Consider the following 72,089-nt stretch of genomic DNA (forward strand, 5'->3'; position numbering starts at 1 on the left):
CAGGACCACGGTAAACACACAGCTTCTTAGGCAAACGTATTATCTTCGGGAGATTTCTTATTCCTTGTCGAAGGCAGAAGTGCTTTTCTGGTTTGGGTGCTTGACAATGATCGAACTTGGGCTCCTATCCATTTGGACTGGGGATTTATTTGAAAGAGGTGCTCCTGATGGACTGTCTGCTTTTGAGACTTGGGTTTCATTTAAGTGAAATTGATTGTGTTACACTGATATTTGCTCTCAATCCACGCATAGCTCTGACAGTCCTTGGACATGTGGCCTGAAACCCAGAAATACACCTGGAATTGGGCAACCCTGTCATCGCAGAAGCGCAAGCAGGGCCCGGGCCGGCCGGGGCACCCCATGAGGCGAGCTATCAATCCATGCTTCGCCTTAGTCTACATTTAAATTAACTCAGGGTTGCGGCATTCTTATTAAGGCAAAATGAGCACAGGGTTGCTCCGTTGCTGAGCATAAGGGAGAAGGAGGTTCAGGTCTGTGTGGCGACTCTTGCTACAGATTAATTGTGGCGGGATTTTCCATGCTTGAATAGTTGTGTCTGTAGCAAAGAGAAAAGTTCCCGCAATTGCGATTGAGACTCTACAGGGGCCTGTGAGAGCAGCAGCCAAGGGAGATGGTGACGTTGGCTCCTCCAATCCCTGCGGCTGCTTTCCGGCTTGAGGCGGGTGGAAGAGGCGGGTCTTGAGGCCACCAGCCTTAAGGTATATGGCACTGTGAAGTTCAGATTTTGCATCACAAGGTGAGGAAAACCTTCCTTCTGGTTGTTCTTAGTTTATTTTCTCACCTGTCAAATGGAAATAATACTAGTACCTCCCTCACCGGGTGGTGTAAATGCTCTGGTCTGTACTAAGTGCTGATGATGCTAACTGTACCCTTCTTCTGTCTAAAGGTTGCCAGCACTAAGAAACCAGCATAAGAGGCAGAGGAAAATAATATGATGTATTAGAGAAAACCCTTTGTTTTCTTATTCAGATAATGGAATAAAACTCTTTGGCTTATCTCACAAGGTTGTTTTGAGCATCAAATGAGATAATGTATGTGCAAACACGGATAAATGATTAAGTGTAATGCACACCTGTAAGATTAGTATAAAACCTCTTTCAGTGCCCTCTCACCGACAAATGGGGTCACTGTCCTTTAGCCACATGGACTTTTCCTTGTATGTGACCTAAAATTTCCCTGCTCATCACATGTGACCTACGAATACCCCCTCTGTTACAGATAGGAGCCAGCTGGGGCTCTTCCAAGAGGGAGTGGGTGCAGGGTAGGGGGAGGTGGCGTTCCTCAGTGAGGCAAGTGACTGGCAGCCCCCCGGCCAGTGTGCCTTTGTCCCAGGCAACCTTTGGGCTGGCCGAGTTCTGGGTCCGTCTATACCTGGGGGAGCTCAGAATTGAAGGCATTAGTCACGTGTAAAATGACTGTGAGAGCACTGGGGTGTCTCCCCTTCTGCAGGGCTTTGGGCCAGCCTCGGGGACGGGCCCGTTCACGGGCGCTCAGGCACTGAACCACCCTTTACAACATGTTTGGATTTTTTTCTCAGGAGATGGCCCCTAAACCAAGACCCTAGGTCGCCTGGTAACTTCCGTGGGGTCTGTGTGTAAGCTGTGGGACCCCCGAGTGTGCCCCGGTCCCTCATATCGCCTTCTGTGTCCACAGCACTGGCATCTGCCTTTCTGCCTGGGTCTAGGTCCCCCTTTTAGGCCACACTCTCACTGATCCCTGAGCGCCAGGCACTGATTGGATGACACCTACAGATCTGTCCTTTTCTGACCCTAGGTGGACCAGGATTAGTCTCTGTTGCTCTCCCACAGCACCCTGCCCCTAGGTGTACATTCTAAAGGGTCACCGAATAGACTCAACAGAAATGCAGGACACCTCGTGTGTCAACAAACTTTCTTTGGATTGTAAGCAATGGAAGCAGACTGACTAGTTTGGGGGCAGAGAGGGAGAGTTATTAGAAAATTGTAATAGTTGGAGGCTGTGAGTACCTCCTTCCATAGTGATGGAGTCGGAGCAGGAGGTGGCTGGCTGCTCAGCCAGGGACGGCTTCTCCCAGCCCCGCCCTTGCAGCGAGGTGTCACCACACCGCAGGTCCAAGTTCTTGCCAATGAGCATGAGTGGGGGTTTCACGTCCCACGTCCAGCCCCGGCCCCTGAGAACATGAAGGTTCGCTGCTGCACATCTCTCCCTCCTCCCTCTGGCTGGAATAGCTTCACCTGGAGTGACTTTGGAAGGCATGTGGTGCTGAACATGGCAGAGCTGCTGGCAGTCAGGGACAAGAGGTGACTGTGTGGAACCAACCGGCTGTCCCAGTGGACTGTTATTTATCAAGAGGTAAATATCTACTTTGTTGGAGCCATTGCATTTTGAGGCTCTATGCTTTAGCAGTTTAAACTTTACCCTAATGAATTCAGGATAGCGACTCGAGAGAGAATTGCTTACAACTCAGCCCAGGGAAGGCAGGGTAGGGTAGCTTTGGACACCTCCAGCAACAGTATTTGTAGGTCTACTCTTTAGGCACTGTGCCATGAAGCAGCTGCTCTTCGCTTTCACTGCTGGATCCCTCTCTTCACTCAGGTTCAAATTTCCTGGGATGATACAACAGGGTCAGGGGTCCACCCTGAGCTGTGGCCAAAGAAGTAGAGTTGACATAGAAATGGGAACAGTGAGGTCTCCCACCTCTTTGTATCTCAGTCTTTTCTGGAAAAGGGGACTATTTATTGAGCACTGCTGTTTTTTATACCGTGTGTGCGCGCCAGAATCAGACGAGGCAAAGAATACAGAAGGAGAGCCAGGAGCTTAGATTTGGGTGGGGAAGACAGGAAACTAAGAGACATAATTTGGAGATGTAAAAGCAATACCTGTTCTAACTACGAAATCTCAGGGAGAGGCGGTTAACATGATTGGAGGAAGAGGCTTAGGAAGTTGCATTATGTTGGAAGCAAGGTTTCAGTTGGGGAAGGAATCAGACTCTCTTGATATGAGATACCAGCACTCTGGAGTGGCCTCAAGCAGGTTATTGTAAATTGCTACTTCGAACATGTATCCTCATTTGTAAGACAAGAATAATACCACAACCTGTTTGGGAGGGCATAATTCTATCCATGCTGGGAATGAGGAGGGAAGATGATAGAAAAGAAGGGACAGGAGCTGATGTAATTATTGTCTCTGGATGGAATTTGTGAGTAGATATCCCTGGGTGCCCAATTGTCTGTAATGAGTCCATTGCCGAAGACTACTCCCCTGTGACCTGGATGCCATCTGTGGAGGGTAGTTTGCTGTGTCAGATTGGCTAGCCTATAGCACCTGGTTATTCAATCAAACACTAATCTAGGGGATGTTGTGAAGGGATTTTTGTGGATGCAGCTAACATCTGCAATCAGTTGACTTTAAGTAAAGGAGATTATTCCTGATCAGGTAGGTGGGCCTCATGCAATCAGTTGGAAGGCCTTAAAAGCAAAACAAGTTTCCTAGAGAAAGAGGAAATTCTGCCTCCAGACTGCAGCGCCAACTCCTGTCTGAGATTTTGCAGCTTGCTGGCCTGCCTTATGGGTTTCAAACTTGCCAGCCCTAACAATAATATGAGCCAATTCCTTGAATGCTTCGCTTTCTCTCCATATGTATAGGTAAAATACATATCCATCCATCCATCCATCCATCCATCCATCCATCCATCCATCCACCCACACATACCCATCACCTGCCGGTTCTGTTTCTCTAGAGAATGCTGACTAACATCCCATATCTTTACTTTTTCTCCCACCCAAACGCACATTGTCCCTATGAAAGTTCAAGCAGCTTTTCATTGGAAAATAGGACAGCGGTAAATGGTCCCCGGAGCAGCTCCTCTGCCTTCTTGCCACATCCCAGCGGGCGAGACCTCTTGGTCCGGCCCTCAGACGGTGGCCCGGCAGCCGCCCAGGCAGCCAGGCGGGTTTCTACACTCTCGCTCCTCCTGTCAGGGCCCCTGGCCCTTTGTTCCTGCACGGCCCCTATCTTGGTGCTGTGCCTTGTTATTCATTCCCATGTATTCTCGTTCCATTTTCTTTCCCTCCCTGAGGAGATCTTTCAAATGTACTGGATATGTTTTCATTCATTTTTATTTGTGTTGTAGATTATGTATTATATCATGTGCAATATTTTAATGTACATAAATAAAATTGGGTTTTCTTTTTTTAATGCAACAATGTGTTTGCAACATCTCTTCTTGTTGGTCTGTGAACTTCTTTTTTTTTTTTAGAAAACTCCTTCCTCCCTTCCTCCCTTCCTCCCTTTTTAGAGAGAAGGAAAGAGAGGAAGAGAAACATCAATGCGTGGTTGCATTTTGCGGACCCCCTGCTGGGGATCTGTCTTGCAACCCAGGCATGTGCCCCACACTGGGAATTGAACCAGCAACCCTTTGCTTTGCAGGCAGGCGCTCAATCAACTGAGCCACACCAGCTAGGGTGGTCTGTGAACTTCTGGTACGTTGCTTCTAACTGCTGTGGAGTATTATAGCAGGTATACCCACCATATTTATTCCATTCTCCCCCCAGAAATGGACACTTAGATTGGCTCCAAACCTGCCCCCACAACCCACGATGCAATTAACAGCCTCATGTGGGAACTTTGAGAATTTCTCTGTGATCTATACCTGGGAGCAGAGTTGCTGGGCCATGGAGTATCTGAGCGCTTAATCTAAGCGCTTCCAGAATGGTCCCCAGAATGGCTGCACCTGTCCACACACTTACTAGCATTGCACAAGGGCTCCCACATCCCCGCTGGCATTATCCAGCTTCCTGATCTTTGCCAAGTTGGTCGGTGTCAAGCGATGGGGCCTTCTTGTTTAATTTGCATTTTTCTAATCACTAATCAGCATGAGCGTCTCTTTACATGCTTTTTGCATTCCTTTCAGGATTTCCCTGTTGTGAACTGACTGTGGTCATGGATCATTTTCTTTCAGGGCTTCTGACTTTTTCTTGATGATTTTTTTGATTTATGGGTGTTCCTTAAAGATTTTTGATATTAGTCCCTTGTCAGTTTTAGAGACTGTAAATATCCCTTCCCAGTTTTCTCTCTGTCAGTTGACTTTTATCGTACAAATCCTTCAGTTTCAATGTTATCAAATCCATTAATTTTTCATCTTACACTTTTTAGATTTTGTTTAAGAAGTCCTTTTCTGGCCCCAGATCATACACATATTTTCTTCCATTTATCTATTTATACTTTACCTTTCACATTTAGATATTTAATTTATCTAGCATCTATCTTGAAATGCTGGTTTAGGTAAAGTTCTATTTTTCTTAACTGAGTGAGTCAATTTTTCCAACACCTTATTATTTATTTATTTAATTCTCACCCAAGGGTATGCTTCTTGTTGATTTTTAGAGAGAGAAGGAAACGTTGATATGAAAGAGGAACATTGATCAGTTGCCCCCATATGCACCCAGACTGGGGATCCGCCCCACAATCTAAGTGTGCGTCCTGAGCAGGAATCAGACCTGCAGCCTTTGGTATATGGGACGATGCTCGACCAACCGAGCCACGCGGCCAGGGCTCCCAGCAACTTACATTAACAGTCTATTCCAGGTTAATTTACGGAGATAAAAAATTTCCGTGTATCTTCAGGGCTCTGCCTGAGCTTATTGTTCTCCTCCTTGGACTGTGTTCTTGTATGTGCCACGTTTTCATTACTATGATTTGATAATATATTTAGTAGGACAAGTCTTTTTACTTTTTAAATTTTCAAAGCTGATTTAGCTTTTAATGAGTTGTATTTGTCTATATAATCTCTGTACCTTTCTCTCAATTTTGCTGTGAACCTAAAACTAATAAAAGTAATAAATAATAAAGATTATATGTTGGTATAAGTAATATATTTTTTATGAAAATAACTCTATTTTCTGGAATGAAGAGAAACAATGAAGAGTGGCATTGTTTTACATTAGAAAAATCTCATTAATTGCAGACCCCTGGACACTCATATTTGCTTGTACAATCTATTATTATGCGTTGTTTTGGTTGAAGTATGTGAAGAAAATCTGGCCTCACTCAAATATATAGTTGAAAAGGTAGTGATATTTTATTAGCCTCTCCAGATAATTGTGGATGTTCTTCTCTGATATTATATAAAAACTTGACAAGGGACAGTTTCTTAAAGGTTAGTTGAAATATCAAATCTGAAACCATATCAATGACCTTTTCCGACTCTTCTATGTTAAATTTACTGGTCTGTCAGGTGCTTTGAGCGCATCTTTTACACGTGTATAATTTTGTAACATCATTCCTTGGTCATTTGGATATGAGTTCACTCAGTTTTGCAGATCGTAACACATTTGATTATACTGGAAGATCACATTCAGTGATATCACTACTGATCTCCTTTGAAAAGCCTTTAAGAACTGGGACATTGTCAAGCTCATGGAGATGGATACAGTTCTTTTAAAATTCTAGTTTTTACATGAACGGTTGAATTTTACCATTGACCGCAAATGATACTAGTTATCCCTAAAGTACAAGGCTCACTTCATTCATTTTTGAGAAAACATCTCCCAGACATTCAAGTCTGAATAACCAGGTTTATCTGTCAGTATCTGTTTCAGATAAAAATTGTTCTGGGAAAATGATAGCTAGTTTAGCTCACAACTCAAACAAATGTACTGGGGCTTTTTCTCAAGATGAACTTCATACTTCAATATGGTGCTGACGCGCTTCAGGTACATTTCTCATACAGAATATTAAAAGGATGTTTATCAAGAGTTGAGAGTTAATAAGATGAATATCTTTAATATTGTTTATCCTTTACTGTTTTAAGGACATTCTTACAATAGCATTTTTTTCTTACTATGAGTACATGATAGTGAAGAATATACAATGAAAACAACACATTATGTCTAATAAGCATTATAATGGAAATGCCGTGGTTTGACCTGGCACATCCCTGAAGCCGGGGTAGGGGCCCTCCGGGGTTTGTGGGCCGCAGCGGGTCGGCACCGCTGCTCTACGGCATGTGCTTAGGAGTGGGGTTGCTGGGACCAGGCATTCACGTGTTCAGATTTCCTAGATAACGTCAAATTGTTTTCCAAAGTGATTGTAATAACTGCCTTTCTACCAAGGATTCTCATTTTTCTGCTTTCTCATTGCACTTGATATAACCAAATTTTTCTATTTTGGTCAATGTGGTAGATATGCATCAGTACCTCTCTGTGGTTTTCATTTGCAATGCCCTGTCCAGCATCTTTCCTTATATATTGGCTATTTATACATTGGCTATTCTTCCATCAATTATTTGTTTTGTTCAATTTTTTTCTCAATTTTTTTTTTGGGTCCATAAGCGTTCTTTGTATAATATGGATTCCTCCGTTTTTTCCTCTTTCAGAACCTTTCCCTTCACTTTCTTTTCCCTCTTCTTTTATTTTTGGATCTGTCGCCCTTATCTAAAAAAATTATGCGTTCTCAGGAGGGTGTTTTTTGGCCTCGTAAGGTCTGTGGCTGCTGGTTTGTTAGGCAGCTCACACTTGTTCTCCTCTCCCACGCACCGCATCCACTCCTGCGCCACAGGGGGCGCTGGGCGCAGTGACGGGCGGGCCCCCCCCAAGGCGGGAGGGAAGAGTGAATTCTGTACCCATGTGACTTTTGTTCCGGCTTTTGTTTTCTCCAAGGCCTGCAAGATTATATTAGTTCTCATGGATAAGGGAGAGACATATAGAGAGAAAGGGAGCTAAAGGAGAGCTTTTGACGGAAGGGAGGAAGAAGAAAGAGATTTCCAGAGACTGGGGAAGGGGAGATGGTTGGAGGGCCCTGCCAACAGAGCAGGCACCTCCAACTGTGGCAGCTCACTCGAGGTGACTGTCCTCTCGGAGGGCTGAGGGGTGCTAAGCCTCGGCAAAGACTCCCACGCCTCACGGACAGCGTGTAAGAGGCAGAACTCAGATCTCCAGGAGGCCACTGTGGCTGTGGACAACGTGGATGCCAGCAGCGACCACGACAGAGTGGGCACTGGTGGCCCTTGTAGGCCTCCAAGCACCTCCTGAGGCTGAGCTTCTGAAGCGATGCCAGCGATGTGGTGGAGGCAGCGTAGAGAGGCACCGCCTTGTCCTCCTGGGAGGACGAGGACTTAAAATCAGACATAAAGAGAATAAAAAGAAATGGGTGTTTCTTACACACAAGTCTGCGGGCTGGTATTTTAATTGCTAAATATGTAGCTCTGATTTTATTTATTCTGAATGAACAATGCCAGGGTCATAACGCTTCTCTTCTGGTCCTAGGTTAAACTTTCCAACTTCCTGCATCGATAAATAAGAATAGACCCCAGCCCAAGTTAATCAGTGAATTTGTACCTATGTGTGGGGTCCAGAAATCTGTATTTTAATAACTCTGCAAATGATTTGGGTGTGGGAGCCTGTGTTTTACTTGCTAGATCTTCCCTGAGTGGTGAGGGAAAGAGTTTCATTTGGTTCTGCTTCAATGTCTGCTGTGCAACATTGTTGCCAATATCTTCAATATCCCCTTGCAAAGTGCTCAGAATAAAGGAGAGCGCAATTATTGATAGGTTCTATTATGATGATTATTACGGGAGGCGATGCTTGGGTTTAGTCCGAAGGGTTGAGTAGAAATTGGCTGAAAATGGTGGATAAAGTGTTTGACGCAGAGGAAGATCAGCGTGCTCACGGGAGGGCAGGGCGCCTTCCGGGTGGGGCAGGTCAGTACACGTGGCTGAAACGTGGAGTGTTCGAGGGCGTCCCTAAGGGAGGTTGCAGGAGAGGTGGGCAAGGATCCGTCTTTGTACGCCACAGGTGTCACATGGGAAATGGCATGTGTAGCAAGTGGGTTGGGAGAGGGATTGGAACAGTGGAGAGCAGTGAGGGGCTGTTCCAGTGCTTTAACCGCCTCTATCTGACAGTGCAGTGCGTGCGAGACAATCTTTCAATGTCCCTTGCAGTTTTGGATCCATGCTTTAGTTGTTTGCCTTCCTTTAAGACATGGCTGGTGTGTCATCTCTGTAATTATAGTGATCAGTTATGATCGCGGTGACAGTGTTCCACACAGAGGAAAGCTGCTATGCATTGTAAAGTCAAAAGAATGGTTAAAGCCATCCCTGCGGGCTGCGGAGCCCAAGGCCACATCAAGGGGATTTGGAGCAGTCCGTTCACTCTCTGTGCCTCTCTTCCTGAGGCAGGTGACTGTGGGGAGAATTAAAACCTCCTTGACTGGGGGGTCACCACCCAGTCACAAGGTAGGAATAGTTTCCCTTCCTCACTCAGAAAATAACCTGACAGGGAAAAAAATAGATAAAGCAAGTCAGCTTCTTAAACCTACTGCCCTTCTTCCCCAGAAATGTGATGTTTTGCTTTAGATTTTACGTGCTTAAGCCCCTCTTTGCCACCTGCTTTCCAGCTTCCGATCCTTATCTCTTTTATTTACTGCTATCCCCAGCACCCAGAGCAGGGCCTGGCACATCTTAGACACGCCGAACTCTTTGCTGGGTGGACGAGTGGCCCGAGAGGAAGTTATCTACCGGCTGCTGCAGGCTTGTCTTTCAGTTCGCCTCACTCCTTTCTATCTGCCTCCTGTGGGTCAGCTCTGCTTCCTATTGGCTCCTTCCCAGAGCCCGTGAAGGAGCTCCAGTCACCCTCAGGTAAAAATAGAAACACTCTCCTTTGGCCCTCTAGCTAATATTCTGTCTGCCTTGGCTCATTTTCCACTCGCTCCTCAAACGTCCCCCATCGCCCTCTGTGTCTTACACTCTGTTGGAAGGACCCTCAACAAGGTCAGCGTGGCTACTGCTGAGTCTACTGTTTGCTTTTTAGTCGTAATTGTAGCTTTTGTATATGGGCCACTTTTCTCTCAAAACTGTTCTCTCTTGGGGAGGAAACATTGCACTTGACCGATTTTCCTAATTCAGATTCTTGTGTTTTATTCTGCTCCCACCCCTGCGTTCTCCTGTCTGCCTCTTCAGCGCTGGGGCTCCTTCGCATTCTGTCCTTGGCCCTTTCTGTTTTGCTTCCCATCCTCCCAGAGGGATTCACTGTGACCCGCATGCCCAGGGTGCGCAGCCCTTCCCTTCTGAACTGCAGTCCAATCCGCCTTCCCAGACAGCTCCACCTGGCGGCTTCACGGGAGGCCCAGGGAGGTGACCCTGGGATCTTACCCATGGGGGCGTGTTCTATGTCCTAAGACTACTCTGGGCACTAACAACTGTAGCAGGACCCAGTGTTTATTAGAGTGACTTTACTATAGAAACTTGGTAAAGAGGTGTTAGAGGACAAAAGAAGCAAAGGGGAAGCAAGATCACTGCAAGAAGCAGCTACCACGACGAGACAAGCGAACAGGGGAAGAGGGTGGGGCTTAGGGGACCCCAAAGCCCTGGGGAGGGCTTCGCGGAGCTGCGATTCAGGCCATGCATAGAGAGTGCGGCCAGTCTTGTGCTGGAACGTCAGGAATTTGGAGCAGAACCCACGGAGCTGGGACTCAGGGCTCGGAGGAAGGGTGCTGACCGGCTGGTGCTGTTTCTGAAGAGGACACATCAGGTTGGTTCCAGGAGGTGGGAAAGCATTCTCAGCTGCTGCTGCTGCAGCCAGGGCCCAGAACCCTCGCTGGCAGCCCGGGTGGGAAGCAAGCCACACAGGAAGGGCGCCGCCTTCTCCGCTCCCACCATCACCCTCTGACTGGTGACCCGCCAGGGAGCCCTCTGGAGATGGAGAATGTGACCCTCAAAATTTAGAATGATGAACTGGAGCCAAATCAGTCATTAGCATCCATCATTCACCTCCACGCTGGCCCCTCCCGCTGTGCTTCCTGTCCCAGGAAAGGATTATCTCCTCGTGCGCCGAGCCAGCAGACTGGGTCCACCTGGAGTCCGTCTTCTCCTGTGTCCCACAGCCCGTCAGTGTAGCCACCTAAATTAATATTTTCCATATTTTCAAGTAGTTCCTTCCTTTCTGTCCCCAGTGTCTCTGCATTCATGCTGATCCTTCTTATCATGAAACTAAGCAACCCCTGCAATGGCCTTCTACCTGGTCTCTTTGACTCCCTTCCTGTTTCCTCTAAGCCATTCATACCTTAGCCAAATCGATCTTTCTAAAATGTTAATCTGATAATGTTGTTCCACAGTTGCGTACTCATCTACGGCTCTTTGTGACATGGGAACGTGCAGGGATCCAGGAATGGCTTTCTAAAGTGTCACCACCTTCTTCAGTCTCTTCACTGTCTGCCTTGCAGAATCCACGCAGAACCACAGGTGATTCCATGGAGCTGTTCTTTCACTCCACCATCTGTGTCTCTTTGAAATGCCTACTTGCCATCCTATATGCTGGCTGCCTGGTAACCTCCTTCTCATGTTCTTAAACCCAGATGCTAATGCTTTCCCTGAGAAGCCTTCCTGGTCTCCCCGGGCAAGTTCATCATTCAGTCCTTTGTGGCCCAACCATGCCTTCGCTCCAGCATATTTATCACACTGAATTGCACATTTTCACTGGTGAATTTGTCTCACAATGTGAATTAGGGTTAGGCTTAGCAGCAAGTGACAGGAAACCCAAAACGAGAGCGGCATAAACAGTGGGGGTGTTTATTTCCAAGTCACACATTCAGTTGGCAGTCCTGGGCTCGCATGGCTGCCAGAGCCTTTTACCTGGTTGGCCTCTCTCTCTTAACATACAGTTCCCTTTCATGATCCAGGTTGGCTATTTTAACTCTGTCGATTGAGTCCACATTCCAACCAACAGGAAGAAACAAGAAGAGGAAGAAGAATGCATGTTCTCAGTCTTAGGCCACCTCTGTAGACCACAGACTTCTGGGAACCCGGGTTGTATTAGCTTTCTAGGGCTGCTGTAGCAAATGGCCACAAACTGGTGGCTTAAACAACAGAAATGTATTCTCTTACAGTCCTGGAGGCCAGAAGTCTGAAATCAAGGTGTTGGCAGAGCCTCGTTCCCTCTGAAGGGTCTAAAAAAAAAATCTGTTCCATGCCTTTCTCCTAGATTCTAGTGGTCGTTGATGGTCCTTGGCATTCCTTGGCTTATAGACACATCACTCCAATCTCTGTATCCTTCTCACATGGCATTCTCCTCTCTGCGTCTTTACATGATTTTCTTATAAGGACAGCAGTCATAGAATTCAGAGCCTACCCTACTTCAGCATGACCTCATCTCAACTTATCACTTCTGGAAAGACCTGACATCCAAGTAAGGCCACATTTTGAGGTTCCGGGGAGACATGGATTTTGGAGAGACACTATTCAATTTACCCCAGTATAAGGGTCTTACCTCTTTATGCTGCTAGCATGAGGCAAAATATCTGGCACGTAGTAAGAACTTGACAAAAAGTTTTCACAATTGGATACAACCGATTACTGACTTTCAGTGTTTGGCTACAGTTCTGCTCAGTTAACATTCCCTGAGTTCCTTTTCCACAGTGCTGGTTAATCATTTTGTGGCATTTTTCTCATGAAAAATTAGAACCAAATCAGTGTGGGATGACTTCCTGGTGATAGTCATGCTCATTTACAATTCAGTTTTTCTTTTTTCCCAAAATAAGACATGGACATAGTTTAAAAAAGAAACAATACTTAAATAATTAGAAGAATTTATGCCAAAAATAAAGCAATCTCCTCACGGCTCAGTCCTGCTCTCCAGTTCTGCCTCTTGACTCTTCTGGCTCTATCTTGTGGCATTTAACTCCATGTTTCTAAGTAACCTGTGTATACTGTCAGTCTTAGGCATTGTCACAGGTTTGTCACTGCCTCATCCATGTCCCTTGGGCCTTATTCCTATGTGGCTGTCCTGCTTCTAGCTGCCAATGTGGGCGTGCCCAAGGACCTTCTGCAAAGGCCGCTCTGCCTGCGCATGGGGCAGGCGGGAGGTGCTGAGGCCCGCCCTGGGGGTAGCGCCGGCCCTGCTGGCACTTGCTCTGTGCGTCTCCTCACTTCCTCCTGCTGATGGGCTAACCCTGAGGCACGCCCTGCACCGCTCTCCAGAGGTTTCCCATGCAATTAAGATTTAATGGGTTCTGGTCGGTCACGCACCCTCATTGGTGGCCCTGCCCTTCTCCCCACTCCTCTGTGGTGTTTTCGGGGCCTCCCATGTAAGCTCTTAAAAAAATACACGCACGCACTCTTTTTTATTGTGGTAAAATGTACATTACATAACATAACATTTATCATTTTAATTGGGTTTAAGTATACAATTCAGCAGCAATTAGTACATTCACATTGTTGTGTAACCATTACCACTACCCATTTCTAGGATTTTTTATCATCTCGTACAGAAACTCTGTATCCACTGAGCAATAAATCTCTCTTCCCTCCTCCCCCAGCCCCTTGGTAACGGCTCCAAATAGGCTTTTGCACTATCACTCAACTCAGGGCCGGCTTCTGGGGAATCGAGCTAAGATGGACATTAACTATTGATTTCCCATCACTGTAATTCATTTATAATTTTATTCAACTTAATTATCTACTATGTGGCAAACACTATTCTACAGGTTTTATTGCATGTGGTTAGGAAACGTTCTAAGGAGAGCAGAGCAAGATGATCAGAGTGCTGCAGATCGGGGGAACATTACTTTAGATAACCTGGACAAAAGGAGTGACACTTAAGCAGAAACTGGAATAAAATAAGGAAGTGGGCCATGTCCTATCTGGGAGAATTGCCAGGGCAGGAGCCCAGAGGTAGGAATAAAATTAGTTGAAGATTTAAATTTCTCACTCCTCCTACCGGCACGCACAGATGTTTCTTCAGTCTTCTTAACGTAGATATATCACACAGTTTGGATAAACTAGTAGTTGGTTGTGCCATTATGAGGCTTATGCAAATATTGTTCACTACGAAGCCATTAGGTGCACTATAGTATTTTTTTTCTCTTACACAGCCTTTCTCCCCACCCCTACAGTTATTTTTTTCTTTCATCAGAAGAACAGAACCACCAGTATTTAAAAATTACTCAATAGTTCTACGTTGATTCCTGGATATTTTCCTCCCAAAGCCTTCTGTTTTTCTGCTTTCTTCTTTTCTTCTTCAGGCACGACACATGGCTGTCATCTTGGGCTTCTTTTCATCTTTTCTCTGATGTATATATGGTTTTCTCAATCCAGTCTTTCTCTTTCTTGGTTTACTCTCCCCTTCCCTCTTTCTCTTAGTTGCATATGTGTATGTATGTATTATTTTTTGTGAAATCTATCTTCTAGTAGCTCATAGCAACCATATGCTAAAGTCCTAATCTCCAGTGTCGTGGTGTCTGGAGGTAAGAGATCTGGGAGGTAAGTAGGTTGAGATGAAGTCCTAAATTGGAGTCTGCCTGATCGGATAGAGCCTTTATAAGAAGAGATACCAGAGAGCTTCCTTTCCTCTCTGCTGCCATGCCAGGATAGACAGCCATCAGCAGGGGGCTCTCACTGGAAACTGAATTGTTCAGCCCCTTGACCTTATGATTCCTGGCCTCTAGCTCTGTGAGAAGTGTGTGTTGTTGCAGCCATTCAGTGGATGGTATTTGTTTTGGCAGCCTGAGCTGATGGAGCCAAGGAGCCCTTCCTCGAAAGGGCAGTGGTAAGGGGGGGCGGGGGGACTTGGGAGCCGGATTATTCTGCATAAAAGCTCGCAGACAGCTCTATTTTTAGTTTCTCTCCTTGCCCCACCTTCCCCAGACGTCTAGGCCTTCATTCTGGGACTCCGAGGGTCCTTCTGGCAGACTGATAAGCTGCTCAGCTTAGTCTGTCCTGCATAGTGATGTATCATTCTTCCATCCACTCTCTGGCTTCTAGAACTTTGCTCATATGTCCCTTCTGCTGTCACTTCTTCTCCTCTTGTCTTTATGGATTTACACCTTTGTGATTTTTTACTATAACATGACTGCCGTTTCAGGAGCGAGCAGACATACATGCGTATGCTCATCCCACATGTTTACCTGAAGATTCCCGTCTTTCGCTGGTCCGTTCGCAGCAGCAGTTGGTGGCTACTGCTGTCATCCACACTTCAGCTGTCCTCCTGCAGAGCGCCCGCGGGGATGCTAGCAGCCGCAGAAAAGAGGCAGCGTTTAAGAGCAGGAGCCCGGGGCTAGACTGCTGTATTTGCGTATTTGTTCCACTGCATATTAGCTGTGTGTCCTTGGACAAGTCACATCTTTTCTCTGTCTCAGTTTCCTCATATGTGAAATGGGGATTGCATTAGTAACTACTTCAGAGACAAATAAAATAATGCCTGTAAAACACTTTACTGTTTTAAGCACACAGTAAGTGCTCAAGAAACTGGAGCAATTGTTGTTATTAATACAATTGGCATAGTAACATATTTCTCAGGGATAAGAACATCTCTGCAAATAATTATCATCATTACAGCTGAGATTAGAACAGATAAGAAAGAGACCCAACTATTACAGAGGAAGGTCCCTAATAATTTCAACCAAGCAAGTCATTTATCAAATCATTTATTTAGAATTATTTTATTATTCTCTTTTTGCCATTATTAAGTTATCTAGTTATTTATAAAACACCTACTACATAGCTGCACTACATACCTAAGCTCTGCAGGGAATACAGAAGCATGAAGGTATAGACTGTCTCTCTTTTATTTTTTTGCAACAGATTTTTTTTCAATTGAATTTATTGGGGTGACATTGGTTAATCAAATTATGTAGATTTCAGGTGTGCAGTTCTGTAATTCACCCTCTGTATTGTATTGTGTGTTCACCACCCCAAGTCAAACCTCCTTTCATCGCCACTTATCTTCACTGGACGCTCTTCTTCCTCCCCCACCCCCTTTCCCTCTGGTAATCATCATGCTATTGTCTGTGTCTATGAGTTTTTTCCCCCCTTAATTGGGAGCTTACAGCTCAGCGGGGGAAAGTAATTAAGGAATGGCGTGAGTCATGAGTTATTGGCTGAAGGTGAGCAGGGAGAAGATGGGGGGTTAGGTTAGGGATAGCGTGTCTTCGTGGAAGGTGTGGACCTGGTCTGGGCTTGGAGGAAGAGGCAGTTCCAGATGCACCGAAGGAAGGAAGGGGCCCCCTGGGTGGCAGAAGCAGCAGGAGCCGCTCAGAGAGGGAGGAGCAACTGTGTGTGTGCAGATCAGCGTGAGAAGAAGGCAGGGGAGGCGGGCAGGGTGTGGCTGGATCCCTGAAGCGCGATCAGGTTGTGAAGGGCTTAGAAAGCGAGGCGGTCAAGCGGGCAGTTACTGCGGCAGACATTGGGTTCCTGAGCAGGCGGATGGGACTGCGATTTTGGTGCAGCAGGTCCCAGGTGCTTTCCTCCAGCCTCTGTCTCTCCCCACAGAGAATGAGAACTCAGGGTTTCCAAACTTGCCTGGGAAGCCGAGTGATGGGCTGGATAAAAAATTGATGTGGGTCATAAATATTGTAGGAGTGAATGCACCAGATATACTTCATGATAAAGTTCAAGGAGGAGCCTCCTGCTGCCCAGGGAGCGGGCTCCTGCAGGGGGAGGGAGCAAGGGGACCGGGGGGCGGGACACCCATTGGTGGCTCCCAGGTGCCACTCCCAGGGCTTGGGGCCCGTGGGCACTTAGAAAGTCTGCTGCTCCGTGATGCTCCCAGGGTGACAGGATTGCGAGTGCCTGCTTGGTGACGGTGGGGGATGCACCACCTCTGTCAGCCCAAGGCAGCTGCTCTGGGTCAACTCCAGCCCCTGCAAAGGAAAATGAGGATTAGGCCTCAGAAAAGCTGCGGCCTCGCCTGAGTTCACTGATCCTCGCTTACACGGGACAGTGTTCCTATTCTGTAAGCCCCCCAAGCCCTTCCTCATAAGGCCTCTCCACAGGGACTTTTGCTCTGTGCTTTGGGTGGTGTCCAAAAGTCCCTGGGACCCCATGTGGTCCTCTAGAAGTCAACGCTCCTGCGCTCTGAGTCATTATGCTGTTTCCTCTGTGATCCGCCCGCGCCCGAGAGAACCGGTATGATCTTTCACTACTGCCAGGTGGCAGTGAGCCCTTGAACAGTAGTCCCCCTTTATCCACGGATAGCCCTGAACCCTAGGTAGACTGTTTTTTCCTATACACACATGCCTATGATAAAGTTGAACTTATAAATTAGGCAATGCCACGGATAGAAGATGTCTTCTTCGTGCAGATCTTAGCAACGTCAGCATAAGACTTTTTCTCTTCCCTCATTAAGTTGAGAACTTTCCAACTTTTCACTTAAAGGAAGCACGTTATGGCTTCTCTTTGGAAGATCCAAATTGTCAGCATCACTACTCTTGTGCCTTGGGGCCATTAAGTAAAATTAATGTCACTTGAGCACGAGCACTGTGACACGGCAACAGGTGACCTGATACGAAGACGGCTACCGGGCGGCTAACAGGCAGGGAGGGGCGGCCGTGTGGAGAAGGGGAGGATTCGCGACCCAGGTGGAACAGCAGGGACCCTGCTGACTTCACCGTGCTGCTCGGAACAGCACACGATTTAAAACTTACAGATTGTTTATTTCTGGCATTGCCCATTTCGTATTTTCAGGCCCCAGTGGACAGAGGGTTACTGAACCCAAGGAAAGTGAAACTGCCGAAAAAAGGGGAATGTTCTGTATCTAAATACCTGCTGACTAACTTCTTTCTGAGAAGGAGCATAGACAGTGAAGAAAGAACCAGCCTTTACCCTAACTCACAAGGAGCGCCTTCTCTGCATCTCAAATGACTTGTCATTGGTCTGTCCCTGGCCATTTGTTTCAGGATGACTTGAGATGTAGCTGGGTCCTCTGGAGGTGAGTGTGTCATAGGAGGGAGTAGCGGAAGCAACTGCGGTTGGGGTAGGAGTGAGGAAGGTTTTTCCCGGTCGTGTGCTGATAAATGTTTAACAACCTGTTCTTGGGGGTGGTGGGGGGAGGAACTTTAACTGGTAATATCGGCTGATTTCTGTGGTGTTTATACTTTCACCATGACACATCGACGCTACCAATAGGATGTCAAGCAGCTAGCACATTTCCTGAAGGATTTAGGAATAACTCACACAAGTGGTGGGTGTTTTCTCCAGCACATCGCTGGTCCTGTTGTCTCTGGAGGCCCAGAGACCTAAGTTGCCATCTTGCCTTTGACCACGAAGCTGTGTATCTCTCCCCGCTGTGCCTCAGGTGGTTAGGAGTCTGGATTTCTCTTGTTCCAGATGGGTCACCAATATAGAAATTAGGACCTGGAAAGTCATGTGGAGCTTCAGAACTTTCCTTTGGGCTCTGCGACTGTTGGTAGTTCTGCCTGATGGCACCCTACGGTCTGATGCAGGAAAAAGGGAGGGGCAGGTGGGAAATTGCCTCAGTCCCCTCGGAAACTTTGCCAGCCCCCCTCCCAGGCTGGAAACTTTCTTGTGTCACCCATACAGGCCCTCAGATGTCTGTGGTAATGATGGCTGACGTATACTGAGCTTCATTAACAGGGCAGGTGCTGTTCCAGCTGCCTTATAGACAGTCAGATGGTGTGGACACGTCCTGCGCCGTTTCTCTTTCCTGGTTCTCTGTAGCAGAAACACACATGCCTCCCCGAAATGGCCTAGACACCCTATTTCCACGTTCAGTTCACCCCAGGTCGCCCCCAGCCCCAGCCCAATGCAGTCAGCAGGGAGTGTGGAAGCCCAAGTAGAGTGATCTCCGAGGATGGAGGCAACGTCAGGAAACGTCACCGTCTGCGATGGGAGCAAATCAAATCTGACAAAAGGAGTGCTGCCTCTGAGAAAGGAACTCCGCCTGAAGGAGCAGTTGGTCTCTGCACTGCTGGACAGAGAGAGGGTCCGGGGCTCTCACCGAGAACCGAGGGGCTCTCTAGGACGCTGTCAGGAAGACGCCAATGCGCAGAGCAACTAATGCAAGATAAGCTGCACTATCAGGAGCTGTCACTAGCTATGACAGTGGCAGAAGACTTTAAGGACTAAGAAAGAATTGGAGGCCTAAGCAGAGCAGACCGCGGCATGACAGGGTGTCTCCCCCCGTTGGGGGAAGACACATTTTAAGCAGCCAGTGCTGATTATGTAGGCAGAAGGCTCCATACTCTGGCAGCGGGACTTCATCAAGCTTTCCTTGCTTGATTGACACCTCCCTTGAGAGCTCCCTCTCCATGGGTTCTGCGACCATGAGGCATGATCCGATAGTGCCTGTTTTTCCAGTGCTGTCCCCTCCAGCGCATCAAACATGTTTATTACTCATTTCCCCTCCTCTTTGTCTTTACTCACCTATTGCTGTCCTTGGAATGACCATTCCTACCCTCTTGGATACAAACCTTCATATCTCCTACAAGACCCAGCTCAAATGCTGCCTTCCTTGGTTCTTTCTGGTTCCCTCCCCACTACCCCCACCACGACTGGAAGGATCTCTCCCTTGCCTGCACCCCTTAGAAGATTTTATGCACCTTTCTTATAGCATGTTCTTAATTATATTTATGTGCAAGGAAGCTTCTTGAGGGCATGACCCATGCATATATAACTTATTGATGCATCTACCACAGCTTCTGGCTTGGTGCCTTGCACATAAGAAGGACTCAGAAGACATATACCGAGTAGGATTTTAAATATATTTTGGGGTGAACCTACTCACTAAAACTTAAACCTTGGTAATGACTTAAATGGGTTATTCTGCAGGGCATGCCTCTCCCACTGTAAGAATTAACTGTCAATGCCTTGAGAATTTGATTAGCATGCACTCATTCTCAAATATGTGCTCATCCTTAGATAAACCAATAAAATTTAATTTATTAATCTGTAAAATTGAGACCCAGACAGACCTTGACCTTTGGTAAGCTCACCACATAAAAATACACAGAAATCACAGCCTAAAATAATGCTTCTGGTTAACCTTCCGAATGTCAATTTTCCACTGAACTTTTACATTAGATCTAAGAGCCTCAATTAGATAAGGAAAGTCCGTGATAATGTGTTCAGTGCCACACTTCAAAATGATTAAGCGCTGAGTCTAGCCGTGTGGGGGATCCCAGACATTTAAATGTGGAATTGTGTCGCATCTTAAATACCTTTTCTGGGTCTGCCTTATAAAAATTGCCTCTGTGGCTTTGGTTTCCACTCTGCTGAGTAGCAGGCAGAGTGAGGGCTGAGCAGCCAAAGTTGCGAAGCGGAGCGAGGGCACCTGCCCCCTAAGACGGGCAAATGCAGCACGTCCAGCTGCAAAAGGAGAATCGAGTCAGTGCTTCGCAGCCGGATGCCAGAGGCCAGGGGAGTGATGGAAGAACTCAAGGGGAGGGGGAGGAAAACTGCCTCTTGAGTGACAGCTACAGCAGCCCCAGAACGTCTCCATCCACAAGCCTGGCAGCCCTTCAGCTCTGAGTGTTGTGCCTGTTCCAGCCTCCAGACCCAGGGAGCCCCAGAGCCCCGAGTACGACGAATTCGTAACTTGTGCGTAGATCAGGTGGTCCCTTCAGTGCCTGCAGAGGAGACCCTCACGCTGCCTCCGCCTGTGCTTGAGTTGCGATTTGAGCCTTTAGGTCTGAAGGTACCTTCAGAATAAGAAAGGAAGCTGGAGGTGCCCCATCCATCTCCCCTTATCCCACCCTGAAGGTCACCTGCAGCTTTGGTTTGCATGCACATCAGTGGCTTCTGCATCAGTTTTCCATTACTGCATAGCAAATGATCACAAATGTAGTAGCTTATAACAATACACATTTATTATCTTATGGTTTCTGTGGGTCAGGCATCTGGGCACAGCTGAGCTGAGTCCTCAGCCTCAGGGTCTCACAGGCGGCAGTCAAGGTGTCAGCTGGTATTACCACCTCATCTGAGGCTTGGGGTCCTCTTTCAAACTTGCTGGTTGTTGGCTGGCAGTGAGCCTCAGCTCCTGAACACTGCCCTTGGGACCTGGCCACGTGGTCCTCTCCACAACATGGCAGTTTGCTTTATCAAGCTGCTGCTTGTCTTTGTCAAGGGCTCACCTAATTAGGCCAGCACCACCAAGATAATCTTCCTTTTGATGAACTCAGATTCAACTGAGCAGGGGACTTATGTACCTATATAATACCCCTTTCGCCACAAAATGTCACTTAATCATGGGAGTAATACCCATTATATTCATATTCTAGGCCTGTGCAAGGAGACGGGATTAGACAGGATGTGTGCCTCAGAAGGTGGAATTTTTGGGGACTGTCTTACTATTTTGACTACCAGCTTCTCACCTCAAGCTCCGAGTCTCCGCCTGAGGAATTTCTCTGTTTACAGGAGCATTGGGGTTTCTCTAAATGCAAGAAACTTAACCCCCTCAGGGGACAACCTCAACCAATGAGGGAAGGGAGCTGGTGGATTAATACCCTAAGCTCCTTGCTCTCTCAGTGAGACCATGCTGAGGTGGCTTTACCCAGTCCCATCAAGGGTGCCCAGAGAAATTGAAGCCCCTCTTTCCTAGGGCAGTAGCCCACCCATTACTATGCCTTTTATTATCTTTCCTCTCTCGTCTGTCTCAATTCTCCACCTCCCCCACCCCCTCACAATACACACATCTCCTATATAGGCTACTTGCACATTATTATATCAGGATTTGCTGCTGTGGAAACCATAGTAAGTCAGACTTGAATTTCATTCCTTGTGCCCATTTTGCCTTTCCCTGTAGCAGCCCTGCTAACACTCCTTCATTCTCCTTAGGTCTCAGCTCCCTCCCTACTCCCCAGCCCCCTGGAGGCAGGACCCAGCCTCCCTGAGCCTGGAAGGGGGAGGCTGCTTCTGCTTCACTCCCTTCTGTGTCAGGATTTCCCTCCTTGACCGCTACTCACAGGCCCTTTTCTGGAGTGCAGAGGAAGACGGGCTCTTCCTCTTGGCAGCCTTAGATTATCCATCCCTTTCTTTCTACCCTGGGACCTTGCTGATGCTGCCATTTTGACTCTCTTCCTCCCAAGCCACCAGCTCGGCTCCTCTCCGCCAACGTTAACAAAAGCTCAGGTGCTGTCTGAAGTAACTCTTTCTTCAGTTCAGCCCCCTTCTAATTCTTCCAACGTGTGCCACCTTTCCTCAAAACACAGTCTATGCTCCCAGCCTCCAATTCTGCAGTGGCCATGGAGTTCCCACGCCCACGCTGTCCCCCTTCTGTCTCTGTGCCCTACCAATGATGCCTCCTCAGGGACTGAGGGACTCCCCATGGCAGCCTCCATAACCTTTCTTGGCTTGGTTCTCATTCTCTCTGTTGTCCCTGGGGGATTCGAAGCTCCAGCTATTAACTGAAGCCCTCCTCTTTTGATTACCATGAAAGTGACTTTTTCTTTTTTCCAGTTTCCTTCCCATCCTGACAGCTCTTTTGACTTCCTTGTCTTCTCCATGCCCAAGTGTCGGTGTTCCCAAAGCCTGTGCTCTCTCGGGGCTCACCCTTGGCCGCCTTGCAATCCTAATAACCTACTTGGCTCCCTGCTCCTGTGTCCCCACACTCCTCATAGCTGAGGCTGCTTCACACTTTCCTCCTGGCTTCAGGGCCAATTCTGTCCCTAGTCAGGCTTGATTGAATTAGTGCTGAATCCATAGTTCCATAAATGTGGCATCAAGGCAGATGTGCTGTTAATGAGCTTTGATGTCTTTGTTTTAGGTGAAAATCTACTTTATTTGTTGGACCAGGCCTCCACCCTGTCCCTCTAGGACTACTGAGAGCATTTAGAGCCGATGTCATTGAGCGTACCTGTGAGGCCATGCTGAGAGCTTGTCCCAGACTATTTTATTTCATCCTTATGATGGTCATGGGAGGGTAGGAACTCTTTCTTCCCACATTTACAAATGAATAAACTGAGGCCTAGAAGCTCGGCTTCCAGCCCTAATTGCCTTTTCCTTTTGCTGTCTACACCACCTTACTCCCACCACCTCACCCCAACTCCAACCCCTCTCCTAAGCCATACACCCGCGTCTTCACTGCATGGCACATGAATGTGCTGCGGGCCTCCAAGGAGTCCAGAAACAGACGTCTGATCTGCTCATTCCTCTGGGCTCTCTTGACACGGCCACTGGAGTTCCACTTAGCACCCATCCTTGGCTCCTTTCTTGGCTCCTCACTGATCCCTGATGAAGGCCAGCATCCTTTCCAGGGGTCCTTGGATGACAAGACTCACCTCCTTCTCAGGCCCCCTTCCACCACCCCTCACGTGGTCCACGCAGGCAGCCCGACTCCTCACTCTTTTATAAACACACGTGTACATACTCTGTGCCTGTAAATTTTAGGACACATGCTGCCGACGTGAACACTGTGCCTCTGGATTTTGCACATGCTCTATTTCCTACAGAAAATACCCTGCCTCTTTCCCAGAGAGACTTCCATGAATCCTTCAAAACTTAGCTTAAATGTCCTCTCTTTGGACAGTCTTCCTTGTGCTCCCCCCGTTCCACAGTGTTCTCACAGCCACTTGGGTGTGTAAATGTTGCTCACGCCCCATCGGGAGCACTTTGAGAGGGGGGCTTTGCATGGCACTTCTGAATCTCCGGGGACCAGCACAGTGTGGCATTAATGTGAGATGTTTGTATAAAGTTGATTCAAAGTTTGTCCCATTCACTGTTTTGTTTGATCTTGACAATAAGACTGGAGGAGAGGGGCCTCAGTGATAGAAGGGAAATGAAGCCAGGAAATAGGAAGACTGACAGAGCTCCTCTGGGGAAAGCTAGGAAGATGGTATTATTCCCTGTATTAGTTTGCTAGGGCTGCTATAGCAAGTGCTACAGACCTAGTGGCTTAAACAACAGAAATTTATTTTCGCACAGTCCTGAGGCTAGAGTTCCTAGGTCAATGTTGACAGGGTTGCTTTTTCCTGAGGTCCCTCTCCTTGGCTTAGAGAGGGCTTTCTTTACCCTGTGGCCTCACACGGCCTTTACTTTGTGCTTTACTTTACTCTGTCCGAACTTTTTCTTCTTTTAAGGACATCAGCCATATCGGACTAGGGCTCACCTTTAATGACCACATTTCAACTTAATTATTTCTTTAAAAGCCTTATCTCTGGATACAGTTCCATTCTGAGGGTACTGCAGATTCAACACATGAATTTTGGGGAGTGGGGGGCATCATTCATTCTATAACAATTCCATTTGGCAGGTGGGAAAGTGATGGAGGTCACATGGGTGGCCTTCTGACCATCACGGTGGGCTGCCAGTAGGGGGAGTAGCCTCACTATCACCTTCACTACAAGGCCTAAGGGCAGCCAGGAGGGAATGTGGCCTTAGCCATCACCGTCCCCCTAGCCTCCTAACAAGGCTCAAGTCCACCCAGCAGGTCCACAGGTGTCTAAAGCTCCCAGCCATCTTGTTTTGGACAGAGCTGCTGACGGCACCTCTCTGAATACCGTCCTGCAGGAATGCGCCCCCCTCTCCAAATGTCTTTATAGACGTCTACCCTCCAAGGCTCTCTGCACCCAGTCTCCCTGCACACAGCCCTCACCCTCCTGACCAGGCTGCCACTGACGTCGGCTCTCCTCCCTCTTGGTTCCCGATGATGTCTCCTCTTGTTCTCTAATCGTGGTCCATGCGGCCCTGTCACTCCTCTAATGCTGCTAGCACTTTGAAGACGGCGGCTGGGTTTCACACTCTCATTCCCCACAGCCCCTGACTCTGTGCTGGCCCCATGATAATCACTCAGTAAGCACTGGTTGAAATGAGTTGAAATGCATAGAAATGCTTCACGCCTTATATTCACTTTACAGAGTTAAAAAGAAAGGTTAAACTTTGGGAGCAAACTGCCAGTCTCTCATTTTCTTCAGATCTCCTCTGATTTCCTTGCTCCCTACTCTTCCCGAGGTAGAGGTGGAGGCGCATCTTAGGAGGCAGCTAACCCCCTGCGCCACAGCCCCAGCTGCCCCCACCCCCTCCGTTGTCCCCGGTCCTCTCTGGTGCCCACCTCATGCACACCATCAGGAGTGTCTACATCTTTTCTCTCTTCCTTGTCCTTCCTTTGCAGCACGTGGTAACTGCTTCCAGGGCAGGGCTGCGGTGACAGGGTCCTGTGAGGCCCAGGTATCCTGTTTCTCTGAAAAGGGGGGGGGTCTCTGTCCCACTGGACATGTAGCATTGCCCACTTTTTCCAATTCCTCCCCAGGCCTCAGTCCAACTTTTATGCCAACAGTGACATTTCACAAAACAGGGCTCTGAAGCCCTCACCTAGAGTTGCGTGTCTTGAGAATGCATTCCCTTATTAAAAAGTTAGAGAACACTAGTACTTGCTTTTGTTTTCCCCTCCTTGGGAATTCATGATCTAAGGTTCATAGTGAAAGGCTCTGAGAGACACCTGTTTATCTTTCCTTAACCCAGCTTTCTCTACTTTGTGGTTACTGCCCTTCATAGCTCCCCCCACACATGACAACTCTGAGCATGCCGGGCACTCACGTGGGACTCACGGGCTTACCAGCAGGCTGGAGAGTAGAGAGTGGACGGAGGGATGGAGAGCCCTGGAAACGGCGCCGTGACAGTAGCAGCGGCAACAGCAGCAGTGGGGGATGGGGCCCAGCCTGGGAGCCTGTGGGCACCCGGATCAATTTGAGAAGTGGAAGGGACTGAGGCCCCCCGGACCACATGTCCTTGGAATATGGAATGGTCAGAGGCAGGAGGAGAAATGGAGTTTTCTAAGTAGCAACCACAGCAGGGCTGCTGGAGCCCTAGCCGCCTTCCCGCCAGTCTCCACCTTTCTTTCCGCCTGTCTCCTACACTCCCCTACACACACCCCCTTTGCACGCCTCCCAGCTTGGGCTGCGTGAAGACCCTGAAACCTGGAAGTTCAGCCCCCTGCGCAGGTCAACAGTATCAGGGCAACCAAGCCCGGAGATAGCAGTTAGGGGGCAATGCTGCGGGAGGCAGAAAGCAGGCTTGCAGCTCTGGTGTTCTGTTCAGAGGGGCTGTCAGAACCCATATCAATAGATATTCTTTTGATGAAATTTCTCCCTGAGGCCTCAGGAAAGAGCCCTGGGAGGCAGCGGAGTACAAGGGAAGCAACATGAGTTCTTTGAAGCTGCTGTGCTTCAGGGAGCGCATGGGCTGGGCTCTCTGGGGAGAGTTGGGGGTAAAGCCAGTGCTTTCCAGGGCAAGCGCCTGAGGCTGTCTTTATGTGTGCTCAGAAAGCCCTGCCCCTGCTGCTTCATTCCCCCCAGCCTCCATCCTGGTGGGCAGCCAGGTGGAGGCAGCATGTGCTGTTGGGGTGGCTGGAGTGTAGATCTCAACCAGAGCAACCCCGCTGGCTGTAACCTGGCGCCTTGGTTGGACAGCATGTCAGAGCACTCTGATCTAATGGAAGGCACAGGCTACCATTGGCTTAATGATGGGATTGCAGTGCTGCCAAGCGGGGATCCCACCGTGGAGGTGGATAGGTCCTGCGGAACCCCGCTGAGTTGCAATTATGGAGATAGATTTTCTGCTCTTTTCTATAGCTCATAATTAATACAGAAGCCTGAACAGCGTGCATGGTGAACAGGCCCACATACAGACAGTTCAGCAGCTTGAAGAGATAGAAGAGACAGGGTTCGTGGCACAAATAAAACCTCAAACTCTCTGTGCTCCTTTCTTCTAACTGCTCTGCGTGCTTGTGCGTTGGTCTGCCACAGCCCCCGAGAGCCGCTTGTTGCCAGAAGGCAGGAGAAGAGAGTTGGGTGAGAAGTTTGCCTTATTGTGAACATGATGGACGTGGTGGCTCTGGGGGAGCCGGACACCAAGAAAAGACCGTAGTGGATGCTGCTATAACGGGCACCTGGCAAACTTAGGTTCAGGTCCTGCCTCTGGCACTTACTGGTCTTTGGCAGGTTTATCAACTTACCAGTCTCAGCTATTTTCATCTGTCATAGATCACGCTACCTACACTCATTTATTTAACAAATAACATACATACATACTGAGGTGTGTACTAGAGGCTGAAAGTAAAGCAGTAAAGAAAATGTGAGGTCTCTTAAGATGTTTATAACCTAATGTGGGAAGATGAAAAACTCAACAATTACACGATGTTTCAGGTGGAAATAATATTAAGAAGAAAAATAAAGCAGGGTAAGGGGACAGAGGGTGACAGCATATGAGTGTGTGGGTGGTTCTTAAAGGATGATCAAGGATGGTGTTATTGATAAGGTGAGACTTGAAGAGAAGCGAGAAGAAAATGAGGTGGCATCCAGACATCCAGACGTGAGAAAGAGCACGTTCAAAGGTGCTGGGCGGATAGTGACTGGCAAGGAACGTGGAGGTGCCCTGTGTGACTGGCGGGATGGAAATGAGGAAAGAGGACGGAGAGATTGTGAGTGCGTGCCTGTCTGTGCGGGAGGCAGTCATATCCTGGGGGCCTCACAGGGTTACCCTGAGTGACGAGGAAGCCCTTGTAGGCCTTGGTCAGAGAAGCAACACGGCCGATGTATATTTTAGAAGAATCACTCTGCCCACTTGATGGAAAGTAGATTTTAACACTGTAAGTGGAGAAGCAGGAAGACCAACTAAGGGTCTCCCGCCCCTTCAGGTGGCAGATGATGTTAGCCTCAGTTAGGCAATGGTGCTGGTGCTGACAGGACCTTGACATATGCTGTAGGTGGAACCTGTAGGATTTGCCGATATGTGGGGTGGAATGAGTGTATAGTGAGACACAAAGAATGACCTCAAGGTTTTGTGCTGACAACTGGTAAAATGGCATCATCATATATGGAAATGAAGAATAGGGTGGGAGAGAATATTTGAGTTGGGAGGGGTGCTGGAGTCATGAATTTGACTTTAGGTAGGTGAAATTGGCAGGCATCTGTTAGACACTCAAGTGAAGGTGAAGAGTGGACGGTTGCATAGGAGAGGCTGAAGCCTAGGAGAAAGGTGGGGGCTGGGATATAAAGTTTAGAATCATTAGTGTATAGATAGTTTTTAAAAATCTAGGGACTACATGATATCATCCAGAGAGTAAATGAGAGTAGAGAAGAAATAGTGTTTGCTGGATATTCCAGTGTTTAAAAGTCAAAAAGAAAAAAAAAGAGAGAGAAGAAAAAGAAAGAAGGAATCAGTAAGAGGATCTGAGAAAGTATGCTTAAGACAGGACACGGCACATAATACAGAGTAGGTGCTCACTAAAGACATAGCCACCACCATCATCATAATCATCAATATTTTTATGGCTAGAGTAAAAATGAAGTTTCAAGCACAAATAGCAAGAGTTCAGGAAGGTGTACATCATCTACTTCCTTCTCTTTTCCTTCTCTTTCTTCTCTGGTTCCCCATCACCCACGGTCTCAGGCTTCTATCTATGTAATAAGAACAATAACAAAAAATAAAAAATAAAAACCTTTCAGGTACACTAAGATGGTAAGCTCACAACTTTGTTCCAAATATTCAAGAAAAGCTGGGGTCTCTGTGTAGTTAGTAGGGTGAAGAATCACCAAACAGGGTCGCAATAGGGAGAGGCAAGAAACTGGACCTGACTTTGTTCTCTTACTTAGGCGTGACCTGAGGCAAGCCAGTCCCTGCCTCCAGTTCTTGAAGTGTAGGGAGCGCTCCATTCATATGGGAATACTGATCAGCTTATCAGTTGTCCTACTCAGATGGCATGTCTGCCATTTGTGCCGCGACCCACGCGGAGTGGCGGTCCCTGAGTGGGAGCGACAGCAGATTGAGAAAAGGACGACACAACACAAAGACACAACACAAGACAGTTTAGAGAAAAGGGGGGGCCAAGTCGGGTATTGTCCTCTGATGGAGAGACAATGACAATGACCACGGTCTCCGTGTTTATTTTATAGGGGTTGGTTAGCTAAAGCTCAAGGGAGTTTTGCAGACTTAGGGGAACGCTGTGGGCACAGATTGTTCCCTTCCCAGGCTATCGACATGATAAAGCTTTCTTCTGCAAAGGCTGCAGTAGTCTTCAGCGGAAGCGTGCGGTTATCGATTCCCTTCTCAACACCCCCGAGTTCGGGCTGTCGCCAGTTGCCAGCTTGCTCTGCCTTGCAGATACAAGTGGTTGAGTATGGCCTTGCCAAGCGCTTAACCTGGTTTTTGACGTCAGCCTTCACCATCCTCCACAATTTGCTTTTCTTTTTTCCAAAGCACATGGACCCTAGACTTAATTGTTAAAGTGAGATACTGGTTCCTTTATTTTCCCTTAGAGATCCTAATCTTCAATTGTTCAGGCTTTTCAATGCTCACAAAGTCTGTGAAAGAAGTGCCATTTAGGGGAGATTGTCCCGCCCCCCCCCCCCACCCCATCCATTGGTATAGACACTCTGAGACCTGTGGATCTTGAAGTAAAGTCCCGTTTGCTGGTGATTGTCTAAATTCGGGGACATGATACCTCCTACAGAGCCAGTGTAGTTAGACTGAGGAGGTGCCGCTCCGAGCTCCCTGGCCATCGTGTAGGGCCTGACATTTTCTCAGTATTAAGGAACAACCATCTTTCACAATGAGGACTCTGCCTCACCAGGAGCAGAGCCACACTAAGCACTGAAAAGGTTCTGAACACAAGCATCTCCCAACGCAGTGGGTTGAGGACATGACTGGATATTCACAACAGAACCGAAGTTTATGCCCAATAAACACAAAAAGATGTTCAACTGCATTACCTATCAAAGAAATGCAAGTCACAAATCTGTAATCTTTTTTTTTTTTCATTTAATTGGTAGAAAGTTAAAACCCCCTACAAAACTTGCTGCTGAGATGTAGAGGGAAGGATATCTTCATTTGTTTTTGCTGGTGGGGAAGGAAATCGGTGCAAACTTTCTGCAGGGTAATATGGCAGTTTGTGTATCAACAGCCTTAAAATGTTCATATACTTTGAGCTAGTAATTTTGCTTTTAGGATTTTATCTTAAGGCTATAATCAAATTTGTGTACAAGATTTATGTTCAAGAATATTTATCTCAGCCATTAGTGTAACAGAAAAAAAAATATGAGAAAATACCACAATAGGGGGTTGGTTAAATAATTGATAGCACAACTAAAGAATGGTAAACAGTTCATTCATTAAAAATGATTTTCTCAAAGAATATTTAATGATGGAGAGATGAAAAAGCAAGGCATAAAATACCAGATGGAATATTTGAATTTTGTTAAAATTTTAATAACACACGTATGGGAAAAATGATTAAAATAACAGTGGGGATTTGGTTACGGGGCCATTTTTCCTTTATGTTTTTCTGTATTTGGTGTTTACAACAATGTATTACCCATCCTCGTTGAGCCCCAGTTTACTGCTCTGTAGAGTGAGGCTTATCATGCCTACACTGCAGTGTGGCTGGGCAGTTCAGAGACAACATTTCAAAGCACCTGTCCCCAGCCCATTGTAATACTCAAGGGATGGTTACAATACCGTTGCCTGCGGTTGCCAATGACACACCCTAGTTCAGAGATTGGTCCATAACTATTACTAAGGTTATTTCCCCCCTTTGCTTTTATGAAGACAACAAAAGGATTAATTGAAAAATCGAAGTCACTTTTCCTGAAGTTCTTAATATTAACCTTCTGTCCTTTTTCCCCCCCACAAGGATTGATGAAACTGTTAGCTTTTTGTATGTAGCACTATAATCATTCTTACCCAGTTCAGAGTTCTCCTCATTCAAAACCCAGGCTCTGTTGATCTTCAATACCTTATCACTTGCCTTATCTCACATTATTCTGTGGAAATTGTGCAAACTATGTATTTACTGATCAGAAAGAATTCTAGTTCCTGCAGCTGTAGTAGCTCAAAGTACTGTTTTAAGTAGAGTCATTGTCAATAGTGGCTTTCCCTTAGCACTCTCTGCAAAATGCCTGTTGTTTTCCTCTGTAAGATTCAGTTTTACAGCTCTCTTCTTTTTTCTCTTTGAGGTCTCTCTGGGATCCACATTTTTTTGAGGCTGAATTTATACTTGGTGGGATAAAATAACTTTCAGATGGGTCAGAGTTTAAAAGAATCCCCCACTGTGCAAAAATTTTAAAAATGTGCAAAATACATGGCCTATGAGGTACTATTAATAACCGTCTTTGGCTGACACAGCCTAGGGTTTTATTATCTAACCAGTTCACGCCTAACATCTGTGAACACGCCACTGATGGGCTCGGTGTTGAGCTCTGAATGGGTACCCAGAACACGTGGGAGGGCTGAGGTAACTGGAAATTTGCTTTCATTATACATAAATATTGGGGCATCTTTTTTTCAAAGTGATACATTCCCAACCCATCTGACTTACGTTGAGGGAAAACACATTGTCACCAGCCACAGTGATTAGAAATAGGTGGAAGCTACAGAGGCTGAGGGCTCCGGTGGGAGACACTTTATTCATTATTAGTGTCTGAAGATGAGCTCCTGACTTGGTAAGACATGCAGTCTTATAAAAATGTCATGCAACTAACGAAACTGCAAATGGGACTGGGGTGGCCCTGCCCCCACGGCCTCTGCCAGGGACCATCTGAAGATGAGAACATCCCACTTAATCTCTCTCGGAAAGGAACAAAGAGGAGCATGGATACCATGGCTGGGGTTGCACAATTTCCTTTCTTCTCCTGTTTGAGTCCCAGATTCAGGTTGTTAGCGGCACATAAACTGTAGGCTCTTGCACATAGAGGTTTGTGTATACGCGTGTGAGTTGCAGATGGGGAAGCTCCCTGTTTCAGTGCACCCTGGCCAGGCCACCTTGAGCTCCAAGTTAGTGCTCTGGATTCCACTAAAATATGAGGTGCTTTTCTGACCCTGTTATTCATCTCTATAATGGGAATGATACCCACTAACTTTCTGCTTCCCAGGGATGCTGTGAAGTCTCAGGGAGCTAATGGAGAGCCCTAAAAAAATCAGTGGTGCCCACAAGTGGAATTATAACACCTGGGATAAGCTTCACTCTTAATTTATTTGAGAAGAAAAATCTGGCTCCTCTTTGATGCCAACTGCTCAGGAGATGTTCACTTGTAATAGGATTACAGAGATTCTATTATACAAACAATGTTTATTTTCTCTTTATGAAATAATTTATTCTTGTTGTAGGGAATTCAGAAAGTACTGAAAATATAAGGAAGAAAATTCAACCTTTAATACCATCACATAGAGGTAACTAATTTTAATATTTTTGTGTGTTTGCTCTTAAGCTGTGTGTTTAGCTAGATAACGTTAATTTATATAGATAAGTATATAAATTAAAAATACACATAAAACTTTACAGTGGGCCATGTCCTTCTTAGGGAAATGGGGTGTCCCATAGGGTGTGCCTCTAGTTACCATCTGGGGAACGGGGAAGGGCAGACTTCTTTAGTTGGGTTGGTTGTCTTCCAGAAAATAATTCTTGCCATTCAGTGTCCAAAAGGAAGATGATCCTATTATCCGCTAATGATCACAAACCCACTGACATTTCCCTAAACATGAATGCATATGAGACTCAATGAAAGTTTAAGCAATTTTTAATGAAACACTTTAGGTAGTTAGCCCAGTATTATATCCTTGATCAAACTATTTCACTTTCTTGAACCCAACAAAGATTGTCTAGGCATTTTTTATTTTTTTGCGGGAGCAGGGTGTGGAGGGGTGGAGTGTGTGTGTGTATTCCACATTCTACTCCTTTTCCTAACTCTTTTTCTTATTCTTTCATTTTACATATTCATTTTATTTAATTCCTTCAATGCCCTTTTCTCCAGGATATATCTCCCTTCCCTGTAAAATAATCCAATGCCATTCCATCAGGTCCTTTCTTATGTCTTTACATTTTCAAGTTTAAGCCATATATATGCTAAAGAACATATAATTCTGCCACTCCGCGTGGCTCCAGGAGCTGGGATAACCCAGACTCGGGGCACCGTCCCACAGGAGGCGGGGAAATCATTGTGGCATGGATGGAGTTCTGGAGCGCAAAACAGGATGTGTATTTGGAGGTGGCACTGGGGAGGAAGTGTTGATCCAGGCTGCAGCTGACTTTCTTCCACAGTATCAAAAATGAAAATTATCTCACCACCAAATACTTACTTTCCTTAATAAGATCACTCTTCTAGTCTTCATTTTAATATAACCTTGACCCCTTTTCTTTCCATGTCATGACCGAGGCCTTTAGTAGGCTAACTGTGCCCTTCCTCCGTGCCTGGAAGTGTCCTCGTTTACTTTAACTCACAATGGAGACCTCCTTGGTTTTTCTCTGAGGACAAGAATTCCCTTTGACCCTGAGAGAGAGCTGAGCAAGATTCTGATGTTAGAAAAATGTAGAAAAATGAAGTTGCATTTGTCAAAAGTGTGAGGGATGGGTGAACATTGTTGATGTATGACTGTTCCCAGTCTTTGCCTCTCTGCTCTCATTCGCCCTTCTCTGCCAAGTAGTCCTGTCCTGTAGGTTTGGGTGCCGTGCTGGGGGGAAGAAGGAAGGGAGAACTAGAGGTAAGTAGGCTGACGAGGAAGAGCTTGTGCAGGAATTTTTGGAGAGACAAGTATCTGAGCAGCTGCTGTGGTAAGAAGGTTTGGACGGAAGAGAAAGGGGGAGTTGAAAAATTATTCTGTGATCTATAGATCCCCTTCAAAGACTTAAGGAAAGCATATGAGTTGTTTGACAATTGCTTTTTTGTTGCTAGATTCTGCTGTAAAAAAAAAAGAGTTAAGTTCACTTAACTTTATGTCATATCCCCATGCTATTAAGCATTATTTTAAAGACATGTGTTGTAATGGCTATGTCATGTACCATAATTTATTTAACCACTTGCCTACTTTTGGATATCAGTTAATTTGTTGTTTTTGAATATATCTATGATCAATATTTTCATCTGTAATTCTGAGTATGTCATTTTGTCAGTCAGAGCAATTGATGGTAGTTGTAACAAATGACTTAAAACCTCAGTGGCTTAACAGGTGAAAGGTTTATTTTTTGTTCAATTTACTGCCTGGTGTGGAGAGTGGGAGAGTTCTGTTCTTTGCAGTTATCAGGAACTCAGGCTATTTGCATCCTGTGGATCCATCCTCACCACGTCCTCAGAGGTCTGCATGGGGTCCTCTGATCTGGAAGACAGAGGAGAATGGAACCTGGGGAAGGCATGTCCACTCTTGACCTCCTCAGCTCAGAGATGACACCTACCACTCCTGCTCATAGTCCACTGGTGAGAATGTGTCACTTGGCTCCATCTAGGTGCAAGGGGGCTGTGGGAAGGACAGTGGGTATGTGTTAACTACCAATATACTCTCAGATCTTTACAATACAAAGGGTTACATTCCTGGAATCATTTGCCAATAGTAGATCATTGTCATTTGGTATTCTTTTTTGATAGAGACATTGAGCTCAGGTCTTGCCACATGCACGTTCCAGGCTCTTTCTGTACCCCATGGGCCCCCTCGTCTTCTCGGAAGCTTTGTTGGGATGCAGGAGGCCATCTGGGAGAAGGAGCTTGTACCTGCTTCAGAACTCACATGTGTGCTACCCAAGTTCCCAGCTCCTTCCCCATCTCTGATGCTGGCTTATTTCCCCAGGTACAGAGCGAAGCTGTAGTTGACTCCATGGGTGTTTCAAGGTCTCTGATTCCAACACTGAAGTGTGACTCCTTGCCCTTGTAAAATGTTACTAAATATCAGGACCTCTGATTGGAAGGGGCAGTGGGAAGGGGGAAGGTGGTGTCAAGCAAACGCACTGACATTTTAAACATAACTGACTGCTATGGTTCCTGGTAATGGCTTTTGTAGCTTCACAGCTGATCCCTGAGATTGAACATCAGGACTATTAAATGCTAATTGAGTTGAAAAGCTTCCTCCTCATGCTCTAAAATTTTCAGGCAATGAAAGGCTCCCGGCTGGGCCTGGAGTTGTGTATTGAGGATGATGTGGTCAGCTGCCTCTGTCCACCCTGGCTGCTGGTCATCCTCTCCATCTTGACAGGGTGGGGTTGCTAATCATGAACAAAGATATTTATTTTTAAGCTGAATGTCCATTGCTGTGGCTGCTGAATCAATCAGTACTCTGGAGTGAGCTGTTTGCCCTCAAAACTTCTAGTTCCACAGCCACAAAGCTCACAGGACTTGAATGTGTGCCCTGTACTCATTCGCTCTGTTTTTCAGATGAGCTGATTCAGCAGTCCTGCAGTGTGGAGTTTTCCTGGAGAAAACTTCAGGGGATTTCCCGAGGATCAGTATAAATCTTTTCTTGGGCCACAGGAAAAAGATGCTCTGTGAAGCTCTCACTTCCATATGCACCTCCAGTCTCTGTCGTCTTATTCTCTCTTGCTTCTCCCACTACCCCCTCCCCCACAACCCAGGAGAAGGTCTTGCAATGGAATCCAGAAAAATCTTCATTAAATGGTGAGGAAGCAGAGCCAGGAATGGGTGGGGTGTCGATGCTGCTGGTAGAACCCATGTCTCTCCACTCCCAGGCCCACGCCCTTCTCAGCCGTTGTGTTGTTACCTGGTCTTTCTGAAGAAGGCCTTTGCCATCTTTGGAAGATACAGAGCCAGGCACGGACACCACCTCCGTTTAGAAAGCAGGAGGGGTGAATGCTGCTGATGTTCTCTCTGAGCCCGGGCCTCGCCAGCTACATCTTGTTTCCTCTTGGGTGTATTGTGTGAAATTCCTGGAATTTCCTCTAAAATTCCATCAGACCTCTGCATCTGTGCTTCTGGATGGTCACTGAAAGAAAGGAATAACAGCAATAACACCTACCACTTACAGAGTGCTGATGTTGTCGGGGACCTTGCCACATAGCGACATTAGGTGACGTCTGTTGAGCTCTTATTGTTTGCGAGACAGGGTGGAAGCACTTTCTGTGTGTGCAACCATTTAACTCTTCCAACAACACTGTGAGTTAGGACTCCCTAACTCAGTCCGTTTGATTGAAATGAGAACTGAGGTTGAGTGGTTAAGTAACAAATGAAAATCCATTTTTACCCTCTACACTAATATATATTATATACTATGTAATATACACATATCCCATATAACATACATATACATGACATATGCAATATATACTTTATATATTATACATATTATCTACTTCATGTATTATGATGTATTATGTGTTTTTTATAATCTTTGCAAACATCTTGCAAGGTAGATGTTGTGTATTAATTTTATGAATAAAGATGCAGAGGCTCTAATGACCTGAGAGAAATTTATGTAATCCTTTCTTTAAAAAAAGAAAAATCTATGTTCTTTTCCTGCTCAAAAACATTTTTTGGTCAAGTGACTTATCTCTCCCTCAAGCTTACCACTAAAGCAGAAAATAAGACACCCATACTTTACTAGAAATCACCCAAAGGCAGAATTTATGCAGGCAAAGTGAAAAAGGGCTCGAGGAGTTGGGTCGTGCACCCACTGCTAAGTCAGCCTTGGAAGACAGACCTGCTTTTCCGAAACCCCTCTAGGGAGGAATGGGCCTGTGTCCAGAAGGGAAGCGCATCTTGGACCACAGGAGCTTTCCAGAAGACTGAGCAGAGGGCAATTCTGCAAATCGTTAAGTTAATCAGAAGTGAAAAATTCTTTCCTGAGCATTGTCTTGTCTTTTAAAGAACACCACAAGGGGAAAGTACTTTATACCTCCTGTTTAGACATAAAGTTTGCCATATTGTAAATTTCAGTTAGGCACAGTTTGAATTACAAGGAACACTGGCTTTGAGAAAACAGACAATAGTGTAAATTGGGATTATATAAATACAAACTTTGTTAATTAAAAAGAGATACACGGAATCTGTTCAAATCATAAACTTGGCTTTATGAGAAAGGTTGAGAAGGGAACCATTTTATTTAAATAAAGAGGAAGTTTCAAGCAATAGTTAGCAGCTGGTAATCCCTAATTTGTGGGCTAATGTTGAAGCAAGTTAATAAAATGACCTCAGGGAAAGATCAGAGTGGTGTTTTATAGAATTCTGGAACTAGAGAGACCTTGGAGAGTCTCTGGTCCAATGATGTTATTATAAAAATGCAGAAATTGAGGCCAGGAAAGGAGCAACCTCTTCGTTCTCACAGAGATGGAGTTATTATGCACAAAGCTCACTGAAATATTATTTTTTTTGAAGAGTTGTGTGTATGAAAGGAAAAAAAGGTGAAAAACATTTGTTTTTCTAGTCTTTGGACCTATCGCCCTACTATTGTATTGTTTGCCTTTTAAACTCTGTTTTCTTTATATGGAGCATTTTTTTTTTTGATTACTTGTAAACAGTAAGGTCTCATTAAATGACAAAGTCAATGGCTTTAAGCATTATTTTATTTATTTTTGAAACAATGCGTGCATATGATACAAAGTCTAAAAGGTATAGAGAGTGTAGATTTAGAGAACAGCCTCACTTTGAGGGAGGTGAGCTTGCCTTCCGCCAGCACCCACAGCTTGCCAGGCATCCTGTGCATGGAGGGAAAGCACGTGCTCATGGAAACACACTCTTTTTCTTTCTGTTTTACAAAAATATTAGCACACTATTTATGGTGTTTTTCATCTTGCTTTTATTATTGAGCAACATACCTTACCTTGGGGATTGCTAACATAATTAGGTCTTGTTAAACTGCTTCTTTCTGTTTAAATGGATACATAGTCTTTTTTTTTTTTTTGTATTCAAGTACTAGAATTTATTTAACACATTTGGGTCATGTCCTTTCTCTTTCGATTTCAAACAATGATGTGATAAATATCTTTGTACATACATCATTTCACACATGTGGGACTATATCTGTGATATGAATTCCCAGAAGTGAAATTATGGGAAGAAAGAGTATGTCTTATATTTTGTTAATATTGCCAACTTTCTGTACTACTAGTAAAGAATGGGGTAACTGTTTCCCACACTATAGGCAACACACTGCATTATTATGGTTTAAAAAAGTTTTTACACTAGGTAAAATTATGATAGGTTAAAAATACATGATCAAAGAGCTGAGAGAGGGAAGGAGGGAGGGGGCAAGGGAAAGTGGTGGGGGGGAGGCAGAGACAAATGTATTTAAAAAAATAAAATAAAATTAAAAAAATACATGATCGTATTTTTCACTTGCATTCAGAGTCAGGTGGAACATCCTTATGTTTAAGAGTCTTCATAGAAATAAATATTCTTTCTTTTGCTTTTTTTCCCTACTGATTTTTGGCTTTTTCTTTTGTTGATTTATAAAAACCTTTATATATTAAGGAAATCAGTTGTGTATCTGTATTGTTATTTGGTATATTATCTTCATTTTGTTACTTGCCTTCTGATCTCATCTTTGGTATTCCCTCACCCCACTAGCCCTGCAGAAAGTTTTTTATTATTGTGAGCAAATGTGTAGGTTTTTCTTTTTTATTTGTGTTTGGGTATTGTGTCATGCTTAGTAACACTTTCCCCATTAAGAAATATAATACCAAATATCTGCATAGTATAGTTTGATTGCTTTTAGTATTTTCATTATTGTTATAAAATTTTTGGTCTATCTGAACTTCGTTTTATGTAAAATATGCCCTAAAGGATGTACCTTTATTCTTTTAGATAACAATCCATTTGTCCCAGTATCATTTATAAGATGATCTATGTTCACTCCATTGATTTGAAATGCTACCTTTGTTATATGAGTTTGAGTCTACTTCTGGCCTTTCTAGTTGGAGTCATCAGTTGGTCTGTCTAATCAAGAAACAATATAACGCTCTTTTAATTCTTATCATTTACAATATATTTTAGTAGTTGGTGGGGGTCTACTTTGTAAAAAATCCCTTATTCTTCTTGCTTATTTATTTTTATTATAAAGAATGGAACCCTAATATGTTTGTTTGTGTGCCTATCTCCTCAAAATACTGTGGATTGTATTTTATAGATTAATTTGAGTGAGAATTGACATCTTTATAATGTTGCATATTTCTGTTTGAGAATGTGGCATGCCTATCATTTATTAAATTGTTAATTTGTGTTCCTCAATGCATTTTAAAGTTTTAATCACATAGATATTACATATTTTAAATATATCTAAGTATTTTAACTTTACTATTACCATTATTTTATTATATCTTTGAGCTAATTTTTGTTTTTATTTATACAAAAATTATTTAGTTTGGTGTAATAATTCTATCCTCAGCTATCTTTATCCATTTTAAATTTGTATTATTACTTTATTCTCTTTTTTTTTTTAGGTATCCAATAATATCATCCCACATAGTATGGACTTTCATACCTCTTTTTTCTTTTATAGAATTATATGGGCTAGTGTATCCACCACAATGTTAAATAAAATTGGTTATAATACATATACTTATTTTATTTTTGACTTGCCTTTATTACGGTGATATCTGTACGTGGTACATGGAAATATATAGGAGTTTCAGGAATTTTATATTTTTCATGAAATACCTGTTTATTTTTAGTTCATAAAAACTTTTAATCAGATATTGATGGTGAATTTTATAAGCACTTTTTTGAAATCTCTGGTGATTATCATATAATGTTTTCTCATTTGCGTGTTTGATTCATTCAACATATGAGCACTTATAGGTTCCAGGGAATATTGTAATTATGGAGAATATAGTAATGAACAGAAAATACAGGTATCCACTTGCTTGTAGTGCAGTGGTAGTTTGATCTATTTTGTTATTATAATTACATGGTAAATTATGTTCATTAATTTTCTAATATCAAATATTTTTCATTTCTATAGTAAAATTCATATATTATGGTGCATTATCCTTTTAATGTACTCCCTGATACTTTTTGTCTTGTATTCTATTTAAAATGTTTGCTTCAAAATTAGCCTATATTTTGTGTGTGCTTTTTCAGATTTTGTTATCAGTATTCTTTTTTCTTTTATGGAAAGATTTAGATGATTTTTTCTGTTTAATATGCTTTGGGCCAGTTATGATACCATCTTTTTATCTTTTTATTAAGTCTGTGATAGCATTCCTCTACAAAACCAGCTAGACTGGCATCTCTTGTGGGCCTCGTTCTTTCACAATTTTCTCTATTTATTTTATGGTAACTGTTTGGATTTACTACCTCATCTATGTTACATTTCAGTTTCATAATTTTCAGTGTGTCTGGGTTTTCAAGTTTATTTGCATAAGTCTGAACAAAATATTCTCCTTCAATTATTCAGCTCTCCTTTATTCGAAGTTGTATTATTCTTGTCATTTTTATTTTGAATAATTGTACTTCTCTCTTTTGCTTGATTGGATAAGTTAGCAGTTTATTAATTTTGTTGTTTGCTTCTGTCAAAGGGTCATTTAATTATGCATTAGTTCTTCCATTTTAATCTTCTACTTTATTAATTTCTTGTTTTAATTAATTGCTGTTTCTGTTTATTTTTTGTAATTTTTAAAATTGCTAACTTACTTGTAGTATGTTTAATTTTTTCAGTCATTTTTGACTACTTGCGTAAGTATTTAAGGCATTCTTGTTTATTAAAGTATTCTTAAGGAATTTTCCTCAAAGTACTGTTTTAGTTGTTTCCAATAGTTTCTATTATATAGTGTTTTTTAATAACATATATAGCTGAGGGCAATTGAGGCAAAACTGACACATGTTCCTATAAGGCTAGCGTCAATTTTATGATCTTTGGAAAGTTTTGATTAGAGGACTAAAGATTGACACATAATTTGAAATAATTTACTCCTCAAATATTTGGGAGAATAAAATCAGATCAGATTAAAATAAGCTTGATAATATTTAAAGGATCTAATTGCATTTACTGTTTGATTTCCTTAATACATTGTTCTCTGTCCCCCAAGAAAAGGAAATCACTACTATTTTTGGTCTCCAAATGTCCATTCAAATCAACATTTTATGAAAAAGGAGCTGACTATTTTATAACTCATGAGGAAAAAACCCATAACTTACTTCATGGCAGTATATTGCAATCAGGAGAATTTGCCTAAAAGGTAGTAAATAATCCAGCAAACTTTTATATGTACATTAACAAGAAGTAATGAGTTGTTCTCATGTGACGCTATTCTGGCTCAAAATACATTAAATAGAAGTATTTCATGTCCGGCACTCTGCTGATAAATTCAGACACATTAGCTCATGTATAATCCTTCTATTGTTTTAATATGGACATTGATATACCTTTTAAAGTTATGGAAATATTTGTTCTAGTTCTGTGAAATACAACATTGGAACCCTGATAAGAATTGTGTTGAATCTATAGTTTGCTTTGGGTAGCATGGACATTTTAATGACGTTAATTCTTCCTATCCATGAATACACTATGTGATTCCACTTATTTGTATCTTCTTCAATTTCTTTCTTCAGTGTTTATAAATTTTCAAGAACAGGTCTTTTACATCCTTGGGTAGATTTATTCCTAGGTACTTTATTATTTTTTGAGGCAACTGTGAATGGGATTGTTTTCTTAATTCTCCTTTCTCTTAGCTCATTATTAGCATGTAGAAATGCCACTGATTTCTGAATATTAGTTTTGTATCATGCTACTCTGGTGAATTCATTTATCAGTTCTAGCAAATTCTTGGTGGAATCTTTGGGGTTCTTTATGTACAGTATCATGTCATCTGCAAATAAAGACAGTTTTACTTTTTCCTTTCCAATTTAGATGCCTTTTATTTCTTCTTGTTGTCTGATTGTTTGGCTAGGACTTCTAGTATTATGTTGAATAAGAGAGGTAGAAGTGGACACTCCTGTCTTGTTTCCGATCTTAAGGGGAATGCTTGTAGGTTTTGGCCCTGGAGTATGATGCTGGCAGTGGGTTTGTCATATATGGCCTTTATTATGTTTAGGTATGTTCCCTCTATTCCCACTTTGCTGAGAATTTTTATCATAAATGGGTGTTGGATTTTATCAAATGCTTTTTCTGCATCTATTGGTATGATCATGTGGTTTTTAGCCTTCATTTTGCTTATGTGGTGAATCACATTTATTGGTTTGTGAGTGTTGTACTAACCTTGCATTCCTGGAATAAATCCCATTTGATCATGGTGTATGATATTTTTGATGCATTGCTCTCGTTGGTTTGCTAATATTTTGTTGAGGATTTTAGCACCTATGTTCATCAGGGATATTGGCCTATAGTTTTCTTTTTTTGTAGTGTCTTTAGCTGGTTTTGGAATTGGGATAATGCTGGCCTCGTAAAATGAGCTTGGGAGCCTTCCCTCTTCTTGGATTTTGTGAAACAGTTTAAGAAAGAGAGGTATTAATTTTTTCTTCTTTGGTAAAATTCACCTGTGAAGCCATCCAGTCCAGTGTTTTTGTTTTTTGACTGCTTCAATTTCACTAGGTGCAATGTGTCTCTTCAGATTCTCTGATTCCAGAAAAAATATTTCAAAAATTTATATGGAAGCATAAAAGGCCCTATGTAGCAACAGCAATCCTGAGAAAGAAGAACAAAGTTGGAGAAATTATGCTACTTAATATCAAACCATACTATAAGGCCATACTAAGCAAAACAGCATGGTACTGTCATAAAAACAGACACATAGATCAGTGGAACACAATAGAGAGCCCAGAAATAAACCCACACCTTTATAGTCAATTAATATTTGACAGAGGAAGCAAACACATACAAGGGGTTAAAGATAGTTTATTCAATAAATGGTGTTGAGAAAATTGGTCAGGTACATGCGGATACTAATAAGCAAAATAGAGACAGATGCAGAGATAGGAAGCAGGATGATAGCCATGGTTGGGGAAGGTTAGAGGATGGAAGGATTGAACAAAAAGGAAAAAGGACTTACAGACATGGACAACAGTGTGGTGATTGCAAGGGGCAGAGGAGTATAAGGGGGGTAAATGGTAATGGGAAAAATACAATAAAAAAAGTGTGAAGTTAAGGAAACTAAACCTCAGGGAAGACTGCTTGCTCTGGATAAGAAAGGACATAGCTACGAATCAACACCAGATCCTCTGATACGTAATCCAACTCTTGCCAGACTGAAAATAATGTACCAAACATTGGTCACCTTGTCATTTTTGTCAACTTACTCTGTTAATTGCAATTATGTCAGACCAACAGACTTGTCATTCCTTCTATATGCATTTATTGAACACCTACTTTCTACAAGAATCCTCCCAGGGATCTCCTAGTGGATGAGGGGCTCTGACATCCAGCATGTCTGCTTATATGGTAAAGGGACAGATTACAGGGCTTGGGAAGGCTGAGCACACCAAGAAATTAGAGGATGAGGTTACTCAAAAGCAATGTGCAGACCCAGGATTCTGGAGGATGCTCTAAAAGTTGAATATAAAGTTGGAGGCCCTGAAAGGGAAGGGTATAGCAGACAGGAGGGGAGCTTGCAGGTAGTGTAGGAAATCATGCATTATAGTGTGCAAATAGTGGGGGGTTCTGTTCTATTATGTTTTTAATGTTCTAATATTAAAAATTAATAAACTTAATGGTGACAATAGCAAGAAGTAAAAGGATAGTCAACATAACAAAAAGGGAAGAAAGATAGTTTCCAGGAGCCCCAGTCAGATACAGTTTGGGAGATAAAAGATATTGGGATGCCATCCATTTCTTTCATTCATCTTTAGGCAGAAATTAGACTCTATTCCAATAAGATGAGAAAGAACATGGCTATGGACTAAATTGTGTCTCTTCGGATTTATATGTTGAAGTCCCAATCCCTGATGTGACTGCAGGAGATAGGTCCTTTCTGGAAGTAATTAAGGTTAATTGAGGTCATAGGAGTAGTGCCCTGATCTGATAGTGTTACTGTCCTCATAAGGAGAGAACACCCTCTTTGTATGCCCTGTGAAGACACAGTGAAAAGGTCTCTATCTGCAGGTCAGGAAGAGAGTTCGCACCAGAATTTAATCCTGCCAGACCTTGACCTGAAATTTCTAGCCTCCAAAACTGTAAGATAATACATTTCTGCTTTTTAAGCCAGTCTATGGTATTTTGTTACGGCAGCCCAAGCTGACTAATGCAAACACCTTGTATTTTAGAATTAGTTCTCTAAAACTGGAACTCCTCACTAATCTCTTATCAGCACCCATGGCCTTAAGAATGCTCAGATGTAAATAAAGTTAAAGGTTAACAATGAGGCAAAAGGGTCTTCCAGAGCAACTTAAAAATATCTTTTATTAATCACATATATCCCATCATCCAGAGTTAGTTTTAGGGAGTGTCAGGGACTCCTCAAAATTTGGTGAAGGTGTTGCAGGAGATAAACTGTAAAAGTTGAGGGCAGCTTTGTGTAGGGTTGACTGTGTGTAGGGACTTACAAAGATGTGATGTTTAGGAGGCATTTCTAATCATTGAATGTGAAGTCAAGAGAGGAAGTTATTTCCTCCTACAAACATATAATTTGCTACTCCAGGAAATGAAAGGCCATGTTAAATGAACCAGAGGTTTAAGTTAGTGATACAATTCCTCCATCCACTCACTCATTTAACAAATAGTATGAATCCCTAGTGTGTACCAGGCTCTGTGCTCTGGTAAGGTCAGGAAGCCGCTGTTTAGATTTCTCAGTTTCCATCATTTTTTTGCCTTGAAAAAGAAACATTCATTTTGTTGATCTTCTTGGTTATTAGAATGTTCTACTGGTAAGGGGTCTTTGATAAACCTTTGTTTATGACCTACTTCTCAAAGACTTTTAGCATCAGAGTGAGAGTCCAGCACCGTTTTCCCAGCATAGTCTTGGAGAAGCTCTACATTTACTTTGTCACCTCAGGAAATATTTTCCTAACCAGTCCAGATGGAGAATTCCAATTGGCCTTCCCTCTGCACCTGATTATTAGCTTTATTAGAACTTCCAATTAAGGATCTGCAACATTCGTGCTCACAGACCAGGGCATTGCTCTGTACCCATTACAGGGGCAGAAGGATCGTATTCCCTTACACAAAGGCTGCCTTCAATGGAACCAAAGGGAGAGAGCCATGAAAGGAACACCACTCTATTGAAGCTGTAGATTACAGGAGCCTAGCAGTGCCTTGGAAGTTGAAAAAAAAAATTTAAAGATCACTTTAAATCATGGCATTGACATTGCTATAAAAACATTGGCATATGCATCTTTTTCCAGCCCTTCAATGTCTTGGGCTGTGGGGACTGTCTTAAGGAGCTTGTGTCGATTTCAAAGCTTCCCTCTGGAAGCCTAAGCTCTTCTTAACAGTCCTGTTATAGCTCAAAAGCAGAGATGGATTCTGAAACTCCAATGCTCATTTTGTAAAACTAATGTTAAGAAGATTTAAGCTGAAATGTTGGCACCATCATTCTTTATTTATTTTTTTCCTCATCTCCTGCCCTGCTTGATCCTCCACCTTCCTCAGGCACTCATGCTGTATCTTTTGAAAGGGGACTGATGTTAGTGAATTTTAGCACCAAGGAGTCATTTGCTGAGATTATTTGAGAATAACCCCTCAACACAACTCCTGAGAAGATTCAACAAGATGCTCAACAGAGCCATTATATGATGACTTTATGTCCCTCTGTCCTCACAACACTAAGCCTAAACACTAAGCCTCAAATCTTTTAGAAATTAAATATTTGCTCTTTTTTCCCCTCTATGCAATCTATACAGAGAGGTGGAATTTTATTTCTTCCATTTTTGTGTTTCCTTTCCTCTAAGTCGTTCAGTGATAGTATGGGTTGACTTAGAAGGAGAAGGAGAAAAATAAGAAGAAGAAGACGATGATGACAACGGCGACACTGGCACTGTTAGGAGTATTTATCATGAGGGTCTAATGTTGAAAACTGAAAAGGAAAACAGGAAGATTGAAAAGAAAAACAGAGCCCTAAGGAAGGGAAGAGAGGAGAGAAAGAGGCATGAAGGAGAGGAAGGAGCGGATCAGAAGAAATGCAGTGTAGAGATCCAAGGGAAATGCGAGGGAACATTTCTCAGGAAGGCTTCCATCAAAACTATTCCAACAGGGGGAGGGGATCTTCCTAAGACCCCCTGAAGGGCCAGGACAGTTCTCCAGTCCAGACCCTAAGGCTGTGTCTTCAGAGTGAGCCCGTCTGTTGGACGCTGTAGGGAAAATCCAGGCCCTCTACCCTGGTTTCTATGGGATTCAGCAATAGTGGGTTATCTCCTATTCATTACCCATGTGAAGAGAATGTGTTGAAACTAGACTCTGACTGTCTTATGATCAGAAAATGAAGTCGGAAGGAAACGTGTCTGGTTCCCTTAATAAACCAGGTGGTAAAATAGAAGCATATGTCATAGAGGAGGAAAGAGAATTTTTTTGTTGTTGTTGGGGGGTTAGTGGCTAAGGGGGACCTGATGAAATCTTATCAGCTCTCTTTTGCAGATAGTAGTCCAGAGCTTTTGTCCAAGACATAGGCTAAAAGGCTCAAGAGCTACCAGCAAAGAGAAAAGGTCTTGCTGGGAAGAAACCGAGAGAAGCTGGTGTTGTGAGAGTCATTACAGAGGAAACTACTGCATGTTTCCTGGAGAGAAGCGCTGAGGGCGTGCAGATGCTGGGGAGCGCTCCTCCAGCAGTCCTGAGTACGGGGGGAGGCAAAAATCGGTCTCCAAGTCTAAAGCAGCTTAAACCTTTAGATAACCAAGGCCCACAATTATTATGTGTAATTAATTTCTACTTAACATTTTTATATCTCAGACTTTGAGATAAATAGCTTATTAAGGTGACTTCTAAGACAAAAAGAGAAGGGAGCATATATACTGTAAACCCTTGGATAATGAATTATTCTTAAGAGCTGCCTTTTCCATACACTTGATGCTGTCCTAAAGAGAATGTCCTAAACATAATCTCATCTTTTCTGAACAATTTTGGGGTATTACTGTATCAGCTATTTACCCCTGTTGCATTATAATGTAAACTGTTGGTCATGCCCCAGTGATTAGAAAGATGTGCAGCCTATTCCCAGCTAGAAAGCACTCTTAGTATTAGTCAATTCTGAACATACATAAAGTGCAGAGGACTGTGCAAAAATACTAATTTGCTTTTCTTGTCTATCATCTTTCAGTCACAACATTGAGCACCTTAGATGAGAGTCCAGGAGTTCCTTCTCTCCCTTATTTTTCTTTTCAATTCCAACTCCTTTCAGTTTGTCTACTCCTGCCTTCCCCGCAGGACCCCTCTATCATTGCAAAGGGGGGAAAACATGCCTGACAGAAAGAAAGAATTTCCTTCAAATACTTCTTCATTACAGTTTAATCATTTCTTGCTAATGTTGATCACGTTCCTAGGTAGCTTAGACACAACTCTTATGCTAAAAGTAACCTTTCAGGCCTCATCAAGGCTTCCTTGCTGGTGGAAGAATAAGAGAGTAGAAGGGAGGGAAAATCAGGTCCTGCCACCATTGCAATGATTTTAGCTCTTTGCGTTCCACTGATCCTAACTGTGATATGGGAGTGGGGCTTGAGAGACCGAGATGGGACATTTCCTTCTCTCCTGGACATTTTGAACAGGTCAGGATGAACACTGGACTAGCTATCACCTAAAGTGTCCACCTTTTTGGTAACGCAGTCCGTTTCCTCCAGCTGTGCATGAAGTACACCTGTCCACTTTGTCGTTAACCATTCATGGTTGGGATTTCTACGTGTGTGGCTAGCACTCACTGCTATGGGTATCACTGTGGATTTAGGGGTGATGTTGTTGGGGGCTGGTGTGAAAGCTACTGAAGAAACTTAATGTGTAGTAGCAGATATGAAAATGGCCATATGGAAACAATTAGGAAAATACAAACAAAAATGGAACTAATTTTAACTTGTGTGCTACAGGGCAAAACTGAAACAGCAGGGCGAACAGAAGTAGTGAGGGAAGGAGAGACGAAGCGAGTCCTGAAGGGAGGCTGCAGCCTCCTCAGGAGAAGGCAGGGTGTGAGGGGCAACTGGAGCGGCTGGGAAGGTCAGGAGGCTGGGATGAGCATGCTCACGTGAGGGCTGCGATGGGACTGGGGTCCCGGGGGGAGGGGGAAGAGCTTTGACAGGTGGGAGGGAGGCAGATTTCACCCAGCTCTGGGAGTCAGGCAGAGGGCCAACTGGAGACTTGAGCTCTGCATTTCTCAGACCTCAGCTACCCATAAATTTAGAGCATCTTCCTGGAAACTCAGTGCGACACAGATATTTGGGGCAAATCGTTCTTCTAACTCCTGTACTAAAACAAACATGGGTGTATTTTGGAGGAGAATACAAAATTGGCATGATTTGAACAATAAAATAGGCATATTTTAAACATTTTTGGCTTGTTGCAGATCAGTTGGATGACACCTTCACATCCCCAGAACTGTCCTCCACATAGTGTGTGTGGATTTGAGAATTTTCTTAGGCAATAGGAAGTGAAACCTCATTGCTCCAAGCTGTACCCCGTGCCTGGAGCAACTTCTCTGCCCCCCTGAGCATCTTCTGGTCCCCCTCCAAGAGCTGACCTGATGTCCTGGACTAGTGGAGGGAGGTGGTTGTGTGTCACATTAGTATTGGGGCCAAGGAAGGCATTGTTGCTTAATATGAGGTAGTAGGACATTTGTGTAGTCTTTGCAGGTTGATTTGACATTATTCTCTCAATACCCTTGGAAATAATTACTATTACTCTGATTTTTGAATGAGAAAATAATGGGTGGCAGGTTTTGTAAACGTGTTTGTTGAGTCCTGTCAAGAAGGCTTCCGTGTTAGGCCATGGGTCCTGGTGGGCAGTGGGTCCATGCAAAGTTTGTGTCCGTGTCTGCAGACCTTTGTCTGGAAGCATGCTTCATGCGACATGTGATCCGCCAGCCTCATAGGAGACATGCTGATCTTCCTAATTCAGTTCTCCAACTTCTGTCGATTGGTGCATTGCTGAGCAATATTTAATGACAACTTTCGGTTCCGTATTTCTTAGGAATAATTGAAGCCCAACAGAATTTGGGTAGGCAATTTAGTCTTGAAAATCTCTGTCTTTTTCGTCTCAGGTTATTTACAACTCTGGCTCACTGATAAATATAATCATGATCTGAACCAAGAGGGTCTCCTGCTTTTATTTAGCAGGGCATTTTAAATAATAAAATATTCCTTGCTGTGTTCAAACCTCATCAAACCCCGTTTCTTTTATTGCCAACCTACTGAACACTTATTAGTAATTAATGAAATCATGAAGAATGGTTTACAGTGACTGACACCTGCTTGGCAACCACAGTCCCCTTTGTACTGAGTCGAAATGCCACTGGCTCCACAGGTTTGATTTAGGGGGTGGAGTGGGTGGGCGGAGGGAGAGGAAGTTGGGTTAACTAAAGTTTCACAACACCCTCCTCAAAGAGAAGGCTGCGCATGTGTTCCTCTAAGCCTCTCTAATGAGGAGAAGTTTTCTGAAAACTCTTCCATTCATCTAGTGCTGCTTTTCAGAAATCTGCTAATATTACATTTTCACTAAGATGGTATGCGTGGCTCAACTCAGTTAGCAAAGATGTAGTGTTGAAAGTCACCCTCTTGATTTCCCTCCTGTTTTCACACATTTCCTTCTTTCTTGGCATTGCCTAGATTTATTCTCCTCTTCTCCCTTTTAGGAACACTATTTGGCATAAATAAATGATAACTGAGAAAATGGTATAAACAGAAGAGTAAACACAGGGGTTTCACCAGCCTCCCACTGTAGGTCAGGGTAATTTGTTGTAGCAAGTGGGTACCCACAAGAAAGATGGCAGTTCCAGAGGCTGCTATATAATTTGTGTTTTAATAAAAAAATTCTTTCCTTAATTACTCAAAATGGAACATGAACCCCCAAAAGCCTTTCAGGCTGCGAGTGCACTGAAACTGTTAAATCAAAATGGACTACTTTGCCAGGGTACTGCCCACAAAATGGAATTTGGTACATTTCATACTCCAATGAATTTAAATTGTATGGAGCTGATATTTAATACAAGTGCAAGTACCAGCGGAATCTGCATACTTAATATGCATTCTCCAACTCTCAGAATTAAGCAGGTGATCTATGGGACACCAAGGGATCATCCTTCTCTCAAAGAGAATATTTTATGACCAGGCTGTTTAAAAGGCACTGACGTAAACAACTGTTTGCAGCTCTCTTTCTCTCTCATCTTCTCAAGGCAAAAAGTACATGCAAAAACATGCTGTTTTAGACAAAACATTTTAGAAAATTGCTTGAAATGTTTCCCTTTCTCTTTGAGGACAACTGAACTCTTTGGTAGATGTTAAAGAGCATCCTTACAATTCAGTTTACTTCTCTTATTTTTTTTTTGGTGGGGGGGGGAGGCGCAAAGGGATCATATGAAGACCTAAGCCTGAAGCCTGCTTTCTCTTGGAAGTGGAAATCTCACTGCTTAAACATGAAAGTGTTTTAGTTTTTACACCATGACTGAACATGTCACATTTTCTGGAATAGCATCAATTTTAAATGAATAGCTGGGTTTAATTTTACCATTATACCTTTGTAAGAATTTCACCTAGACAAGTGAATGAAATAGAAACAAATATCTTCCTACATCCCTTGTCCTAGTTTTTGATCCCTAATATATGGTCACTCTCCATTTCGCCATGTTGGTGTTTGGAAAGTCATTATGAAAATGACTTAATTTTTTGGAGGTATATGCCTCAGAAATAAAATGTGCATCTCACATATCTTATTTCCTTCAGGGGCTTGAGGGAGAAGGACAGCACTGAGTGAAAAGCTGCCTCATTTTCTAGCGAGAACAAGGCACCAAGAGCTTGGAGGGACTTCCTAGCTGCAGCAGTCACAGTGCTTAGTCCTGAATTTTTACCTCTTGGACTTTAGGGCGGGCCCCTCCCTGCGCTGCTCAGCTGGATGAGCTATCACAGCAGAATGATAATTCTGTGAGGCTCAAGCTCTGCACGCTTCATGCTTCGAACTGGGTTTTATTAGCCCACTATTTGAGTGCTTGGTGCTGTCGGTGGAGTTATAAAAATATTCATGATACTGGTTCTGTCCTTACAGCACTTGCATTGTATTTAAGGAAGCCAGACATGTGTGCATGAAGCAGAAGCTCACGGGACATGGCAGAGGGAACATGCCATTTGCTTCCAAGGATACAGGCAATGATAGCGATTGCAGTTGTTCAAGGCCATGGGGAAGGACCTGGAACTATAGCCTGGACTCCAAGACGTGAGGATCCCAGTAGGAGGAGGGTGAAAGATTAGTTTAGTCTAACTTATCTGAAACTTGATATTCTAAGAGCTTTCGTTAAAAGACCCTTTTAAAATTCTTTTTATTTCCTCTAAAAAAAAAAATCAGCTACCGAATAACATCCTTTCTATATAGTAAAAAAATACATTACGGGGAAATATGTCAAAACTTGTGTTTTATGATTCTCTGTTGAACAACGTGAAGCATTCAAGCTGTTCCCACCCCTTGATGGGTTCCTTCTCTCCTCTCTGTTCTCTTGCTTTGGCTGCTGATGTAAGTCTATGCAATTTATTGAAGCCTGGTCAGAATAAACGAAAGTGAGGGTCTGAGCAGTATTGTTAGCTCTGGAATGCTTGTCTCTCTGGGCCTCCCAGTGAGAACAGTGAGGAATTCCCAGACTTTCACTGGCTTTAAGAACAGCTCTTGAGACTCAATAGGCTGCAAAGGGAAACTGTCTTTGCAGGTTGGGGGCTTAGGTGGAGCATGAGAAAAGGAACGGATGGATGAACTCCAGGGATGATGCATAATATGTCCCCCCAAATAATCTAAATGACCTTCACATGCCCTCCAGGGTGGCCCCAGGAACAATACCCCTATATTCCTTCAGCTCTTACCTTGCTTCGCCTCCCAGAGCTAGTCTGACACAGGCAAAACCCCGCCGTTATATTCCTTTCTGCCCTCAGGAACATGCACCAGTTGGGGGGAAAATAAGGCCAGAAAATTGTTGCTATGGACTCTGTTTTGTGGAAGTTAAAATGCTGGAGCAAGAATCTGATTGCTTGATAGCTCCATCTCTCTCGCTCGCGCGCTCTCTCTCTCTCTCTCTCTCTCTCACCCTCCTCCTCTCTCCCTCTCTCCCCACTCCTTCCCCAGCTCTCCCCCACCCCCCACTTTTTCTACTCTGCCGTCCTCCCTCCACTGGACTCCCAGTCCTGCCCCCACACCGGCCGGAGGACAGCCTTACAGGTTGTCAATGAAACATGGAATTATTCCCTTTGATGGCTTAGATAATAGTAGGAGCCAAAGCAATGAGTGAGGTCGGTTGAAACCAATGCAGTCCTGCCCGGGACTGGAGAGCCAATCGCAAGAGCAGAGGGCGGGGCGTCGGCGCCAGCAGATAATTGCTAAGTGCATCGCTAGCACAGTTGGTCGGAGCTGCTGAAAGGTCTGGTCGCAGAGACAGGAACGCGTAATCCTCAGCGTGCTCCCTCCCGACAGCATCCTTCCACGGCTCGGCAGGGCAGCGAGCCTCTGGGCACCAGCCCCTCTGCTCCGCGGAAAAGGTACTCTTGCCTGCGTCCCCGGGGTGCTGCTCCCGCGCTTCCATGCTCGGTGGCTCGCAGTTTAGCATATGTGGAGGGAATGCAGAAAGAAAAGTTTAGGGGAGGAAATGTGGCAAAGGTGGGAAATCGCTGTCTTTTGTTGGGAGGAAAACACGCTGACAATTTGGAAAACTTCTGCGCTGTCTAAACTGGGTTTATTTACTACTCTCTCTAATTGGCCGCGCTCATGTGTGTGGAAATAGGTCTCGTCTTGGGCTGGGGTGCCTGCAGGGTTGGGGTGTAGATTCCGGTTAGTTGGGTGAAAGGGAGTTGGACCTCTGAATCTGCTGCTTCTTGGTGGACCCATCATTGGGAGGCTGATTCTGAGAAACGTGATTGGTTGGCTGGGTTTTCCACCTCAAGGTCTGCCCCCTTCCCATTACCTCCACCTGCCTTCTTCCAACTGTTGTGACCTTCAACTTGAGTCGCCCTCAAACTTCTGTCTCCTTCCTACCTCTTACTTCTTGCCCACTCTGTCTCAGTTCATTTTATTGGGTGGGAGGAGACATTTCCTGGGGTGTGGGCATCCTGTTTGAACTGGGGGGCATCTGCATGTCCACGACTTGGTGGGAGACCAGCAAAACAGGTCTTAGAGGACAAGAAATTTATTAATTGATCAGCTCCCGAAAACTCGGGAAGACTTTCCACGCTTGGCGTGCACTGAAATGAAGGGGATGGAGCTACATGTTATCCTGTGTTTCCACCCTTATCAGAGAAGGGCTATTCTGTGCCAAGCACGCCCGCTGCTCTGGGAGGTGGGGGCTGGTGGGAGGAGGAGACTTCTGGGGGCTGGCTCTGTTTAGGTGCACAGGTGTGGTACCTTTGTGGCCCAGAAGTTTCTGGAGCCACCAGCCACCCTGCTTCTGATGACTGCTCTTCAAGTACAGAAGTTCGTCATGGCAGGCAGCTGGTTCAGCCTTGTAGCCCCTTAGTGCAGTCTAATTGTGGGACCGCCAGACCTCACTTGCTCTCAGACCTGCTTTTGGACCCGCGGGAAACTCCTTTCCAAGAGCATCTGAGTTTCTGCCAGTTAGGAGGTCGTAGGTAGGTGGACCTCCTAGGAAGCCGGGCACCCATGGGGGAGAAGGTGATGTGTTTGGTCTTGAAAGTAGTTCCTATTTGAATGCCCCACATCACTTCCCCAGGTATGTGCTCTGACCTGTTCCCAGAAGCTCCCAGTCCGGGGTTGCTTTTACAAGTCCTTAAGGCTTTGGGGGAATTCAGGTGAATTTTCTGACTCTGGTTTCTATCCTAGACCTGAAGCTGGGGAATTGGATCCTTAGTCCTGGCAGGAAGTGCACTTTCTGGGAGGGATCCTCCACCAACACCTTTTCCCTGTGACACACTTCCCGCTGGGTGCAGGTGACAGCCTCCATTCTCTGGCTGCACAAATCACTTTCACTCTTTAATTCCTATTTTCTTTAACCTCTAAAACAGGTTTTCCTCCACCTCGTTTAGGCAGCTATTTTGGGTGGGAGTTGTTATTGTTGAAGCTCTACCCACGATGATTTAAATAAACAGCTGCCTGACTTTTTTTTTTTTTTTTGTCAAGATACGGTCAGCTTTCCCTTCCACACATGTTGTCTGACAGTAAACAAAACAAACTTGCAGTCCCACAAATTATAACGCCTCTGTGTTCAGGAGCCAGGAGTGGACTCTGGACCTTTATGGGCTGCCGGTTACAGCTGGCCCCAAACCTCCTCCTTTGTGGTCTGTCTAGGGCACATGATTCCCAGCAAGGCTGGGAGAGGCCGCACCCAGCAGGTGGGGGATTTTGAAAGGGGACACCTTGGTTTTCAGGAAGACAATGCTAAGACTAGAAAATACTTTTGAGTTTGAGGCGGTGTTTGGAACCAGGAACAGGTAACAAAATTGGGGTCCCTTTCACCAATGCTGATCTGCTGGGTTTTGGTTGTGATAGAGGACATGAAAAGTAAGGTTTTTAAAGCAGCTTCTGAATGGTGACTCATGCAGAGAGGAACAAGGCAGCTGGGGGCAGGGAGCAGAGGGAGCCTTGAAGTACAAGTGGGACACGCTGGAGCACTTGCTCCCCCTCCCCCTCATTTCTCTTCCCTTTAGTTCCCCATTTGGAACAGAGATCATTAAAATAACAACTTCGGACTACAAAAAAGCATATTAGGAGCTGAAGGATAATGGACAAAATACAAAATACCATTATTGCAACCTCACTTTGCATGATGGGGCATGACACCCAGATCCAGTCCCTCTGCTGTGATCCCGTTTGTAGAGTTTAAGCGCTGGTGCTGGTGTTAGGCTGATTAGTGGTTGTGCAGCGAGCACCTGCTTGTGTATGGAGGGTTCAATTAGTGCTCAGGAAGTTAAATGTGTTAGTTGTTATTTCATCAGACATGGTCGCTTTAGCTAGGACCCTGGAGAGGCGTCATCCATAGATCTAGCATTTCCTCCTCTCACCAATTGGCCAACTAGGATTTCTCTTGTTTAACCACTGTGCTCTGAGGGGGTTGCCTCTTTCTGTTTTCACAAGTCCTGGGTGATTCACCTGGCAAGTAAAAGTCCCGTCCTCACTTTTTTCCCCTCCCCATCCCATCTCCTTCCTGTCATCTCCTTTCATCATAAACACATCAGTAAATCATCTCTATGCCAACCTGCTTTGATCTTGTCATTTTGTGCTGATTTTGCTGTTGAAGAAAACTGTCCCCTAAAATAGGATTGAAAACGTATTAGAATTTTTATCAGAAAAGAGCCTTTTAGACTTCTATTTTAAAATTTAATTTTGTGGTTTGGGAGAAATCAAATAAGCACATTTATTGTGTTAGGTGTTTTTGTAAACGCTGTTGACATGTCTTCTTTTTCTTCGGTGGATGTGTGAACTCCCTGGTTACCCTGGGGAAGGGTGTGTAAGCCTGCAGGTCTGAAGTAGTCTAGAGCGCCCCCGAAAGGCGAGAGGCTGGAGCATGAAGTTTCTGTTTATTCAAGATGGGGTGAAGGCTTTTTTGAAATATAAGCTCTGAATTGTTATAAGCTCTGTTATTTTCCCCCCCTTCATTTTTCACTTAGGAAAATTTCCTAGACAAAACTATTAGTAAATAGTTCATCTGATTCAGTTTTCCTTACCCCTTCTTCCCTCCCCACTTGGGAGCTATTGGAGCAGGTAACCTGAACAATCACACTTAATCTCAAATATATCTCCCTTTCTTCCTTCTTTTCTGGCTCTTCCTTCCTGTCACTTAAGGGCACCCTAGAGGTTGAGATTTAATTTAGACACCTGCTCACCTCACATCACAGGGGGAGTCAAGGATTCTGGGATGCACATTGGGAGGGCCCTGCGGGAGCAATGAGGGAGCTCTTTCACCACGTTCAGCTCTACACAGACTGCACAGGAGCACCTGGGGCGGTGCAGCTCCCCTCTGTGAGACAGGCAGGGGAGATGTTTCTAAGCACAGGCCTGTCAGATGCCAGAATTTCCCACCAGGCAAGGCCTTCACAGCTCCTCTGTCCTGCCCACCCTCAGCTGCCCTGCACGGGGCTAACCTTGAACACGCCAGCAAGCAGTGAAATTTGTCTGTCACTTTCCCAGTTTCTTTGTCCTTTATTCCTTTCTCACCCCTAAATTTCTCTGTCAAGGGTTGGAAAGAATCGAATCTACTTATTCACACTAAGGTGTAAACAGTTAGCAGTGTTGCCCCTAACAGAGGTATCTGAGTTCTTCATAGAAATCAAAGATGCCCATCGTGGAGTTTCAGCTGTCTGCTAGTGGGGTTGGAGAGACAGTTTGGATGGGAAGTGTCTGAGCAATGGTGGCCCTTGGCTTTTCAGGGAAGGCTAATCCTGCCCTTTCCCACCTCAGGAACACGCTGCAGCCTCTCAAGGCATAGTGGTGGCAATATTTGGGGTCCAGCCCCTGGAGCATGGTCCGTCAGGTCTGCCCTTAGCTGCTGTATAGTTCCTTACTCTGCCTTTCAGTTCCCTCATATGTAAAGCCAGGGGCTTAGACTACTTGAGCCCTTTCTGCTCTGTCTGACCTCCTCTCTGGATTTTGTCACCCGAGCCCTATATCCAGCTGGGGACGCTACAGCTCCAGAAGGACTTGGACATTGCCGAGCGTCCTCCAGTGCAGGCCACGGCGCTCAGTGCTGCTTTCCGAGCTGCAATCCATGGGGGCAGGTCAGAAGGAGTGGTGGCTGTTATACCAGCAGAAAAACAGGCTGCGGGGTGATGTAATAACTGATTTTGGTTTAGGAGGGGATGTTATATGGAGGATGGCGACCAGCTGTTCTCCATCTCCAGTAAGGATTGAACGAGAGAAAATAGACAGAAATTGCAGCAGATGGACTTAGATTAGGTATGAGGAAGAATTTTCCATCAGCGAGAGTTGTTAAGAAGGAAGGTTGTGGAGCCTCTGGATGGGCCTGAGGAAATGGGTAGGCAGGAGATTCAGCTGGAGGAGGCGGTGAGAGGCAGGGCTGTCTAGCCCAGGGATTCCTCCTCTTCCAAATGAGGGTCCTTATTCATTTCTCTGAAGCCTCCCCTTCGCTCTGGGGCTATCAAAAAGTGGCTGAGGGTCACAGTCCCTGGGACAAGTGGGGAAGGGTTGCAGGCCACCTGTGCCGCTCTCCAGGGTGCTACCTGGGCTGGCAGGTCCTGTCTAGAGCTTGAGGATCTCTCATCAAGTCTAATCTTCCATTTGCAGATGGGGTAAATAAGTCCCAGAGAGGTAACTGTCCTTGGCGTCCTCGCACGGGGACCCGATGGCAAGACTGGGACCTGAATCAAGGTCCTTCATCTCCCAAGACAGTGTTATTTGCTTTGTAGCTCATTTCCCCCCCTTGCTTCCAAATCAAATAGGCAGTCTGCTTTTTCTGGGCTCCCAGTTTCCCTCGAACCAAATGGCAGAGACGGGGACACCTGCAGTTAAGCAGTGTTTATTGAGTGCACATTGCTAACACCGTGCACTCAACTCCAGCCTCCCTGATTCATACAGGGACGTCCTGAGTGCCCAGTCAGTGGTTGGGCCACTGCAAGGCCAGGGGTGGCGGAATGCGTGTCAGAAACCGGGGCCAAAAGAAAGGGGTGGGAGGACCAGGAAGGGAGCTACGATAAAATAAAACCTTGTTTAATCTGAATCTCACACAGGTAAGAGACTCTTCATGGGACACATGAAATAAAAGAGGCCCACAGCAGGCACAGGCTCCAGATAAGACACTTCACCAGTCACTTTTACAAAACAAAACAGAATTTTCAATTCCATACAGATTCTCATGTCTGGGAGAAGCTCTTCCTATGTGGGGCTGAAATTCTGCATTTCTTCTAGCCAGATGTGTTTCCTTTCTGCGTGGACACAGCTCCTGGGTACTGTGCTTGGAGCCTCATGAATGGAATGTTAGAGGGGCCCAGGGAGGCCGCAGCAGAGGTGTGAGCTGCTCAGGGCCAGGGGCTGCTCGCTGTGGGGTGGGGGTTGGTGGGAGGGCGTAGCCTCGATATGAAAGCAGGGCCTCCCACTCACGAGAAGTGGGCAGATACTATGGGGGGCTTTGCCTGGCAGTGCTTTGAGCCACATAGGAAGCAAGATGAATGGATGACGGGAGCTCCACAAAATAAATGCATAATTACTAAGCTCATGTGTGAAGTCACTGAGAAAAAGGAAGAAAACACAGAGGTTTGTGCTGGGCAAGGTAGGAGTCAGCAGCAAGTGCCCAGGGGAGGGCATGAGGCTTCCCCCACCCCCCGACCCTCCGCAGGCTGCGGGCATGTGCTCATGTTAACAAGGGTGGGCGTGCTGAGCTGTTGTGCCCAGCACTGAGGCAGGCGCTAGGGGTCTATCAGACAAGATAGGTGTGGTCCTTCTCCTGCAGGAACTTGGCGTGGAAAGCCCGCTCGCCCCAGGGGCAGCCATGTGCAATGTCTGTCTAGGGACTGGCGGAGCCAAAAGAGGAGAGGACGGAGTGGGGGCTAGGGGCTGGGCTGGCCAGGATGTGAGAGAGGCGTGAAGGACAGGGAGAGCTGGCGAAGGAGAAGAGAGAGGAGGGGCGGGATAGCATGAGAAGGGGTAGGATACCAAGGGACTGGGGAGCCTGTCCGTGGAAATGAAGGACCCCCTGCTCACAGAGGTATGTCAGACAGGTGGGCCAGCCCAGGGTGCTCCTGCTGTGTCCTTTCCACTTAGAATGACGTTCATCTGACTGAACACTTCTGCCCTCGATTTTGGTGCATGGAGTGCACTAGAATCCAGTGAGGTGTAGTGGCATGATAGTAGTGTGTCCTGGATGCAGGGTACACATGGTGATCCTTACCTGGCATGGTCAGAGGAGGCCTTCCGGAGAGAGGAACACCTGAGATGGACTTGACACATAAATAGGATCCCACCAGGTGAAGGCGGGAGAGGTGGGGAGGAGGGCAGCTACATTTGCAAGGCTCAGAAGCATGAAACAGCACAGCGCGTCAGGGTGCGATGAGTAATACTTGAGTGTTGCTGTGTCTAAGCACGTGAGGTGTGTTTTGGGGGGTGGGGGTGGGGGAGGGATAGGGAGAGACCAGCTGGCCAAACTGAGGAGCAGAAGGGTTTTAGGCAGAAAAAGACGCAGTCACACTTGCGTTTAGGAAGAGGAGTTGTGAAATGAGAGCGGGGTGGGGCTTGGGAGGGGCAAGCCTGGGCGGAGAGGCTGACTCTCGAGTCCTCTGCTGCTGACCAGGCGAGAAGTGATGAGGAGGAAGAGGGTGATTTTGGAAGAAGGGGAGGGGACAGCCTCAAAGGGTGGTACTCTGACTTCATAAGTTATACTAGAATAGGCAAAACTGAAGAGAAATTATTCATTCCCTGGAGGAGAAGCTGGCAGCTGAGGAAAGGTCACACTATTAGATGAAAGATGGAGGAGTCCCCCCCACCCCAACAGACACACACAGAATGAGGGTAGATGGGTTTGAGGGACAGGAAGAGGATGTGGTTAGACATTAGCATTAATGCCTTAATGGAGGGGACTGTTAAGCAGGGGGACTGGGTCATCAAAGGAGCCTGTGGACTAATTCTCTTGTCCATAAAATCTTTGAAAAAATCATCCTGTTCCCTGATGGACAATGGGCAAACACAGAGAAAGGAAACAGAAATATCCAGAAAAATATGCAAAAGTGTCCAACCTCACTAATAATTAAAATATGAATTTAAAAATTAAGATATAATTGCCCACCTCCCAGATTACCAGAATTGAAAATGATAAGTGTTGTTAAGAGTGCTGAAAAAATAGACACTTTTACACGTAGCTGGTGGGAAGATAATTTGCAAATACGGGAGACGTATCTCAAAAATATACCCTTTGAACCAGTTAGCAATTGCTCTTCTAGGAATTTATCCTAAGGAAATTATCAGAGATGTGCAAAATAGCTCTAATCAAGATATTTCTTTCAGCATTATTTATCATAACAAAACATTGTGTGGGGGGGTTAATTAAATCTAATATAGCTCATCTATAAAATAGAAATTAAGGAAGCTGTTAAAATTACATTGAATAATATATAAGAATATGGGAAAATGCTACTAAGACAAAGTAGATAAAAGTTTAAAATAGAGTATATGTGCAATTTTGTAAAAAAATAGATGCATACAGTCATGAAAGACAGAACAGAATACAATATATCAAAGTAATAAGAGTAGTTATCTCTGGGTTTTAGAAACAAGTGATTTTTTATTTTGTTAAACTAGTTCCCAAACTTCCTATAGTAAGTGTATTATTTTACAAATCGGGGGGTGGGGGGCGGAAAGCTCTTTAAATCAGTTACTCAAGTTACAAATGCTTAAACAGTGAATATCCATTTAGCAATGTGTCAGGCACTAGGATGGTCACTACAGTGCATAATGGGGCAGGGTGTTCTCAGTCCATTTGGTGAGCTCAGATCAATGCGTGCAGGAAATGCAGCGGGCGCTACCCAGAACCAGTAAAGGCTCTGCCTGCTTCAGGTGTTGAGTGTGCAGAACCTCTGTGCGGGGAACGCTGACCACGAGCAACCTCGTTCCTTCCTCCCCACCTCATCCCCCACCCACACACATTCCCCCGCCCTGTTACCTACCGACAGTGGTCAGGTGCTGTTTACACGCATTACATACATCTTCTGATTTCACAAGAGGGGAAAGTTGAAGCTCAGAGAAGCTCTGATTTGGCTAGGGTCACAAAAGGAGTGAGTGGCAGAGCTAGAAAATAGGGAACTTCGGGGTCGGAGCCTGCGCCCTTCCCAGAGCGGGCCAGGCCTTTTCACAGGGCCCCTCGTGCTATTGCGGACGACTGGGACGTTGCCACCAGGAAGGTGTGGACCATCCTCCCCTATTTCCCAGAAGCCATGCCTTTGCTCAGCTCTTAGTAACTAAGACCCAAAGAGTGACCTGAGAGCTATCACAAATAGAGGAGTGTCTTTGGGTGCTGCAGGCCCTCCAGGGTGACCTCGGGGTTCTGCCTCCTGACTAAATGTGTCATTTACGGCCACTTTTCCAGAATGCATTTGCTTCCCATTGTGGTTTGTTTTGTTACATAAACTCCAGTCCTGCTCTCTGTGGAAGTCACAGCTGGCTGGCTCCACGTTGTATGCCGAGGCGACGTGGAGGCCGTGGGGTGCTTTTCCCGGAGCAGGGCAGGTGGCGCTCTGATGGGCATGTCCTTGGGGCCTTTCACAGGCTAAACTGGGAAAGGTGGATCGGCCAGCCTGACGGTGGGGCAGGCTGAGGAGCACTGGGGGCCAAGTGGCTGATGTGCTACTTTATTTATTTTAATAATAGTGTGTGTTTGGCGTTTTTTATTCACAAGCCTCAGGAGTGGGCGTGGAGGGTATTGTTACCTCCATTTTGCAGAGGAGGGCATTGATACTTGGAAAGGCAAAACCACTCACCTCAGTTAGCCTTCATGAAAGGAGCTGCATTTTCTGCCTGCAAATACTGCCTGAACCCCAACTTGGGCTTCCTGCTGGCTTCTGGGTCCTGGGTGAAGGAGGGGTGGTGTGTACACCCTGGTGGCCTTGGTGGGCACTTGAGGAGTGAAGAGTAGCACACAAGAGATGACTTGGGCACAAGGGTATATTCGGCTGAGTCTCAGCCTGAAGCCCAGCGTAGGTGCTGAGAACAGTGGACGTCTGTGAGGTGTAAGAGGTCTCAGGAGGCTCCTGAAGGCTGTGAGTCCTGAGCCCTGATGAAGGCAAATGGGGTGGACGGAGAGATGTTCTTGGTGTGAGTAGCCGTCTGGAGCCAGGAGCCAGGAGCCAGCATGGGACGTCAGGGGCAGCTGAGGGGCTGTCTGGCTGGGTCAGGGAGGTGGGGGGAGGTGCCTTGGTGTCCTGTCATTCCAGCCTTGCATCCTTCTCAGAAATGCCTTCTGTTCTGTAAGCTAGGGACAATGTGGCTGTGCCACGAGCGAAGGGAGGGGGGCGGGGAATGGGTTGGAGGTTCTCATAAGAATTCTTTGTTTCTCGCTGCCCCTCCTGGTTTTGTTCCTGTTGACAATGAAATTGCCCTGCAGGGCTCCAGGAAGACAGAAAGGAGGATCTGGAGGTTCCTATCCTGCCAGCACCCCCTGCCTGCCTGCCTGTCTGCCTGGCATTTAGGGTTTTCAGAATGTCAGAAGAGGATTGGAAAGTTATGAGACAGAAAGGAAAAAAAAGTGGGAGCAGAATGGGGAGGAGGTGAGGAGCCCAAGAGGGATATTTGGAAGTGAGGGAGCAATTTGCAGCACATGGGACAACCTAAGCAGAACCTCTTTCTAAGGGATAGATTTTTAAGTGGGTAAGACACACGAGAAAGGGGTCAGACATACAAGAAAGAGAAAAAAGTCTGAGACTACCTTTTATTTTCAGACTGTTAGACATCTGGTCATCAGCCTCATTTGACAGAGAGGAAACTGAGGCACAGAGTGGTTAAGGCTCATCAGGGTGACATGGCTGGTGGCTGTCAGATTCCAAGCCAGGCTGGCTGGCTGCCGTGCCCCGTCTCCACTCACCCTTTTGGGTCCAAGCAGGCGACTGGAGAGGAGGTGAGGAGGGGACAGGGAATGGGGCTCCATCCGCCTCCAGGGTAGCCCCTCCTCCATTTAGCCCTTCCCCCTGCTCCTGACTTCCAGCCTTGCACCCTTCTCAGCAGTGCCTTCTCTGCAGAGAGAGTTGAGGAGCTGCTGGCTAGCGGGCCTCTTGTCACTTGCCCATTCCTTGGGACAGGGCAGTGAGTAAGGCTGGCTCCAGGTCTATGGCAGCTTCGAGCCGTGGCCTTCTCCTTGATTTCTCCACGATGAAAACATTGTCCTTCTCTTCCTCTCCTCTAGTTTCTTTAATAGGGACATGAGCTCTGAAATTTTATTTATTTATATATTTATTTATTTAATCCTTACCCAAGGACATTTTTTTTTTCATTGCTTTTCAGAGAGAGAGGAAGGGAGAGAGGAAGGGAGGAAGGGAAACATTGATGGGAGAGAGAGAACCATCAATTCAAGAGAGAAGCATCGATTTGTTGCCTCCCTCATGCTCCTGGACTGGGGATTAAACTCACAGCCTGAGTATGTGCCCTGACCAGGAAGCGAACCCACAACCTTTTGGTTATGGGACGACGCTCCAACTCCCTGAGCCACACTGACCAGGGCTGAAGTTTTATGGGTTCATTTATTCATCGCTCAAGATGTTGAGACCTGGCAAACTCAGTTCTAACGTTTTAGAATACAGGCGGGAGTGGACCAAGCTGACCCAGGCCCCACCCTCTCAGAGTTTATATTCCGGTGGGGGATACAGATGGCCAACAATTAAGTATAAATATGCAGGAGGGCCGATAAGTGAAACAGGGAACCAAAGCGGAGCCAGGGGATAGGTAGGTAGTGTGTGTGGGGAGGGTGTGTCCAGGAGGCCTCAGCAATAAAGTTACCAGGCAGAGACTGAGGGCAGGGGGGCGGTCCATGTGGATGTGGGGGGCCGGGGGGGCGGCAAGAGCAGCCCAGGCCCGGAGAGGCCCGGAGGTGCCGAGGCTTGAGGCGTCAGGTGTGGCTGTGAGGCCAGGGTGAGCTTCCTCAGACCACTGGGGAGCAAAGGAGTAGCATAGTTTCTTATTTAAATGGGTCACTCTGGCTGCCACATGTGTTGAGAGCGAATTGCAGGAGGGCTGCCTGGAGGCAGGAGGCTGGCCAGGAGGCAGGGGTCTGGGCGCGGGGGTGGTGGGCTGGACTAGGGTGGTGGCAGTGGAGGGGTGTGCGGTGGCCAGATTCTGGACGTACTTTGAAGGGGGAACCAGCAAGACTTGCCGAGGGCTTGAATGTGGGATTTCAGAGAGAAAGAGGGTTCGATGATGATTCCCAAGGTTTTTGGCATGAGATGAAAATGTTTATGGAAGAAGGGCTGGGGGAAAACAGGAAGGGAGGCATTTATTTTGAGAGATGTTACACATCTAAATGAAATGCCCACTAGCCAGTTGTGTTATGGGCCTGGATTTCAGAAAAGAGGTCTATGTTAGAGAGAAATCTCGGAAACTGGCATTGTATTGATTATATTTAAAGTATGAGACCAGATGAGATCACTTAGGGAGTGGGTATAGATAGACAGGAGGTAGAAAGACTGAGTTCTGGGAACTCCAATATTTATAGACCAAAGATAGGAATTGGCAAGCTTTTTCTTAAAGAGCCAGGTACTAAATATTTTAGACTTTGTATAATAAATATTTTAAACTTTGTGGGCCATACGGTCTTTGCTATAACCACTCAATTTACTCAAACAGCACAAAAGCAGCCTTAGATAACATATAAATGAATGAATGTGGCTGTGTTCCACAAAACTTTATTTATATAAACAGGCACCTGGCTCGTGGGCCATGTTTACTGACTGAGTCTAAGACATGAAGATGAACCAGCAAAAGAGACTAAGAAGGAGTCGCCCATGAGTTAGGAGGCAAACAAGAGAGAATGCTGCCCCAGAAACTGAGTGAAGTCGTTTTGAAGAAGGAGGGAGCGATCAGCTGGGCCAGATACTGCGGATGTTTGAAGTAAATGAAAACTGAGAACTGAACGTTAGCAACGTGGAGGCCGTGGTGGGCTGACAAGAGCAGTTTGGATGGAGAGGTGGGGAGAGCCCTGTGGGGAGAGAGGCACTGGAGAGAGATCACGGGAACAACATTGGGGAGAAGTGTGGTTGTGAGATGAAATGAAAAGTTAACTGTAGGGGCATGGTGGGTCGAAGCAGGCACGTTTCCCTCAAAATGGGAAAAATGACAGGACACTTGTGTGTGGATGGAAACGACCCAGTCAGGAGAGCACAAAGGCGATGCAGGAGCAGGAGGCGAGGCCTGCTGGAGCCGTGGCCTCGAGGGAGCGTGGGGCTGGGACCCAGCGAACAGGCCTGGCTTTAGCCGGTAGTGAGGACGGCGGGAGGGTGAGGGGGGATGGGCGGGGATCTGGGTGGGGACTCTTTTCTGTGGCTTCATTTTCTCAGTGACTTGGAAGTAAGATCAGGGGCTCTGAGAGAAGAGGGGAACGACCTGGGCCCCTGGGCTGTGGGAGTAGATGCCCTGGGAGCACAGGGGGGAGGGATGGAGACAATGATGGAGAGACATCTGTCTTAAAATCAAAACTGTAAGTTTTCTGTTGATGCTGTCACGTGAGCTTTTCACTGCAAAAGGGGCCCTGTACATTCTGAAGAGTTATGACTGAATTAATAAGGTCAAGATGAGGGTATGGATTGAAAGTCTTCAGAAAATAGTCTCAGATTCCCACAGGCCCGGCGCTGCCTACCCAGGTGGTTCTTGTATGACTGTATTTTTTTAATTGATGTATAATAAACATATTAGTTTCAGGTGTACAACATAATGATTCAATATATGAATATATTATGAAACAATCACCATAATAAGCCTCTTTAACACCTATTACACATAGTTACAAAATTTTTTTTGTACAATTATATTTTGAAGAGATCAAATCACTTGCCTGGAGTTACTAACAGCCCTTTGAGTGAGGGGTGGAGAGCCCATTGATCTAGGGGTGGGGGACTTAGGGATGTTCACTGAACTTTTCCCCTCTCCATTTATTCATTCATTCATTCATTCACTTATTTATTTTTGAGACTTCTTACTTGTGTTTTACATCTCCTATGTGGAAAGAGGGAGGACAGAATGAGAGGAAGATTCCTCTCTTTAATTTTTACCTTACGACGTTGTCCTGGAGAGAGGAGGGAGCTACCGAAGGTCACAAGTTCTGGACGTTGGGGGGAACACATCAGGGGGCGCTGAACGCTGCGGTGTCTTCCTGTCAGCGTCCTAGGAGAAAAGGAGGAGAAATGGAGGAGACACCTCGCCGAAAGGGGTCCTCCATCCCCTGCGGTTTGGGAAGGGGGAAAAGCTGACATGAACTACGAAGAAATAGAACACCTCCTTATTTCTAGTCGGATGTCTGTAGGGAAAGCAAAAGAAAAACGGACTAAAGAACAAGTGGCATTGCAGGGATGGAAAATGACTTGGTGTTTTGGAAAAGAGAACAGGTAACGGTCGCAAACCCAGCAGAAAAGCAGGGCGGGTGACTTGACACTCAGACTGTGCTGTGTGGGGACTGCGGAGTCCGAGGGTGGTCCGTGAGGCCGGGCGCGGGGAGGGGAGCGTCTGCTCGGGGGACTTCGGCAAGCACGCCAAGGTTTACATCAGGGCACTGTTAGTCCCTCCCAGAAAGGCGGAAGGAGTGTGGCCTCCTGCAGAGCCGGGGCACAGGGGACAGGCGGCTGGCCCCTGGGCCATTCGTGTTTTCTAAGAGGGAACTCTTCTTGGATTGCCAAGGGTCTAAATGCTGTTCTCTCTTAGGGGATGAGGTTGTTTGTGGGAGCGACGAAGGCAATGAAGAGGTTGTGGTTTAGGGATGATCAAGGAAGAGGGACTCACCCATCTTTTCTCCCAACTTTTCCTGGGGGGTCTTTTTGAGATAAAATAAAAAATATGAGAGCAAAGAAGTGGAGGGACCCAGAATTTATCTAACCTAAGGTATCCGAACCGAACAGACGTGGCTCCGTGTGTGTGGCTGTACCAAACCTCAGTTTCCCCAGTTTTAAAATACCTAATGACACCCATCTCATAGATTTGTTGTAGGGATTAAATGGCGGGTTAGCTGTAAAGTATCCAGCATAGGGCCTGTAATATAGCACCTGCTCAAGGATCTATGGGAAGTAATACTAAGTAATACTAGGTGATCATGGTGTGGTGGCGTGGTTTCTCTTTAAGAATGGGCCAGGATGGGCCAGCTTAGTGGGCCGGGGTGAGGAGGAGCCAGGCCAGGGATTCCGTGCAGTTCTGCTGAGGGGATCCCAGAGTGATTAATGAAAAGGTCGGAATTCCTGTTTTCCAGTTTTGGAGCTCCAGAGCTTCCTCCCAAAATATTGCTGGTCAGAGCACCAGAGAGAAACAATGTAGCACTGCCAAATAGTGCAGTGCCTTCAAACAATAAATCTTGGGGAGGAAACTCTGAAAGCTGCAAGAGAGAGATTTAAAGGGAACCAAAAATCTCTGCAATGCTTAGAACAGCAGGAACATAGATTTCCCACACTAACCAAGTGATTTGTGGGAAAATCCTATCCATCTCCCTAACCTGAGGTGAATCAAGCAGATGATCGCTGCGAGTTGCCGAGTGAGCTCTGAGGCAGATGCAAGGCTGGTTTATGATCCTGCAGAACTTTTCTGCAGCATGAATTCCTGGGCAAGCAGGTGACTTCGAAGGAAAACACGCCCCCTTCCCGGCCTCCATTTCAGCTCCCAGTGCAGAGCTCTTTGCTGGGTGACAGTGTTCTCTGACTGCCCATGGGGAGCTCATCCTTCCAGAGGATTCTGCCCGTGGAGTGGGTGGGGGACACCCATTTCCTTGGGCTTCTGAGGAGTGACTGTGATGGACGGGTGCCGGCCTGGCTGTGCACTTAAATGGGACATTGTGACGGGAGCTGCCTCCTGCAAGGAAAGGAATGGATGATCCAATAGAAGGGCCCTTGTGAGAGCTGTGTTTTCAAGCTGGTCTATGTTATCGGGCCCCATACGGTTGATACTGAACTGTTTCTTGGCCATGAATGGATATTTTCTAATCAAGGTTAAGTTAAATTCCAGGGCATTTAGAGTAATCTCAAGAACGCTTAGGTAGAGTTGTTTCAACTCTGTTCAATGCAGCAGGGAGACACTGCACGGCTTAATGTGTGGGGAGATACGCAATTGTTGGGGTTGGGCTAGGGCCAGGAGGGGTTAGGGGTGGTGTGCGGATCTTGATACAAGTGTCGCATGTCAGGACACCCAAAATCCTTAGGCTGTTTTTCTACACAGGAAAATAAATTTACTAAAGTTCAGAGAAAGAGAAACACAATGGAAAACACATGGAAAAATGTTAGACTCTGTGAATAAGCAGCACAGTAAAATAGTTAGGGGGACGGGGCTTTGAAGTTGGGCTTTGCCTCTGGCTCTGTAAGTTCCTTGTTAGGCGGTGTACAAGCCACTTAGCTGGGTCCCAGCCTCTCCCTGTGCAGGGGTGGACGACCAGGCCTGTGCTAGAGGGACGGCTGTGCTGTGGTAAGAAACTCCAGCCAAGCACGTACTGCCAGTGACAATTTAATAACAGCAACAACAGAAATGAAAATTAAAATGTGAGTGAGATGCTGTTTTCCCAGCTATAAAATTATTGAGGGTTAAAAGTGACGTTGTCACAGAAATACGAATATCCTAGCAGTAGAACTGTAACTGGTGCAACCTTTCTGGGAGCTGGCTTGGGAGGTTTCTATACTCTTTTTTATTTATTTCTAGGATTCTATTGCAAAGAAGCAATCAGAAGTGTGGAGAAATATGTGTGTGCAAAATTGTTTATGGAGGTGCTACTTATTTTTCTGAAACACTGGAACCAACTTTCCCCAATGGCAGGCAGCTAGTTAATAATTATGGTATGTCCATACAGTGGAATAGTAGGCAGCCATATAAAAATACTGAAGACTGTTAATGGCATGAGACAGTGCTCATGAGCTATATGTGAAATATCTTCTAAACTAATAATGAATGATACATATCTATATATGCAAACATGAATCAAATATGCCAAAATGCCAATAAAGTTCTCTCTGGATGGTGAGATTATGGATGAATTCTGTTTTCCTTTTATATTTTTTCTGAAGTTTACAAATATCCTACAGTGAGCCTTTATTAATTATTATAGTAAGAGGTACAGAAAGAACCGCTAGTAGCCTGCGTGGATCAGGTTCTTGCCCTGTTTGGGAAGTGTTTTTCTGTAGACCAGGTGTGGATTATCCAGAAGCTTGTCAGATAGCTTTGTATGGCTCCTCCTCTTACCCCTCTCTGAACAACGAGAGAGAAACCAATGTTTTGGGTAAAAAAGGTGAAGGGGTTAAACAAAAGGGAAAAAGACGCCCTCACGGACACAGACAGCAGTATGGCGATTACCAGAAGGAAAGGGGGGTGGGGAGAGAGAGAAGAGGGTAAAGGGGGAAAATGGTGCTGGAAGGACTTGGGGTGGGGAACATACAATACGATACATAGATGATGAATTGTAGAACTGTGCTGCTGAAACCTATACAATTTCATTAACCAATGTCACCCAAATAATTCCAGTAAAAACCAAGGGAAAAAAAAAAAAAGAAACATTGTGGAACGAAGAGGCAGAGGTGGGTGTGAAGACAGCGCCTAGCACAGCAGATGGCCGGCCTGGGTTTGCTCCCCGCCCTGAAATCCACAGACATGCTCACAGCCCACATGTTAGTCACGCCCCCCAAAAGCCACAGCTGGACTGGAACCCGCTGCCCTCCTCCTCATGGCCGACATTGGGAGGCCAGAGAGAAGTGCCTGAAAAGAAAAAAGCACCCCATCCTACACGACGCTCACTAAGGGTGCTCGCCAGGTATGGAGATACTCGGGATAAGGCATCTCACAGGACACAGTTGTCCCCAAGCCTGGGCTGAGGTACGAGGGCGTCTCGCCTAGCGCGCCACGCATGTTGAGAATGGGCGTGTTCTGTCGTACATTAAGTATATCAATGGAGCTGGCTATTTAACAGATAAAATTGTTTTTCCAACAAATACCTTTTGAGGACATGTGCCATTCCAGGTCTTGAGCTAGGGGCTGGGCCTTCCCTGGTGAACAAAGCAGAGGCTGCAGACTGTGCACTGTTTACTTCTTTTTTTTGTATGTTGAACAGTGGTTTTGATATGTATGTTTTCAAAATCCGGAGTTTAAAAAAAATATATTCGTTTTGCTTAAAGTAAAATATTTCACAGACTTGCTTTAAGTCGGTAAAATGTTGGAGAAATAGTGATTTTTTTTCTTTTAGTGAAGACGTCCCAAGTGTTATGTAAGTTTAAATATTTTCCTTTAATTCATCCCGAGGACATCTCTGCCGGCGGCACAGGGAGCGGGCGCCTCCTGCCTTCACGCGGGAAGCAGGGGGCCCGTCTCGGCTGGAACTCCGGCCTTGCTGGGAACGCCCGGGGCAGCTGCCCTCTGCTCAGTGAGGCTGCCTCTCGCGACTGACTTTGCGAGGCCACTGGCCACTCTGAGGCTCTTGGCTGAGGCAACGCTCTGTGTTCTCTGCCCTCTGGAAACCATTTATTCATCACTTCAGAACTCTTTTAAATTTAAAAAAATACAATGGCCATTGTGTTATTCTTTCAGGACAGTGGGTGCCAGAGTCAGGCTCCCCAAGTTCCTCTGAGGCACAGTATTGTGTTGAAAAGCAAATGGAAGTTGTAACTTTTGAAAAAATGCAGCCTTGCATGGTGCCATGTGTTGTGACTTGGGCTCTTCCTCTCCCTGGGAATGCGCCCAGATGTTTTCTTCTTTTCAGGATCTGATATGGCTACGGCCGGCTCTATAAATAGTACCAAATATCAGCTGTAATGGTGGCATGATGCTGATTTTTTTACTGCCACCCACTGAAAGTCTTGGGAGAGAAATCTCTCTTTTCCCTCTTCCCCTTCCTCTCTCTATCTACACACAAACACACACGCACTTATATTTAGACATTAGTAAAAAATCCCAAATGTGTTCAAACACATGCTTTTGTTTCTTTTGTTCTTTAGGAATTAGGTAAAAAGGAGTTAAAGTCCTTTCAACAACAGAAAAAACGACTTTCCCAAGTATTGATTATGTCCAGGCAGAGTGCTGAATTAAATTAGTCCTTGTCATCAAAGCTCACTGTATAGCATGAGGGCAGCTTTATTAGTACCAGGCTTCCTGGGCTTCAAATATGAAAAGATAGCTTTCATAAATACCTGGGGATTTTTAACAGTTGTAGAGAGAATCTCTAACAGTTTATTGGCTTGCCAGGACTGTGGTAACAAACTACCACATCCTGCATGGTTTAAACAACAGAAATTTATTGTCTGGTAATTCTGGAGGCTGAAAGTCCTGTGTCAAGGTGTTAGCAGGCTTGGTTCCTCCTGAGGCTGCAAGGGAAGATCTGTTCCGTGTTTCCCTTTTTGGCTGATAGATGACCATCATTTTCCCTGTGTCTTTTCACAGTGTCTTCCTCTGTGTGTGACTGTTACTATGTCCAGATTTCCCTTCTCATGAGGATACCAGTCTTACTGAGTTAGAGCCCACCCTAATAACCTCTTTTTAATGTTATTACCTCTCTAAGACCCTGTCTCCTGTTGGGTCATGTTCTGACCTACTGGGGGTTAGGGCTTTACCTATGAGTTTTTTTTTTGTTGTTGTTGTTGGGGACAATTCAACCTATAACAACAGTGTTTAGGGAATACTTCTATCTCTGAGAATAACTTTCTTGAAACCATCGCAGACTGATAATTTTTCTCTCCTTCTCTAAGGAATCAGTTTCCAATTTATATTATTTATACTATTTTCAAATTTAGCCTTACTAACCCAATCACCCTTTCTGTAGCCAGACCCATTTCCTCTTCCACAGAGTGAACGGAGGACAGCTGGTTGCCATCCTTGACAGTGGCTCAGTAGGTGTCTTCAAGGACATGACACATTCATTGTCTTTGTGTCCTCGTGGCACAGGACTTACCTCATGCAGCTTGAGCAGTAGGATCTCACAAGGAGACACTTCAGGTGGTCCTGTCCTCCTGCAGATGGGGGGACCGGGGGCAGGCGAAGGCCTCCTGCGTGCTCCGCGGAGGCCTGACTAGCTCAGGTACGGTGGGCAGAACTTGGCTGCCTGGCGGAGCAGGTGGAGTCGTAAGAGCTCCCCTAAGTCCAGCTACCAGCCTGGCTGTGTCCTGAGGCAGAAGCCCTGACTCAGCCACTTCTTACCGCCCCCCCTCCGCCCCCCCCCACACACTTGTGAAGATGCTGCATGCCTCATCCATGAACCTGTTTCCCATGGTTCTTCCTAACTTGGAAATCCCATAGGTAATACCTAGTATTTTCATTGCCAGTGGGGGGCTGCAAGCACTAATGTGCTGTATTGTGTCAAATATGTTTCAGCATTCATGCTCATTAGCTCGCTCTTTTTAACCAATTCCCTTGTCTGAAACCACAGGTTTACATGCTCCTTAGTGGCCCCCTCACTGTTTCGTCTTCTTATACCCACAGTCATCACGCCTGAGGGGACGGGGTTGGGCAGAGGCAGGACTCAGGCCAGGAATACCTCTGCGTCAAGTATAACATCTGGGCAAAAGGTTTTATGTGCACGTGACACTTGGACAGGGAACCGAGGGGTCAGTTATGTTTGCTCAGGAGGAAGCTGGAATTCCTCTGGAGAGCTAGAAACCTGAAGGACAGGAATAGAGCCTGGTGTGACAGAGAAGTAAGAATTTAGTTCTGTTCTGGCCATCCTGACACCTTCTTTAGATGCTGCGAGGATTATGTCAGCCAGTTCCAGAGATAGGTGCAAATTCAGTGCATACCGGATTGGCAGGTACATGATCTGTTTCTTAGTACTTTCTTCTATCCTGCTCCTAACATTTTGAGTAGCACAGATGGGAAATCCAGTAGAAAAATGGGAAGAGGGGACATTTTTCTTCTATTGAGTTATAAATACGGACATCACCGCCTTTCCTGGCTTTACCTACTAAGATAAGGCATGTCTGAAGTCACACCTCCTTCAGTCCAGTCAGCTCAGGCCAAGAGTTATAATTAGGGAAGGTCGTGGGCC

The sequence above is a fragment of the Pteronotus mesoamericanus genome, unplaced genomic scaffold (genome assembly GCF_021234165.1).
Source record: "Pteronotus mesoamericanus isolate MK-2021 breed Mesoamerican mustached bat unplaced genomic scaffold, CSHL_Meso_final contig_169, whole genome shotgun sequence".
NCBI lineage: Eukaryota > Metazoa > Chordata > Mammalia > Chiroptera > Mormoopidae > Pteronotus > Pteronotus mesoamericanus.